This window comes from Eptesicus fuscus, chromosome 22, assembly GCF_027574615.1.
Source record: "Eptesicus fuscus isolate TK198812 chromosome 22, DD_ASM_mEF_20220401, whole genome shotgun sequence".
Taxonomy (NCBI): domain Eukaryota; kingdom Metazoa; phylum Chordata; class Mammalia; order Chiroptera; family Vespertilionidae; genus Eptesicus; species Eptesicus fuscus.
The window spans coordinates 12962713-13028491 of record NC_072494.1 but is presented as its reverse complement, the minus strand read 5'-3'; the positions used below and the strand labels follow the sequence as shown (position 1 = coordinate 13028491).

At 46.8% G+C, this 65779-nt stretch overlaps 2 protein-coding genes and 1 long non-coding RNA gene across 9 annotated transcripts; all 3 read right to left on the bottom strand.

The window, feature by feature from the left end:
• Positions 1 to 4400: 4400 nt before the first annotated feature.
• Positions 4401 to 19027, bottom strand: THEM4 (thioesterase superfamily member 4). Of its 2 annotated transcripts, XM_028154279.2 has the most exons (6): positions 18866 to 19027; positions 12899 to 13085; positions 11570 to 11744; positions 10473 to 10583; positions 8037 to 8161; positions 4401 to 5097 (listed from the first exon to the last, which is right to left on the bottom strand). In XM_028154279.2, the coding sequence occupies exons 1-6, from the start codon at positions 18956 to 18958 to the stop codon at positions 5060 to 5062; spliced, it is 729 nt and encodes a 242-aa protein (XP_028010080.2). In that variant the 5' UTR covers positions 18959 to 19027; the 3' UTR covers positions 4401 to 5059. The 2 variants fall into 2 exon arrangements, with proteins under 2 accessions (XP_028010080.2, XP_054568017.1); XM_054712042.1 differs by lacking the exon at positions 8037 to 8161 and having other exon boundaries at positions 4402 to 5097.
• Positions 19028 to 32683: 13656 nt separating this feature from the next.
• Positions 32684 to 51155, bottom strand: LOC129147930 (uncharacterized). Its single transcript, XR_008555151.1, has 2 exons — positions 50964 to 51155; positions 32684 to 33249 (listed from the first exon to the last, which is right to left on the bottom strand). It is a non-coding gene; the product is annotated as an uncharacterized LOC129147930 (long non-coding RNA).
• Positions 51156 to 54069: 2914 nt separating this feature from the next.
• S100A10 (S100 calcium binding protein A10) lies at positions 54070 to 65381 on the bottom strand. 6 transcript variants are annotated; one of them, XM_008147257.3, is made up of 3 exons: positions 65027 to 65381; positions 57333 to 57475; positions 54070 to 54470 (listed from the first exon to the last, which is right to left on the bottom strand). In XM_008147257.3, exons 2-3 carry the CDS (start codon positions 57462 to 57464, stop codon positions 54309 to 54311), a joined length of 294 nt encoding a protein of 97 aa, XP_008145479.1. In that variant the 5' UTR covers positions 57465 to 57475; positions 65027 to 65381; the 3' UTR covers positions 54070 to 54308. The 6 variants fall into 6 exon arrangements, with proteins under 6 accessions (XP_008145479.1, XP_054567655.1, XP_054567652.1 ...); XM_054711680.1 differs by lacking the exon at positions 65027 to 65381 and adding an exon at positions 64770 to 64788; XM_054711677.1 differs by lacking the exon at positions 65027 to 65381 and adding an exon at positions 63235 to 63253.
• Between the last annotated feature and the right edge of the window lie 398 nt (positions 65382 to 65779).

The window sequence follows — 65779 nt, the reverse complement described above, 5'->3', positions numbered from 1 at the left end:
TGTTTACACACTCAGGGTGGGGCTCATAGGCCCTAGCCAGGCCTGAAATCCCCTTGTCTTCAACCCAGACAATCACTTGAGCGGTGGTTTCTCCAGACCAATGAGATGGCCACTTGGAGTAGAAAGTTAGGTCGAATCATTTTAAAAGCATATGAAATGACGACCACCTGCCCCCATGATATCCTGAGCCCCTCTATCCCCTGAGAACTCTGAAACCAGGTGTTACTAACTGTAAACCAGGGCAGGGACCAAGCTCACGAGCCCTCCCAGAAAGGTGACCCTTGTTCCCTTTCTTCGGGGCCGTGGGCATCCTGGGGGTGGAGCGTGTGTCCACATAAAGTAATCAGATGGGCACAGAGCCAGGCCCTGTGGCCCTGAAGGTGCATCGGTCTTGCTGCTGAGTCACAGGAGGGGTAGGTGCGGTGAGGGCCTGTGAGGGCAAGTCCTCCTCAGGCCCCGGGGGCACCACCACCGGGTCTTAGGAGCAGGTGGAGGGAGATGCTCGCTAGGTGATGGCTTAGCTCCCAGGTGGCTCCTGGAGGAGTTTCTGAACCTTGTTCCTCACAGAGGAGCCACCCAGGGCTCTTCCACCTCCAGCCCCCACCTCTGTGCTTCCCAAGCAAGGGGCCCTCCCCTTTTGGGGGCAAATTTCCCTGCTACCTGCCCTATAGTCACCCTTCTCCACCTCCTGTCTCCCTAGACCAGGCATCCTCAACCTGCGGCCCGCGGGCCACATGCGGGTGTTTTTGCCGTTTTGTTTTTTTTACTTCAAAATAAGTTATGTGCAGTGTGCATAGGAATTAGTTCATAGTTTTTTTTAAACTATAGTCCAGCCCTCCAACCGTCTGAGGGACAGTGAACTGGCCCCCTGTTTAAAAGGTTTGGGGACCCCTGGTCTAACAATCCACAGACCTCCACTGAGATGGGGTGGAGGGGCCCCATTTCTTTCAAAATTCTTCTTACCTTTCACAAGAATTCCCAGAGCCCCAAACAGGCCGGAATGGTGAGCATCTGCAAAACCAGTTCTTCCTCCCTGGGAGCTGGTAGGACTGTGTCTTCATGCCTCTGGGGAATGAGGGCAATTTTAGCATTCCATTCTTTGAGTGGCATGGCAAGATTAAGTTTCCTGTTAAACTACCTGACCATGGATTCCTTGTGGGAAGCCCCGAGCTGTTCAGGGGTATCTGGCTCGGGGGCTCTGCCTTAGGCTCTGTCCATGAAGACAGAGGAAGAACCCACTGGGAGGGCATTTCCTCCCTGAGGCTCTGGCTGCTGGCCTTTAGCTGGGCAGGGGAGTCTGGGCGATGTGGCCTCTTTGGAGGTAAGGTCTTCTGTCCATGGCTGGGCCCTGGGCACATGGCATCACACTGTGCGTTGGTGACCCTGTCAGCGAAGAACAAAGGCATAGCTGCTCAGGTTCCTTGGTGCAGAGAAAGTCTTGCTCCCTCCCGGTGCCCTCTGTTAGGCTGAGCTGGCCTGGCTCCTGGACACTGCGGACCCCAGTGATTTGCTCCCTGCTCCCCACCTCTGGCAGCTGCAGCTCTAGAGTTACCTGGCTCTTATAATGCATGCACAGGTGCACAGGTGCACACACGGGCATGTGCAATGCATACACTCACAAATATACTATGCATGGCCACACATACTCATATATGCATTCACACACAATCACATACTCACACACTCCACAGTCATACCCTGATGTGGACGTACATACTCAGAAACAATGTGATACCATTAACCTAGTTATTAATAACAGGAAAGGAGCAATGGGAAGGCCAATTATTATAGACATGTCATTTGGACAGCTTCACCAGGAAGCTAAAGCTTTACTACACTCCCCAGGGAGCCACCGACCTATTCCCTTGCAGATCTCTGGGGGAAGGGACGGATAGGGGGAACAGACGCATGCCCAGTAATGTTGGGGTGACCCCAGGAAGGTACTTGCCTGTCAGTCACACCTGGGAATAGGTCATTGGCCAGAATGGGTATGGCCACTGCAAGGGTGTGAAATTTGGACCATTTAATCCCCTAAACAAAGAAATTCACTTTCTTGGTTGTTCTTATGCTCTTGGGACTCTTGTTGCAGGGGGCCTTGTTCTGGATTAGTTTTTTTGTTTTTAAATTTTTTTAAAATTAGGTTTTGACTTAAGGGAATGTTGGGGCTGAAGGCTTGGCCTGCAGGCACCTTGGCAGGTGTGGGTGGGCACCTGGAACACAGCAGGAGGGAACAGCCCTCACCACCTGGTTACTAGGGTCTGCAAAGGAGTAGACACTGTCTGAGTGTGGGCCCACACTCCCCTCTCAGTCTGATCTCCTATCCAGACCACTAAAACTTTCTTCCTATCAGCGATAAGGCTATTTTGCTTTCTTATCATTCGTGTGTTCACTGGAGCAGCACTTTTAATTTCCTTCAAGAACTCTTCCTCTGCTTTTACAACCTGGCTGTTTGGTACCGGCTGTCAGTGTATCTTGGCTTTCAACATGCCTTCCTCACTAAGCTTAATAATTTCTAGTTTTTGAAGAGACGTGACTCTTCCTTTCATTTGAACACTTAAAGGCCATTGTAGGGTTATTAATTGGCATAATTTCAATAGTGCTGTCTCATGGAATAGGGAGGACTGACGAGAGGGAGAGAGATGGGGGAATGGCCAGTCAGTGGAGCAGTCAGAACACACATTGATTAAGTTCACCATCTTATATAGCCAGGGTTCACAGCACCCTAAAGCCATTACAATAGTAACATAAAAGATTGCTATCCTATCTAATAATAGAGTAACATGTAAATTACCATCACTCCGCTACACCCGTGGGCGGCGGGAGGCTGGGGGGTGGGACTCGGGGTGGCCTATCCGGCCATTGAGAGGCACGGATCCGCTGCCACTGAGGGGGGCTACCCTGCTGTTGAGAGGCGCAGGGGGCGGGACTCCCGCCCCCTGTGCCTCTCAACGGCCAGATCCGCGGCCGCTGAGGGGGCCTGCCGCAGACACCCAGCTGCGCCTCTCAACAGCAGGGTAGCCAGGTGTCCGCGGCAGCCTCCCTCAGCGGCCACGGACCATCAAAAGTGTGGGAGCTGGGTGCCTGTCTGCTCCGGCATCAGGCCTTTCAGAAGCCTGGTGTACCAGCGGACAGGCACCCAGGTCCACCGCAGAAAAGCGAAAGCGTGTAGGGGACCCTACACGTGCATGATTCAATCATGCAATGGGCCTCTAGTAAAAATATAATAATGAAAATTTTGAAATGGTGTGAATTATCAAAATGTGACACAGAGCTCTGGCAAGTTTTTCTCAGTGGTCAAGAGTGTCGGCCTTGGAGCAAAGGGTTGGGGGGTTCGATCCCTGGCCCCAGTTGGGGTGTGTGCGGGAGGCAACTAATTGATGTGTCTCTCTCACAGCAATGTTTATCTCTCTCTCTCTCTCCCTCCCCTCCATTCTCTCTAAAACAATCAGTGGGGGAAAATATCCTCAGGTGAGGATTAAAAAAAAGAGAGAGACTAATGCCGAGTAAATGCTGTTAGAAAAAATGGTGTCTATGAGAATTGCTCGACACAGGATTGCCATAAACCTTCAGTGAGTAAAAAACGTATCTGTAAAGCGCAATAATGTGAAACACCATAAAATGAGGCAGGCTGTATCTTCAAGCCAAGGGATGCCTGAGGCTACCAGCAATACTGAAATTATGCCAATTAATAACCCTACACGGGAGAGAGACACGGAACAGTTCCTTCCCTGGTGCCTTCAGAGGAGCGTGGCCTCGCTGATGCCTTGATTTTGGACTTCTGGTCTCCACAACTGTGAGACCATGAGTTTCTGTTGTTTGAAGCATCCAGTTAGTGGTACTTGGCTATGGCAGCCCTAATGCTATGGTCTGAATGTTTGTGTCCCCTTCCCCCCCCCCCCCCCAAATTCTTATGTTGAAACCCTAATGTCCAATGTGATGGTACTAACAAGTGGGGCCTTAGGGAGATTCTTACTAATGAGGATGGAGCTCCCATGAATGGGATTAGTGCCCTTATCAAAGAGGGTCCAGAGAGATCCCTAGCCCACCCCTTCCTCCCTGTGAGGGCACAGTGAGCAGGTGCCAGCTATGAACCAGGAGGCAAGCCCTCAGCAGAAGGGGGCCATGCTGACGCTTTGATCTCGGACTTTCCCGCCTCCAGAACCAGAAGCATTAGATTTCTGTTGTTTATAAGCTACCCACTCTGTAGTATTTTGTTATAGCAGCTGAATAGATTAAGACACACGGGAAACAAAACCAGGCTCCTTCCAGTGATGAGAAACTATGCTGTTGGAAAGACACAACTGCACTGCCTATGTTACAGATGGCACAGTGGTGTTATCCCTAGAATCCAAGAGAACCAAACTGAGGGATCTATTCCTACAGGAACGAATTGTGTTTCCTACTATAGTAAAAAAGATTTTACTTTATTTTTATTTTTAAATATATTTTTATTAATTTCAGAGAGGAAGGGAGAGGGAGATAGAAACATCAATGATGAGAGAGAATCATTGATTGGCTGCCTCCTGCATGCCCCACACTGGGGATCAAGCACACAACCTGGGCATGTGCCCTAACCGGGATTCGAACCATGACCTCCTGGTTCATAGGTCAACGCTCAACCACAGTGGCTGGGCTCAAAAAGATTTTAGACACAATAAAATTAGCTTTGGAATTTACAAATCATGAATGCACACATTAGACACACATGCAAATATGCATGCACGTATTTGCTCCTTCCTTTGGTTTTCTGGAATTTCCAAGTTTGCAGCTATCACCTTAAGGAGTCCATTCAAATTGCAGGAAAAACACTTATTCTAAGGACACAGCAATTCTAAGATTGCGGATACTCTCATAGGAAGTGCTTCTGCGTTAGGAAGTTTAGAAGGTGGAACAGAGGCCCTGGAATTGTATTCAGAAGACTGTTCAGGAAGGCAGTGTCAGCAGGCTTCACAGTATGGGGGCTCGTAGTGGGCGAGCAGAGCAGGACTGGGGAACACAGCCTCTTGTGGAGGACAGAGAGCCTCAAGCAGGTGGAGAATTCAACAGAAACTCTTTTATGTCAAACTTTTTTTTTAGCATCCAGCACTATAAATAAGCCTAAATGAACAAACAACAAAAAAACAGAAGTTGATTGTAAGTCAACTGTCTTCAACCTGATGGGACTTCTCTAAGTAGAAACATATATTTAAAGAAAGGCATTTACATTCATATTTGTACCTTCAGCCTATCTCTTATTTTTCAGCCAAATTAAGAATCAACTTTTGATTATATCAATACCATATTATCTTCCCTAGGTAACCAGATCCTCTACCACTTGGTCATTTCATGGTTCATTACCACTTCCATTAGAGAGAGTCAGGGCAGTGAAAGGAAGTACAATTACAACCAGGCCATCTGGTACCTTTAGGTTGCTGAAAGATTTAGTAAGATAGGAAGTATAAACCACAGCCTGGAATGGAGTTTTTAAATTGATTATTAATTCAAATTATTTACTATCTTCCTCCTGCTTCTTTCATCCATCATTCCTGCAAATAGGTGATGCTTAGGGGGAAAATGAATTTCTTAAACAAGACACAAAAAGCATTAACAATCAAAAAAAAAAAGTTAATAAATGTGACTATATTGACATGAAAAACTTTTGTTCAGAAAAAATACTTCTTAAAGAAAATAAAAAACAACTTACATACTAAAAGGAGATATATGCAGTTTATGTATCCAATAAAAAGATTAGTTTAATATAAAATAATAAATATAAATCAGAAAAAAACACCATAATAAAAGAGGCTGAACAAACAGGAATGCCACAGAATGGGAAACAAATATGGTCAATAAATATATGAAGAGATGCTCAACTCCATATGTGATCAAAGAAATGCAAATCAAAATCACACTAAGATACATTTTTATAACCATTTGATTGGCAAAAATCCAGAAGTCTGATTTTACCAACTGCTAGAGAAAATAGGGAATCAACAGAATCTCATATATTGCTGGGGGGAGAGTAAACTGGGACAGCTTTAGAAAACAATCTGACATTCCCCTGTAGAAGTGAACACTCCCATACTCTACAACCCAGAAATACTACTCCTCAGTTCCTGCCAAGAGCTGGCCCATGCACACCACCAGCAGACTTGACCAAGAATGTTTGTAGCGGCCCCATTCATAATAGTCAGAGGCCCACCATCAGAAAATGAGATAAATCCATTGTGATACAGTCACACAGTGGGATACTACACAGCCGTAAAAACGAGCAAACTACATAGCCAGAATCACGGGTGAACCTCAGGACCATGAAGCTGAGTGACAAAAAATCAAATCCTAAACAAGCACATGCAGCACAAAATTTTTCTACAAAGTTCAAAAGCAAACAATATATTACTTAGGTACACCTATATTCCTTAGGTACACCTATATTCCTTAGGTACATCTATATTCCTTAGGTACCCCTATATTCCTTAGGTACACCTATATTCCTTAGGTACATCTATATTCCTTAGGTACATCTATATTCCTTAGGTACACCTATATTCCTTAGGTACATCTATATTCCTTAGGTACACCTATATTACTTAGGTACACCTATATTCCTTAGGTAAATCTATATTCTTGATTAAAAAAAAAAAGGTACAAAGAAATAAAACCCCCAAAATTCTAGACCAGCGTTACTTCTGGAGGAAACGCAGGAGAATGAGATGAGGAAAAGTGACTGGGCAGGAATAAACTATTATTAAGATTCTGGTTCTTGTTTGATGGTAAGCTCCAGAGTGTTTATTATTCAATTAAAAAATAGATACATTAGTGAATGAATAAATGAGATGATCATTCATATGCCAATGATGACTGTGTATCATAAGCCAAGTATTATGATTAATCCAAACCTCTGCGTCTGAGATTCCTTACAACAAAAAATACAAACCAAATTAATCTGTCTACATCTGAAGTGAATAAAAGTGAGGCTTCAAGGGCCCCCCACCTGCAAAGGTGAGAGCGGGGAGTTGCGCAGTGCTCAAGGATGCAGCTGGGGAGCATTTCTACGTGAGCATTTCTTACAAACTGCTATCGAGATCCCAGAAGGAAGGGACCTGCATCTCCAAGACACCAGTAATATGTTGCGATTTCTTTTCTCATGTAAAATAAGAAAACCTTCTGGTGCATGGGAGGACACTCCATCCAAAATTTTTCTACAAAGTTCAAAAGCAAACAATATATTACTTAGGTACATCTATATTCCTTAGGTACACCTATATTCTTGATAAAAAAAAAAAAAAGGTACAAAGTACTGTGGGTACAGCCAGGGCCCACAGTACTTTTTCATGGCACACACAATAATACTTTATGGATGACCTGTTATCTTTTTTTTTTTAATATATTTTATTGATTTTTTTACAGAGAGGAAGAGAGAGGGATAGAGAGTTAGAAACATCGATGAGAGAGAAACATTGATCAGCTGCCTCTTGCACACCCCCTACTGGGGATGTGCCCGCAACCAAGGTACATGCCCTTGACCGGAATCGAACCTGGGACCCTTGAGTCCGAAGGCTGACGCTCTATCTACTGAGCCAAACCGGTTTCGGCACCTGTTATCTTTTTTATCAGTCCCTATCTATGGATATCTGTGTTTTTGCCAAATCTCGTGCTATTCCAAATAATGTTGCATAAACAACACACTTACTAGAGCAATCGCATACATTGTAATTTTGCACAAGTTAGTACACTTGTGGGATTAAGTCCTGGAAATGGGTCAAAGGGTATATATATATAATGCTGTAATTTTGATAAATGTTGGCAAATAGCTCCCTACTGGCATGTGTATGGAATATCTTTAACTTATTCTTTGAATGACTGGAAATTAAAATTTTCTGGACATGTATGGCTCATAAAACCAAAGCAAAAAACAAAACAAAACCAACAATCAACAAAACAACAACAACAAAAATAGACCCAGAAAAAAACTCCTCACTCAAACAAACCCCCGAAAGGAAAAATACCCAAACCAAACTAAACCAAACCAAAAAAAGGGAGTGGCGGCTCCCTACTTGTTGCCTCTGTGTATAGGATCTTCTCATCAACACTTTGAACATTACAGGACACAAACAGTTTCCTTCCTTCCATTTTATCAAGTTGGCTATTTATCAAAACAGTAGAACAAAGGGGGATAGGTCTGTAGAAGAAAAAAAAAAAGGAAAAAGAATCAGTTTTTATCAGATTTTTGTAACATTCAGAGATGATCAAGTGTACGATACCTGATGTCAGCGGTGTGACTGTCCTAGATAAAACATTCCTCAAGAGGCTGATCTTCTGACTTCTGCTATTGCTACTGATGAGCTTACTGCCAGTGCAATGGTGCCCTCTTGCTTCTAAGAAACAAGACTGCTCTGTTATGGATACCCTTGTATCTCTTGTTTTTAAAGATTTCTTTGCCTTCAGTATTCTTTAATTTCTCTGTAATATATATAGATAAGAATTTATTTTTATTTATCTTGCTTGATATATGTTGTGCTTTTTGTGTCTGTGGGCTCATGATTTTCTTTAGTTCGAGAATACGTTCATCCATCCTCTCTCCAAATACTGGATCCCTTCCATTCTCTCTACTCTTCTTCAAGGACTCTGAATAGATCACATTGTCATTTTTCATCTGTCCTCTACAGCTTAACCTCTATTTTATATTTTCCATCACTTTTTTTTTTCTTTGTGCTGGATTCAGGGTAATTTCTTCAGCTCTATATTTCTGTTCACTTTCAGATGTGTTTAAATAGCCCTTTAACCTATCAACTGAGGTGGTGCTTGTTTTTAAACAATTGCATTTTCATTTCTAAAAATTTTAATTTCTGTGGCAAATCTGCTTAATAATATTTATAATTTCTTGTTGCTTTCTCTTTTTGTGATTTCATCTTTTATTTCTTTAAACATCTCATATACAGTTCTGTTATACTGTGTATCTGATTATCATATCTTAAGTCCCTGAGGATCTAAATATGTTGTTCATTGTTTCTTGCTGATTCTCACTTATGGTGGTTTGTTTCCTTGTGAATTTGACACAGGATCTAATTGTTAGGCAAGGAAATGTCTTTTGGAATTTCCTGTCTGCCATGTTGCATGAAAAAGCCTAATCCAGAGCTTCCCAACCAATATGCCATGGATGGGTTATAGAAATGCTGAGATATTGATCTTGCAGCTGGCTAGCCACCACTAATCATTAGCTGCTTTGTCTATTTATCTTAATAAGTTTATCTTAATGTGCTAAGCATGAGGAAATAAATTAAGATACTAAAGGCCATATATGAAAAGTCCACAGCTAATATCACCACACTCAATGGTGAAACACTGAATGCTTTTCCTCTAAGATGAGGAAAAAGGTAAGTATGCCCACTTTTGCTATTTCTATTCAGCACAGTACTGTAAGTCCCAGCCAGAGCAATTAGGCAAGGGAAAAAAAGGCATCCAAATTGAAAAGCAAGAAGTACACTAACTCTGTTCACAGATGACATGATCTAGTATATAGAAAACCCCAAAGATTCCACAAAAAACTGTTAGAACTAATAAATGAATTCACAAAGTTGCAGGATATAAAATCAACACACAAAAATCAGCTGCATTTCTATACACTAACAACGAACAATCTGAAAAGGGAATTAAAAAACACACAATTTCATTTATAATAGCATCAAAACTAACATACTTAGGAATCAACTTAACCAAGGAGGCCAAAAACTTGTACACTGAAAACTGCAAAACAATGCTAAAAGAAATTAAAAATACAAATAATTGGAAAGACCTCCTGTGTTTATGGGTTGAAAGACTTAATAATTTGAAGAGGTCCACAGTACCCAAAGCGATCTACAGCAGTGAGGTCATCCCGCTCATCCTGGCACATGTGGAACAGTCTAATATTTTTCTGATCTTTAGCACTATTCTCCATGGATAGGAATCAGGGATCTTTGTAGCTATTCCTTGCCCTGGCACAGATGTGCCTTGTTGTTAGAAGTAAAAGTAATGATAACAACAACAATGTTAATAATAATAATAAGCCGCTAACATTTACTGAGTACTTGTTATGTGGCCAGATACTGTCCTAGGAGTTTACATGGATTGATTCATTTACTGCTCACAATGAGACACGCCTGGTAATTTATGGTCCCCGGGACAGGATTTCCCTATGACTTAGCCTATGACTGATGTGTGAGAGATGTGAAGTCTCCAGTTCCCTTGCCTGAGATAGGGGCAATTCTGAGGCACATGTTTCACTCCAAAGTTCCATGTGTGATCAGGCTGCTGCTCCCCTATTTGGGACTGTGAGCTCAACCTTGGGTGGCTTCTTCCCCTTCCCTGTCCTGCTTCTCCCACTGCCTTGCTAGCTTTCTTCTGGGAGCAACGCCTCAATACTTATTTGCATATACATCTTTGTCTCGGGGTCGGTTGCTAGTAAACCTGACCTATGACTCCTAAGAAGTAGAGAATACCCGTGAATTTACCTTTTAAAATTGATGTTGAGATTGGCAGTCATGACAATTCCCCCCGATACAATTGCATTCATACCAACAGTAGAATCAATCATGGTTGCAGTGGCCCCTCCGTGAAAAAACCTAGTTATAACGAGAGGGAAAGAGAAGTGTTTCGAAAAAGTCTGAAAAGAGAGAGCCTCTTAAGGGAGAGGAAGATTATCCAAGCATCTCCATATCATTTGCTTAAGAAAGGTCCACTTTGTCCATGTTCAGTGTATTGAACGTCAACTATCCATGTCCCCAACTTTACTGTGTTCATACCACAATAGTGTAGTACTGATAATAAACCAGGTAATCAGATCACAAGCAAGCAAAAAGTTAAAATATCATTTAGTAAATTCATATTTGCATTAAACTATACACATCATTGTGTAAAAATTTAGGAGATGTAGGTAAACAAAAGAAAATAAAAAGTTATGAGGCCCTCTATTGACAAGCCACCTGTTAACATGCCAATGATACTCTCTCAAATTATACTCTACTAGAGGCCCGTTGCATGAAGATTCGTGCAATAGACCTTCCTTCTCCTGGCTGCTGGCACCGGTTTTCTTCTGGCACCCGGGACCCAGGCCTTTGCTGCGGCTTCAGTGGAGAAGCCAAGCCTCAAGGCTAGGCTTCTCCGCTCTGGCAGCAGTGAGGCTTGGCTTCTACGCTCCTGCCGCAGTGGAGAAGCCAAGCCTCGAGGCTTCTCTGCTCCGGCTGCTGCGGAGAAGCCAAGCCTCTTCAGTCTTCAGTCTTCTGTCGTCTTCACTTGGGCCAGAGCCTTCAGTCTTTGCTCTGCATCTGCCTATGCAAATAAACCCGCCATATTTGTTGGGTTAATTTGCATACTCAATCCTGATTGGCTGGTGGGTATTGCGGAGGTGTGGTCAATTTGCATATTTCTCTTGTACTAGTGTAGATTGCTTTATGTCTCCTATGCTTTTGTGATTTATTATAAACATCTTTCCATGTTAATAAATGTCTCTACATCACCATTTTAATGCCTTCATTCTAGTCCATGAATACATAGGGATAGTGTAAAATAACACTCTTTTAGACCCACATTTTTAGGCTGTCATTCTTACCCAGGCATTCCTTGCAGGTGAGGACCTCCTTGAAACACACAAACTATCCTTTTCTCAGCTTCATTATAGAACATCACATATTCAAAGCCCAGGCCATCCTCAAAGCTTCTGGTGAAGAGCTGGGCCTGCGACAGTTTTTCTTTGTTTACAAGCTCGGAGGCTGTAGGGAAATAAGCTGGATGGGCACATGAGAAACATGTATGAGAAAGATGCCATCACAGAGAAGTGCTGAGGCTGTGGGAGGGTGGAGGCTCTCTGGGGTCTTTTGTTCACTCCTGCTAATGGTGATAAAGACGCCAGTGGGAGGCAGTCTTATTCTTGGCAAAGCTTTATGCCTTCCCACAAACTGCAAAATTCATTGAGGTTTCTGGTCTAGAAAACTGGAGAATATAGAACCCCCTGCATTACACTCTTCCCCTTTTCAAGTGGTAACTAGTGCTTCAATCTGTTCTTAGTTTTATATTTGATATTTAAATATTCTTTTTAAAAATATGTTTTTACTAGAGGCCCAGTGCATGATTAAATCATGCACGTGTAGGCTGTCTGTCCACTGGTCGGGACCCGGTGTGGCCGGCAGCTCCAAAGTCCCTGGGCCCCTAGGGCGAGGCGGGGCAGGGGCGTGGTCCTCCAGCAGCCGGAGCCCAGGCCTGGGTCTTGCCTTCGCCTCCTGCCCAGGAAGGCTCGGGCTGCCGCCGCCTCCTCTGCCTTCCGTCTCCCTCATGAGCCCTCCCTCGGCCGGCCAGGGCTGTGCGGAAACCCGCATCCTCTGCGGACACCTCCGCGCTCCTGCGGCCCAACTGCCGCCAGACTCCTCCCCCGGGAGCCGTGCCGCCCGCCCGCCTGCGCCACCTCGTTAGCCGGGACCTCCAAACGCCTGGCTCACTGCCCCAGAGGCCCCTTCTGTGTCGCAGCACAGCCATGGCGCAGACGCTGAGCTCGTGCTGCCGCTGGCGACGCGAGCTCAGCGTCCTGCCAGCCCAATCACCACCCCGGCCACCCCGAGTCCCGCCCCCTGCGCCTCCTGCTGGCCCAATCATGGGTGTGGCCATGATTGATGGTAATTTACATATTACCTTTTTATTATGTAGGATTGATTTTAGAGAGGGAGGGAAAGAGGGGGGGGGGAGATATATATCGAGAAATATTTATGTGAGAGGAAAACAGCCATCAGCTGCCCCCTGCACAGCCTGTACTGGGGATCATGCCTGCAACCTAGGCATGTGCCCTGACCAGGAATCAAACCAATGCATGGGAGGATGCTTAAGCAACTGAGCAACACCAGCCAGGACAATATTTAAATATTCTTTATGGGAGAATTGCTGTTCCTACCATGAATAAAGGGTGAGACGTCTTGCCTCCTTTGAGTTGATATATACTCATATGAAGGCAAAAGTATCCAGGAGCCATCTTCACATTTCTTCATGAACTGGTCAAAGAGGAGTCTCATGTCCTTGCTCCAGCAGGGTTTGGGGAGAGAATGGTCCTTATCAAAGACCTTCTCAAAAGAAAGCAACCTCTAAAAGAGAAGAAAAAGAAGAGTAATGGGAGGTGTATTCTATGTCATAACACATTCGCTTCTCTTTAAGACTATTTTGCTGCTTTTCCTCTTCGCAGAAGCTTTTCATTTCAGAGTGGAAGCAAATTTCAAGGATTATCTGGTCCAACCTCCCTGGGAAAAATGGGGATTGTGAGAGGGTAAATGATTTTCTCAATGTCACCCAACTAGCTACTGGAAGAGTCAGCATCAAGCCCAGGTCTGTGGATCCTTCCCCTCCCGCCACCCCAAACTTTAATCAAGCACAGGTGAGGCAGGCACTGGAAATAAAGATAAATGAAGGATAGACAGTTTCTTCCATGTAAAAAGTGCTACCAGTGGGGTGTGCACAGGAAGCCAGAGCACAGGGAAGAGGTGTTCATCTCAGATTGGGGCTTCAAGGAGGGGTTCTATTCGGTATCTTGAAATATGTTACAGAGAAGAGCAAATTTCTTTATCAATTGCATTATAATCAGATCTATAACCATGCCTTTTGCAGTTCTTTTTGTCACTTACAGTCATTATTTTACTGATACTTTTGCAAATATATTTTTATTGATTTCAGAGAAGGGAGAGGGAGAAACATCAATGATGAGAGAATCATTGATCAGCTGCCTCCTGCACACCCCCTACTGGGGATCAAGCCCTAAGAAATCCAGTCACGTGACCAAGAATTGAACCATGACCTCCTGGTTCACAGGTCAATGTGCAACCACTGAGCCACACCAGCCAAGCCAGATGGAACTCTAACCCTTTGCACTCGCTTGCTTTTTTCTCGATTCCTGCTACTGATGCTAACCGTGTCGAGTCACACTCGACATCCGAGTGCAAAAGGTTAAAAGGACTTTCTTGGCCTGGTATAGACACTGGTGAAGCAGTCAGCAGTGGTAGCTTGTCTGGGGCTTATTCACCTGTGTCTCAACTGGATGATCTACTTCATAGGAGACTCCCACTGGGTGCTGACCACTGGAATGGCTGCCTAGCCTGCCTCGACAGTGGAGTGGCCTCCTGAACTTGTTTCATTCAGTGCTTCGAAAGGGAGGTGGGTAGGTCAGCCCCTGTGGCTGCTTTTAATTAGTGTTTCTATTCTCATTTTGGGCACAGCATTGTAGGAAAGGTTGTTTCAGTCCTGGTGTGCACCGAGCTTCTGGTTGGCTAAGCAGGAACAGCGTCCAGGACGTTAGATTCAGGGCACAACGTATGTTTCATTCTCGAGGGCTGAGAAATGCCTATGGGACAATCTAAACCATCCTCAGGTGATGATCCCTGGTCTGGTTGTCTAACTCTAGAGTCTAGAGCAGCGGTCGCCAACCTTTCGGACCTCACGGACCACTGGTTGGCGACTGCTGGTCTAGAGGGTTGAGAAACGCCTGCTAGCCTGCTAGCAATCCAAGACGTTCTTAGGGGACAGCTCTGGTTGGGGTGTCTAACTGGGGTTGAGGAATGTCTGCTGGGCAATCCAACACATCCTCTGGTGAGACTCTCTGGTCTGGTTGTCCTGCAGGAGTTGAATTTTGTTCTTTGTGGGTACATTTTCCTTTGCCTTTTGTCTTATATGTAAATGTGTGTGTCAGCTATGGGAAAGAACGCAAACTCGATACCCACACGCAGCCTCCTGGAGTGCATTCTTCAGAACTGGATAAAAAGAGCTCAGCTTATTTGACTAAAAGAAATTAAGGGCTTATATAAAGTAAGAACTATAACAAATGGTTAGTGGTAGAAAATTGCCTGTCCTGTCCAAGTGTCCTTGCTCCAGGCTGGGAGTCTACCGTGGGTTTGGGTGGCACTGTTTTCTAAGTTCAGCTTCTTTGCTCCCTTGGGTTTCAGCATCTAGTAACCACATATAAGCTTCTCCCCAGCAACCGCCCAGCTTCCACCCAAGGAGTACCCTTTCTGGAGCACTCCCAGCCAGAGGGAACTCATGATGGGAAATGGGAATGGCACCCCAGCAGTTCCCTGAACAGCAAGAGTCCCATCAGACAGGTGGTACCACTGTCACTAAGGAAGACAAGCAAGTGAGCTCATGGTTTCCAGTGGAGGTGATGTGGGATAGAAAAGAGGGATCTCTTTTCTAGAAGACAAGCAAGACTGAGGGGCAAAGGTTTGGCTATGGGACTCGGGGTCAGTCTATGGCCAATGGTATAAAAATGTATGCTTGAGGTTATATGGAAAGAATTACTGGTTTTACCTATGAGCAGTCTGAATAAGACTCCCACTTCTTTCCTTCTCTGAAGGCTAAGAAAAAAAAATTATATGACACAGATCTTCAAAGAGTCTCATTGATATAAAGAAATATTCTATTAGCAGCTTTGATTTTAGAAATTTTACCAAAGGTTTGGTAACACAGACCAAATATCCTAGGAGTATTGGGAAAAAAAATACATTACCTGATTGGATTGGTGCCATAAAGAGAAAAAAACCTGCTATGATTTAAAAATGTAGTTTGAGTCAGCTTTATTGGACTTGCAAACTGAAGCAGGTAGAATCAATCACAGGTATGTATTTTGAGGAACAGAGGTCAAAGATTGGGCTTCGCCGAAACCGGTTTGGCTCAGTGGATAGAGCGTCGGTCTGCGGACTGAAAGGTCCCAGGTTCGATTCCGGTCAAGGGCATGTACATTGGTTGCGGGCACATCCCCGGTAGGGGGCGTGCAAGAGGCAGCTGGTCGATGTTTCTCTCTCATCGATGTTTCTAGCTCTCTGTCCCTCTCCTTTCCTCTCTGTAAAAAATCAATAAAATATATTAAAAAAAAAGAAAAAAAAAAAAAAGATTGGGCTTCCTAGCCACATAGTATGGGAGAGGAAGGTGGAAATGACACAGGAAAAAAAATTGCTTTTAGTAAGATTTCAAAGTGGTCTTAAGAAGTAATTTATTGGTTCCTGTTCATTCATATGCAAGATGGTTTTGAGATCACTGATTCTATCTAGGCAAGTGCACAGTCATGCATTCCCTTATGTCAGAGCCCAATCAAGTCCAGAAGATTTCTGAGTCCTCAACTTTTTTTCTGAGTAGCAGCCCATTAGCTCCCCCTCTTTCCTCCTAAAGTGTGGGGTGGTGCAGGTGTAGGTGAGAGCCTGCTTGCATTGAACTGCCTGCCTGCACTGTCTTCTGCCATCTGAAATAGGAGTTCCTGGAATCCTATTTCAACCCATAGGACTGAGGCTTTCCCCATCCAGTAGGAGCCATATAGCTAATTCCCATCAACAATTTCACTGACCAAAGTAGCTCCATTCTGACCAGTCAGGACAGTGCCTTTTGGATCAATCAAACTTCAAGGATTTGGAGTCCTCATTTGCCTGAGAACCATCCTGCAGGGATTTCTGTCTATATACGTTAGATCCTACTCTGGCTCTGGGAGCCCACTTTCCCTTTCCACTGAAGACTGCTGTTCCTGGTTGAGCTGAAACAGCAAAGATGTCTCCCTGGAACAGAGTGGAGCAGACCAGACAGGAGCAGAGTAGAGCTATGCAGCCAGAGGGGGGCCTGGCCCCAGGGCTGCCTCACAGCTGTGCTCTATCACAATTGAGCTGTCTCACACAACAGTTTCCCAGTTCAGGAATTCCGGTTGGCTTTGAATTGGTGCCATGCCAAACAACCATTCAACCATTGGTTGATAAGACCCTTACCCTAATTCAATGAGCAAGATGGATTTGAGGCACCATTAAGTCTCTTATCTTCTCAGTTGGTGCTTTCTCTTTTTTTTAAATATTTTATTAATTTTTTACAGAGAGGAAGGGAGGGAGAGTTAGAAACATCGATGAGACTGCCTCCTGCACGCCCCCTACTGGGGATGTGCCCGAAACCAAGGTACATGCCCCCTTGACCAGAATCGAACCTGGGACCTTTCAGTCCAAAGGCCGATGCTCTATCCACTGGGCCAAACTGGTTAGGGCAGTTGGTGCTTTCTTGATCAATTAAGCTTTCCTTACTCCAAACTCCGACATTTTTAGTTTTGGCCTTTTGAAGTGTGCACATGAACTTGGGTTCTGTAACAAATTTAGGTTTTAGAAAACTCCCTGTGGAGATTGCAGTGGGTAGAGAGAAAAGAAAGAGGAGGTTTTGTTAGTGATCCTGTGTGTGTCAGGAGGCAAAGAGTGGGAATGAAACTATTAATTTTAGTTTGGGGCATGTTGAGTTTAGGATCCCAGATGTTGTGAGAAGTAAAAATAATAAAAGTTTCAGTTTAAGGAGGTGAGAACTAAGACATACAGTACTTGAAGTAAAGGCACTTGTAAATTCAGAGCATAGACTGCATATGAGGGATAAATGTTAGGGATAATCATTACCTTTTGTTGTCTGGAGTAGAGAAAAAGTTTTTTTGACCTTTGGTTATATATTTTCAAGTGCAACTTGCTGAGTAAAATTATGACTTTAAAAAATGCATCTTCTTTTAAGATTAAGTTACTGACCAGGAAGAAGGATGACTTATAAAGCCTGTAGCCCTAGCCGGTTTGGCTCAGTGGATAGAGCATCAGCTTGCAGACCCGAAGGGTCCTGGGTTCGATTCTGGCCAAAGGTATGTATATTGGTTGCGGGCTTCTCTCCGGCCCGGTCCCTGGTCAGGGTGAGTGCAGAAGGCAACCAATCCATGTGTTTTTCTGACATCGGTATTTCTCTCTGTCTCTCCCATTCTCTCTAAAAACCAATAGAAAAATATCCTCAGGTGAGGATTAAAAAAGAAAAAAGCCAGTAAATACTGTTAAATATTTTCAACACAGATTACAAGGCACCAATATATAATTAAGGAAAAGAATTTATCTTTGTTGTGAAATCAGCCCAGGACATTTTCTTTTCTAAGTGCAAGATGATACAGGATTAACAATCTGCACTTTATTATTCTTTAAAAGAAAGCTACAGTAGCTTCCAGTTCTTGCTCAATACAGAGCTGTTCTCTCCTCGATATAGTACTTCATTATAGCACATAGTACTTTTTAGACTCTCTCTCTCTCTCTATCTCTCTCTATATATATATATATAATTGATTTCAGAGAGGAAGAAGAGAGAGACAGAAACATCAATGAGAGAAAATCATTGAGCGGCTGCCTCCTGCACGCCCCACACTGGGTATCGAGCCCGCAACCCAGGCATGTGCTCTGACCAGGAATTGAACTGTGACCTCCTGGCTCAAAGGTCGATATTCAACCATTGAGCCACACAGGCCAGGCAGTACACATATTTTTTAATTTTTTGAAATTTCACATTTCTTCCAAGTTAAGTGAACATTGAATACACCAAATGAAATAAAACTTGGTGGTATAAGGAACAGTGACCTAAGGCAATATTTATTTATTATTAACGCCAGGCACTGTGTGAAACACTTTGCTCGTATAATCTCCTTTAACTCCTCTGAGGAAACTGGCTTAGCGAGGGTCTGATTATCTGACAAGCAGAGAAAATTAGGATTAAACCTGGGGAAGAGAGAGTGGTTAGGAGCCACCCTGCCACGTGTTTCCGGTGTGACCTTGGGTGAATAACTTAACCTTCCTTTATTCGGATTAGTGGTCGGGGAAGTCCTTCCCTTACACACCAGAGTCCCGCGTCCCGCACGCTCTCAAAACGGAGTCACCTTCCTACGCAGTGTCTCCCGGTTTCAACCTCGGGGCTGCAAGATCCCGTGGCCGTGAACGCGGACGCCTTTCGCAGCTGGGGTGCGCGCCGTTATTCTGAGGTCATGTGGCCGGGATAACACGTACACAGCTCAGGGCGCGTTCTTGACAGAAAGCCTCGCAGCAGCGCCCACTTCTCCGCCCCGGGAACTCACCCGCGACAGTCCTAGGCTCCTCGCCGGCGGCGCGCCTCCCCGCAGGCCGCGCAGGGCCCCGAGCGCGCGCGCGGCGGCGCCGCGCCCCAGCATGGCTCCGAGGGCGCGCGAGGACTCGGCCCGGCCCGCGCCGACCGCCGACTCTCCCGGCTGTACGCCCGCTCTTCCTCTTAAAGCCTTGAGAGGGGCGGGGCCTGGCGCGAAGATCACGTGCTCGCGAGGGGCGCTGGGGCGGGAGCGGCGGGAGCGGCGGGAGGGGCGGGATTGGCCCGCTCCGCCGCTGCAGCACAGCGACCCCTGGCGCCTGCGCGCTGCGAGTGCAGGAGTCGCCGTCTTTCCGCCCGCTCCCGCGCCGCCGAACTCCGCGCAGTTCTGTTCCCCAGCGATGGTCCCTCCTCCGGCAGAAGACTTAAGGCCCTTGGACGGGTAGGCGCACACCCAGTGCATTGCAGGAATAAAGTGTTTCCTTGCAGGCGGCCATGGGCAAGACCCTGGGGTCGGGCTGGTATTCTGGGTGCAAAGAGTATATGCTTAAAATGCCCTTGTCTACCGCCTCACGCCCCAGCCCTCCCATACACACACCCTTAAACCTATCCGCAGAGCCAAAAGTCCTTAAGTCAGGCTGTTCCAAATAGAAATAGAAATCGTAGGAACATCTGAAGGATGTGTTGCCTCTGGCTTTGGAGACAAACCTGAGTTCAAACTTCCCCTCCACCCCTTAACACCTTGTACAGATACCTCAGCTGCACCTGGCCTCTGTTTCCTCTTTGGTTGGTTGTGAGAACGAAAAAGCATGTATATCCGCTTTTACTATTGCCAGGACCTTCTCTTTCAGTGGGAACCACGAAGTTAGAAGTGACCTGGCCTTACACTATGTCCTTTACAAAGAAGGTGTCCCCAGAAGCTGGCTTGTGCCCTGACTCAGAATTGAACTGACAACCTTAGGGCGTATGGGATGACGCTCCAACCAGCTGAACCACCCAGCCAGGGTTCATCTGGTCTCATTTTTTTCTGCCTGAGCCTTCCTTTATGTTTCTTATAGTGTAGTTTTCTGTGGGTTCTTGTAGTCTGTAGTGTGGTAATGTATTCTTCTCAGCTTTCATGTGTTTGAATATGTCATTATTTTGCTGTCACTTTTGAAAGATTATTGCTAAGTATAGGATTCTGTGTTGACAGTATTTCTTTCAGTATTTTAAAGATATTCCTCTACTATATTATCTCTTGCATTATTTCTGATAATAAATCTGATGTCACTCTTATCTTTATACATGATCTACCTTCTTTCTCTGGATGCTTTTACAATTTTATTTTTATCATTTTTCCCCCTATTTGGTTTTAATGTGCCTCAATGAACCATGAACATACAAGAATTTTGAGTGGCTTTCAAACTTATATTTTCTGGTTAGAAATCTAGGGATTCCTCTTGGATGTCTCCTTGTTCCACATCCGACCCACCCCATCTGGGTAGCAGATACTCTTAAGTTTTTCATGTAAGCCAGTGGTCTCCACATTTTTTTTTTTTTTGCTAGCATATCCTTAAAATAATTTTGAAAAATATTATATCCTTATACATATTAAAGTTGATATCTAAGATTTTCCTCATAAACTTAAGTAGTTGTAAGGTTCATCATCTTTTGTGACTTGTATAATGAATACACACTTGCAATTTATTTTCATAAAAATGTTGGGGCTGCAGATTTAGCTCGTTCAAGTTTTGGAAAATGCTCACCTTATGAATTCATTGGCGAAATTAATCCTCACTGGAAAAACAGCCAGATTGGAGTTTCTATTAGAAAAAGTCTCTTTTTTTCGACTCAAATAATGATGTCAATAGGTATCTCTCTGGTAACCATTTTACCTCTGAATTTTAAGTTAAATTTATACATTTTAAGTTGCATTTATACATAGCCTGGATGATAATAAGTTGCTGCCCCACTTAATCTTTCTTGGTGAATCTCTCTCAGGTTTGTTGTCATTGGACTTTTCCTCAGGAAGAATGTACTGGCAACCCCAAGTGAGATTCTGGATGAAGAGTCTGCCTTTTCCTCTGTGTAGCAGGAGAAGGATGATGGAAAACGGAGGTTGGAAAGAGAACCTGTAGACTTCAGTCTCATTTTCAGGCAGGTACAATTCATTTGTATCGTTTCCATCTTGGTTTAGTATGTAGCGTTGTTGTGTGGTTCTTCAAGTCATTTTAATCACATGTGGTAGGGCGATTTCTACGTTGGGGAGCCAGGTAGAGGCTGTTGTAATTTCTTAACTGTCATGCTCTAGCCACACGGGTCCCTTTTCAGGTCCTGGAATACCCTAGGCTCTTAGCAGCCCCAGGGCCTTCTTGTGTGTTGTTCCTCAGCTGGCAGTGCACGCCCCATCCCCCATCCCCACCCCCCACCCCCCAACCTGGCTAACTCCTACTAATCCTTTGGTCTCAGCATAATTGTCACTTTCTTAGTGGGACCGTCCTTGACCAAAGTGTTTCCTATGTGTCCGCCTCTGTGCTAAATTGCTTTACATACAATATTTTATTTCATCTGAATTTGGTCCTCAGTAAATTCTCTCATAGTAGCTGGAACTTTTCCTTTAAAGCACTTATCATTGTTTGTAATTAAGCACGTATTTTTGTGCTGTTTTCCTCCGGAGACGATAAGCTTTCTCCGTGTCTCTGCATCCCTAGTGTCTAGCATGGTAACTGGCAGACCCTAGACACTGAGAAAATGCTTGGAGAATGAACAAATGAATGGGAAACACTTGGAAGGAGGTTGGGCCCTTCCCCCCGCCCCTCAACTTTTCCCCCCTAGGTTATCTCATCAATTCCAGTGGATTCAAACACCATCTAGATGCTGGTAAGTCCCAACTTCTTATCTGCACTTCATCACTAGGCTAATTGTGTGAAATAGCCATTATCATTTCTATATACACATGAAATGCATGGGGAAAATTATATGCTGTGGTGCCTACACCATCAAATGTAGAGTTTTATGGATGTTATGACGCATTCCTAAGAAGATTCTGCTATCTTGGTTTTATTACAGAATGCTGGGTTGTCCTTTTTCAATATGGCGTTTGTTGAACTCAGAGTTAAGGATCCCCATGTTTGTTATGTAAAGGCAGCTGGATTGATGGACCCGACCAAGCTGTTAGGTGAAGATTCTGGTAGTGAGTGGGGTCAGCTGAACCCGATAAGCAGCATTCTTTACAGAATTCTAATTTAAGAAAGCTTCTTTTTGCTTTTGGTATGCCATGAGTAATAACAGCACCATTTACAAATACTTACAAACGTTCAATACAGATTTTTAAGGCACCAGCATGTGACTCAAGAAACACATCCACTTCTGTAGTTGTGGCATTACTGTCAGCCACACTGCCTTTCCTGTTGTATAAAACCGTTTAGGATTAGACACTAATCCAAATGCCTTAACAGACTTGAAAAAGAAAACTACAATAGATTCCTAGTGAAATTGTTCTTGTGTAAGTTGCTAAATCCCTGAGCAAATGAAGTTGGAGTTAAGCCTTGAGGGCCAGCAGGAGCAAATGAGGTGGGAGTGAACAGGGGGGGGGGGGGGGGGGAGGGCAGGGTATCCAAGAGTGATTTTCATGCCGAAGGAGAGTGTGGAATAATTTGGCAAGTTCACGGAACTACCAATAGTTTGTGTGGGGTTTGGGCATTTGTTAGGAGGGGGGGTGTAGGGAGAAATGAGGCTGGGGAAACAGGCAGGGCCTTCGTATCCGGAAAGACTATTACCGTCTGTACTAATGAGCTTAGGGTTTACTATCTATTCTAGGCAGTGAGGAGGCACTGAAGTTGAATCACAAGGATTCATAGACTGTTGAAGCAGGAGGAGACCTCAGACAGCCTCTGGTCACCGCCTTTCTCTTCCCGAGTGACCGAGAATCTCCTTGAGGCCAAGGACAATGACTCAGGTGTTACTGTTAGCAGAGGAGTAACACCTGATTATTATTATGAGCTGGCTTCTGGTCTCACAAGGGACATAGAGCTCTTAACAATATACTTTTCTCTTTGGACTAAAGCAGTGGTCGGCAAACTGCGGCTCGCGAGCCACATGCGGCTCTTTGGCCCCTTGAGTGTGGCTCTTTCCACAAAATACCACGTGCGGGCGCACGTACAGTGCGATTGAAACTTCGTGGCCCATGCGCAGAAGTTGGTTTTCGGCTCTCAAAAGAAATTTCAATCGTTGTACTGTTGATATTTGGCTCTGTTGACTAATGAGTTTGCCGACCACTGGACTAAAGTAATAAAAGCTACTACTTACGCCGAAACCGGTTTGGCTCAGTGGATAGAGCGTCGGCCTGCGGACTCAAGGGTCCCAGGTTCAATTCCGGTCAAGGGCATGTATCCTGGTTGCGGGCACATCCCCTGTGGGGGGTGTGCAGGAGGCAGCTGATCGATGTTTCTCTCTCATCGATGTTTCTACCTCTCCATCCCTCTCCCTTCCTCTCGGTGAAAGATCAATACAATATATTTAAAAAATAAAGGAAAAAAAAAAAAGCTAGTACTTACTGAGGAGCTACCAGGTACTAGATACTGAATGAAGCACTTTATATACCCATAATATCTCATTTAACTCTTATAGCAGCCTTAGAAGATCTATCTTGATAACTCCCTTTCAAATGCAAGGAAACAGCCCTAGCCATTTTGGCTCAGTGGATAGAGCGTTGGCCCACAGACTGAAGAGTCCTGAGTTTAATTCCGGTCAAGGGCATGTACCTCTGTTGCAGGCACGATCCCCGGCCCCTGCAGGGTGTTGTGCAGCAGGCAACCAATCCATGTGTCTCTCTCACTTTGATGTTTCTCTGTCTCTCCCCCTCCCTTCCACTCTCTCTAAAAATCAGTGGAACGATATCCTCAGGCGAGGATTAACTAGAGATTAATGAACTTTCCCAGGACCACACAGCTAGTAAGTGATAGGCCAGGAATTCAAAGCCAGGTCTTTCTGACAAGGTTCATGCATTTTGACTAAGTCACAGCAAACTACACTGCCAGTCTTTTATAAATCATGATGAAATCTCTCATTTCATTAATATGGGGAATGCCAAAGCCTAATATGAAAGTAATTCCCAGAACCATACTTGTTGAAATCTGTAGTTGCTCTAAGTCATTATTGGACCCAGGTTTCTATACAAAGGTTAAGTATGGTCTGGTAAAGCACATTAAAAAAAAAAAAAAAAAAAAAAAAAGAGCAAATTGCCTTGAGAACCCTGCAGGGGGCATCAGAGGACCATTAAACCAGGTTCTCATGGGTCTTTAGCACAATTCAGAAAGAAGCCAAAGGGCACTGGGACAGGGTGACTCTCTGTATGGGGGATGTGGGACAGGAATAAAACAGAGCGAGGCTTACTGACGGGAAGAAGAGCCGTCTCACTTTCCTCCTGGCTGTTTTCCTACCACATTTCTCTTTCTTTAAAATTTTTTTGTTTTTGTTTTAGTGTCGTCGTTAAACTTCCTTCCTAATCCTGTCCACCACGATTACTTTTTGCTTCCTACATTAACGTAGCTTCTTTTTTTTTTTTTTATAATCTTTTTTAAATTAAGGTATTATATGTGTACATATCTTACCATTGCCCCACCTCCACCCCACTCCCACATATGCCCTCACCCCCCAGAGTTTTGCGTCCTTTGGTTATGCTTATATGCATGCATACAAGTCCTTCGGTTGATCTCTTTTTTTTTTTTTTTAATATATTTTATTGATTTTTTTTACAGAGAGGAAGAGAGAGGGATAGAGAGTTAGAAACATCGATGAGAGAGAAACATCGATCAGCTGCCTCTTGCACACCCCCTACTGGGGATGTGCCCGCAACCAAGGTACATGCCCTTGACCGGAATCGAACCTGGGACCCTTGAGTCCGCAGGCCGACGCTCTATCCACTGAGCCAAACCGGTCTCGGCCTTCCGTTGATCTCTTATCTCCCCCACCTCTCCCTAACCTTTCCGCTGTAATTTGACAGACTGTTTGATGTGTTACTGCCTCTGTATCTGTCTTTTTGTTCAACAGTTTATAATGTTCTTTATTATCCATAAACGAGTGAGATCATGTTGTATTTTTCTTTCATTGACTGGCTTATTTCACTCAGCATAATGTTCTCCAATTCCATCCAGGTTGCTGCAAATGGTAAGAATTCCTTCTTTTTTATGGCAGCATAGTATTCCATTGTGTAGATGTACCATAGTTTTCTGATCCACTCATCTGCTGATGGGCACCTAGGCTGTTTCCAGATCTTAGCTATTGTAAATTGTGCTGCTATGAACATAGGGGTGCATATATCCTTTCTTATTGGTGTTTCCAGTTTCTTAGGATATATTCCTAGGAGTGGGATTACTGGGTCAAATGGGAGTTCCATTTTCAGTTTTTGCTTCTTTATTCCTTATAAGTCACTCTCCTTCCTACTCTCTCTCTCTCTCCCTTTAGATTATTTCTCTTATTTTGAAGAACTTAAAATTTGTCTTTAAATGTACTCATTTAAAGTTGCCTCTATACATGTAAATGAAAGCTAACATCGCAGCACTGATATTATAAACTAATAATTACTATCAAGAGAAGAGAGTAATAGTAAATACCCACTGTTTTTTTGGAGGGGGGTGGGGTTAGGGTTGGGGGAGGCACTGAATTAAATGTAATTGAACATAATAGAAGTACTTACACTTTAGTCTGGAAAAAAAGGAATGTGTAACTGATCTTTTGAATTGAGGAAAACAGAGATTGTGATTTCCTTTGCTGTTTTAGAGAAACATTTTCAGTGCTCCAATTTCACGTGGCTGTTTCCTGCAACCTAAAATATTTGTGAACTCAGGCAACCTCACACACATTCATAAAAGGTAGTAAGCATGGAATTATCTTTCGACTCGTGGATTCATAGACTGTTGAAGCAGGAGGAGACCTCAGACAGCCTCTGGCCACCGCCTTTCTCTTCCCGAGTGACCGAGAATCTCCTCGAGGCCAAGGACAATGACTCATTTTTTGACTCCATTAAAGCCCAGCCCAGCCCAGTGGCAGGTGTTCTGTAAATATTTCTTATCTGAGTGAGAAAAGCTGAGGCCCAGAGAAAGGACTGATTCATAAGAATCTTAAGAACTTCATTCAGCAAGTCTGTTGTGGAGCCGGGCTGGGCCCAGGTCCCTGACCTGTGTTCCCTGGTCTGGCTGGTCCCTGTTGAATCACTGAAGCGCCAGCACCGCACTCTTCATTTCCCATTGAAATTTAAACCCAGCTGCGGGCAGTGTGTGTGTGTGTGTGTGTGTGTGTGTGTGTGTGTATTTGTATTCTGAATTTTATTTTTATCACTTAATCTTTTGCACTCGGATGTCGAGTGTGACTCAACACGGTTAGCATCAGTAGCAGCTCTTTTTATACTCTTTGAATGTATCAATAATTTGAAATATAAAAAAATCCAAATAAATAAGTTTGTATGAAAAGAAGCTCCAGTTTTTTATTCTACTGCCGCGCTTTGTAAAATCTAAAAAAAAAAAAATTAAATCCCGAGTAGAATAAAGGAATCGAGAAAAAAAGCGAGTGCAAAGGGTTAATAATATTTTGTATTTTCAGTTATATTGGTTCTCTATTGCTGCTTTAATAAATCACCACAAACGTAGCAGTTTAAATAACAGAAATGTATTGTTATCTTACAGATCTGTAGATTAGAAGTCTCACCCAGGTCCCGCTGGGTTAGAATCTCCATGTCAGCGGGATTGTTTTCCTTCCTGGAGGCTTGAGGGGAGAATCTGTTTCTTTGCCCTTTCTAGCTTCTAGAGATGGCCCCCTTAAAGCCAACAATGCTGACCCTCTCTGTACCTTTCTTTCATAATCACGTCTTCCTCTAACTCTAACTCTCACTCTTCTGCCTTGCTTTGACTTCTAAGGACTCTGCTGTCTACATTGGCATGCCTGGATAATTCCTAGTCTAAGGTCAGCTGATTGGTAACCTGCATCCGTGTGGAACCTTAATTCCCCTTTGCCGTTTTTTGGGCAATGGGTTCTGGGGATTAGGACATGAACATCCTTGGTGGGGGATGCATTATTCTGCCTATCACATTAGGTACCAACATAAACATATCTAATAAATAAAGAAATTGGAATTTAAACCAAGGCAGTCTGATGCTAGAGCCCGTGTGAGTAACCCATTGCACCTCACTGCTTTATAGTAGAAGCTGGTCAATCTTTTTATTATTTTTTTAATATATATTTTTATTTATTTCAAAGAGGAAGGGAGCGGTAGAGATAGAAACATCAATGATGAGAGAGATGCATTGATCGGCTGCCTCCTGCACACCCCACATTGGGGATCAAGCCCACAACCTGGGCATATCCCCTGACCAGGAATCGAACTGTGACCTCCTGGTTCATAGATTGATGCTCAACCACTGAGCCACACTGGCCGGGTAGAGCTGGTCAGTCTTGAATCAATTCCCTCAATATACAGGGTGGCTCTATTAAAATTTATCAGGGTCCTAAACTAATATGACTAAGCCTGCTGCTGGGGGAATTAATCAACATCATCTGACTTCCTGCCCAGCTCTTTTGCCCCATTTTTCATACACACACACACACACACACACACACACACACACACACACAATTTCTTTCCCTCTGGCTCACTGGAAGAAATGATGAGATCATAGCTGCTGCAGATCTGTGAACAGTGGTATTCAGGACTGGTGAAAATGACTCAGGGGCTATTCATTGGAAAGATCAGGTTTGTGTGTGTGCTGTATTTTCATCACTGATGTAGTAACTTGGTTACAGTTGCTTGGTAACTATATGCCATTGTAAGGAACTAAAAAAAAAAAATTAAAACCAGCTCTGGTAAAAAATCCATACAGATTTTTCCTCTCTTTTTACAGTCTCTACTTCTCACCACTATCATGGGAAAACAAAAATCCAATAGTCCTCCATGCTTTCCCTTTTCCCTTCCTCCTCCCTTATGTTTGGCATTACTCATAACACTTTTTTATTTTTGCCAAATTTTGCAAGTTCAGACATTTGAAACTATGGCATGGAATTGCTTCATGGTGGCTTTTAAAATCCCTATTTTTAGATACTCATTGGCAAAAGTCTAATACTGCTGTCCTTCACTAAAGAAGAATTAAGAACATTTTATGGTTTGAGTGGTTAGCATCTGACCACACTGTATTTGAATGTAGTAGGACCCCTGGTCTGGGAGATGAGCTCAGTGGAATCCAGGACATCAGGGCAAAGGTGCTAGTGGAGTCCCACCCCTCCGCTAGAGTGCATGGCTGCTCCAGGGCAAATCCCCTGAGCACTTGTTCTGTGACCTTGGGTAAGTTACTCAACTCTTCCAGATTCAGTTTTCTTATCTGTAAATGAAGATAGTATTAGTCCCTAATTTATTGTGTTGTTGTGGGAGATGAAATGAGACGATGGGTGTATAGCAACCAGGCCCCTGGGCAAGCAAGGCAAATAATAACATGGACATGAACTTAATATGATGAGTGCTCCAAGGTCATGTGCAGGGGGTGTCATTAGTGGCCAGAGGTTGTGAATTCATGGTATGTACACATTTGGTCATCCATGAAATGCTTTAAGAATATTTAGTTAGCAAATTAATAATTTGCCAACCTTAAAATCAGATTTCCTATGACAACCTCAATTTCTGGCTTCTCTTGAAAATATGGGAACATCTGAATATCCCCTGCCCTGTTTCCTACATGGCCGCAACAGACTGGAACTGAGGTAGGGTTGTCCCCAGGGACTCTCTCTCTTCATGTACTTGTGATCTGCCCGCTCCAAGGCATCTGAGTTAGCTGCTGCCTGGTGTGCAGAACATCTTACCCAGCTTACCCAATGCCTGCATTTAGCAACAGTGCTAGCCAACATGTGTCCAGCCCGTCCCATGTGGAGAAGCTGGGAAGCAAGAACCCAGTAAAGCAATGTTACTAAAAGTCACATCATCCAAGAACTCCTGTAGCTGAACTGGAGAGTAAATACTATTACTAGTGTTAGCAGCTTTAAGCCCATTCTTCAGAAACATTTCAAGCTAGTGGACAAGAATGTATTTACATGCCTGTATATTGGGACATTTAGCTGAAGATTCTAAAAGGAAGTTCTTGGATTAGGAGAATGACTCCAGTCTAATAGCGTTTCCATGCCGTGTCTTTCCCCCTTTCTACTACATCTAGGCAAAGCCTGGTTTTGAAATACTCCAGGGTGCCTCATTGATCTCGTTGGGGAAGAGATGAGTGAGAATATAAGAAATCCTCAAAATACTCCTAAAACATAACTAATATAATTCCTTGAAGGAACTAAACACTCTTGCCATTGAGAGGAAAATGAGAGTTGTGAATTAAAACAGTAGGGATTGGGTCTCTTTCTCAGAGCTGACCATCCCTACATTAGTGGATTCTTAGCAAACAAAGCGGTTTTATGGTTTGTTTCCTGAAATCCATCTGACCCCTTTTTTTGGTGCATGGGATGACGCTCAACCATCTGAGCTGCACAGGCCAGGGCTGACCCCCTTTTTGAACTTGATCCAGTAACTTGGTTGGGACTGTGATCAGAATTACTTTAAAAAAGTGTTTGTGCTTGACTTCGCCCTGTTAGGGCTCCAACATTCGGATGCGGTCCCTTTGGCACGTTTTGAAATCCAAGGTTGAAATGCGTGGCAGCATGTCCCAGGCAATGGTACAAGCCCTTGGCGTGAATTAGTTTCTTAGATCCTCATGAGTAAGGAAACGGAGGCACAGAGAAGCGAAGTAACTCACCCAGTCCCACAGCTCATCAAAGGCAGAGGTGAAGTGTGAGCCCAGCAGCCCAGCCGCAGGGGCTGTACTCCAACAAGGAGAGGCATTTCTGGCAATCACGATTTGCTGCCTTCTCCGAGGCAGGCCTAACGCGGGAATGCACCGAGCACACTTGCTTACTGTGGCCCAGTGGTTTTGCATTATGACATACGATAATGCTGCAAGCTTAGAGGAACTCCATGTTACCTGTGTTGACCCTAATCACACCTAAGAAATTGCTAGCCAACAATGCCAAGAGCACCTAAATTCAGTGCCTAAAAAAGTGATTTAATGTCACTTCCAGTTTGCTTTTGCATTTAGGTTCAACCACACCTCCACGCTCAGCTGCGCATTAAATGAATGTGGTCATTGCCTCCTTTTTTTATCCTAAGCCTCCAATAGCGGGCTCTGGACCCAGAGCTAATAGCCCTTCGGAATTCAAACAATTCAAGCAGCCTTGGGCATCCTGGCACATCAGGACATTTCTTCAGGACATAGGCTGTCCCGCATGACCTGTTGGCCCTCTGTCCTTAGGACAGGGCCTGTGAATTGTGTTTCCAGGAATGGCAATGGACTTGTGTTCATCTGTCCCCCGCAGAGCTCTGTTGTGATGATGGGTGGGATTTGGGGGAGGCTTGGCCAAAGTGGACAGAATCTGTGGCGGTGAAAGAGGCTGAAGTTGCCAACTGTAAGGAGGATTTTAGGTTGATGGGCACCATGCAAAGAACTTTCTCCATGTATCTGTGAGTGAGGCATAACTATTGTAGTAGCCAAGTCTCTACTATACCGCTTCTTCACCTTTTTGCTTACTTAGCAATTAACTCTCTCTCTCTCTTTTTTTTTTGGTAATCCTCACATGAGGATATTTTTTCCATTGGTTTTTAGAAAGAGTGGGAGAGGGGGGTGGAGAGAGAGAGAAACATTGATATAAGAGAGATAGATCGATTGGTTGCCTTCTGCAAGCACCCCAACCGGGGCTGGGAATTTGAACCTGCAATCCAGGTATGTGCCTTTGACCAGGAATTGAACCCGTGACCCTTTGGTGGATGGGCTGATGATCTATCCACTGAGCCACACCGGTCAGGGCCTTAGCACTTAACTCTTAAATTAGAAATCCATCTTGTTTTAGTCTTTAAAGCCTGATATAATTTAATCTGAGTTGGCAAAACAAACAAACAGAAGTCCCAACCAAACAGCTTGTGAGAGTCTTCCTCTCCTATAACCTGAGGTCATCAGATAGAGGTTAAGAGTGTGGGTCTTTGCAATCAGACTGCCTGAATTTGAATCCTGGCCCTGTTACTTACCAGTTGTGTAACCCTAAGCTCTGTGTCTCAGTTTCTTCATCTGTATAATGGGAATAATAATACATGATGCTGTGTGGCTTAAGGGTGCCTCATAGACCTCAATAATTATCATTACATTGTTTCCCAACATTCTCAGGTGGTTCAGTGTTGTCTGCAGCTAAGTCACAGCAGAGACATATACCGAATAGTAGCTGTTAACAAAAAGTTAATTGTGTTATTTTTGTATTTCCCCATTTTATCTTTGCTTCTTGTATAGCTATGTGGCAGCTCTGCTATGTGCCAAGTGGCCTCTTCCTGTGATTAATGTTTCAAATTTATAACCAGTGAAACAAACAGATACCAGGAAAAAAAAAGCGGTAGTATTTAGTCTAACCACACCCAAGTGAGGGCAGATGCTGGGCTGTTGCCATGGTGATGAAGAGTATTTTGTAAAACAGTTGGCTTGGAGGACATGTGATGAGTCATCCTCCTGGCTGGGTGGGGAGAGGGCAACTGCTTTCAATTAAAACGGCCAACCAGACCAATAGTTTAGTGGGGAGACACTCCTGGTTCCTGCAATAAACCAGAGACATCTCAGGTTTGGGTGTGGTTGTACACTTGATTCATTTGTCTTGTGGACATTTTCTCTTATTTCCATCCTCGGGGTAGAGGGAGCTAGCTATAGGTACCCTCTTGCTCCTCCATGGATATCAAGAAACTGCAAATTAGTTCTGACAAAAGTAAGATCTGTTCACTGGTGAAGTCATGACACAACTGAATCCAGCAAAAGGCTTTTGTGAGCTGCTGCTTCTCCCATGCCCTGTCTCTTCATTGTCCATACGTGGGGCATGCTTAAACATATGACTCAGCATTTTATTTTTAGTTCGGGCTAAGCACACGGGAGGACATTTTCCAGCTAGAAGTGTTTGAACCACTGTGGGCATTGTAATTTCAGGGTGGAAAACCTGTAGCAGATGTGACTCCGCTGGAATTTACTAGCTGGTTGAGGTCAGGAAATCTGCATCAAGCAAGCTGAGGAGCAGGCTACGTGCTGTCTGCTGATGGGATGTGCCATAAGCCTCAAGTGGTACCTGAACTGGTAATGCTCAATCGTCATTGACGACCCATGGCGTATTGGGCAGGAGCAGAACATAGACATACCCTCCAGGAATGACACGCTAATAAAAGTCAGCCTCTCATTCACCCAGTTAGGTCTTTCAAGCTGTTGTTCCCAAGGCACCATGCTAGGCCATAAGCAGGGAAACGCTAAAAAACACAGCCCGTGCCTTCTAAGAGTTTCTAATCTGGGTGAGAGGAAAAAAAAAAAAGAAAAAAATGGCTAGCAAAATCTGATTGATGTCCAAGGTAATATTAAATGAATACCACCAATGTGCAATGCGTGTGTAGAGCGAGAAACCACCATGGGCTGTAGTGAAGGAAGGTGGGATCTGAGCTGGGGCTCGATGGATGGATAGAGGAGAGGAAGGGGGCTTTCAGGAAGGGCAAAGACAAGAGCAGCAGAGCAGAGCTCAGGCCTCAGCACTGGAACTTTGTGTGTGTAGGTAAGTTAGGACAGGCCAGGAGAGGGACAAGACGAGGCACTGGTGTGGGGTGCTGTTAGCACATAGTGGGACGGTCAGTAGCAAGAGCCTAGTGATTGTGGAGCCAAATAAAACCAGGTGAGCCATGTAGAATCCAAAGCGGGCTATTTAAAGGTGTATGAGTAATGGCCCTGCCAAGCAAGGAAAAGACGAGAAGAATACGGAATGCAATCGACTCAAATCATGCGACAAAGTGCAAAAGTTTATAACGTAATTCCATCAGGCATGGAGGCTCTGACAAATTGGCGTTGACATTACAGTTACTTGGGAGCCACATGGAAGGTCTCATTAATCAGAAAAGGAATCTAAAAGAAAAAAAATATATACTAACTCTACAAACTCAGTTTGAAAATATTTAAGGGCATTTAATTAATTTGTGAAGGCACTCCTTAAAAGTGATAGTTGAATTTTGCTTGGTTGGTAACTAGACAATGAAGATACATACTAGAAATACTGGGCTCTTAAATGTAACTTTAAACCCAGTGTTAATCTTAAAAATCAGAGCATGCGCAAGTAGCTTTTTCTGTGCACATCCGCCATGTTGGAGGACACCAACAACCTCACCTTGGCGTGGGGCTGGTTTCAGTAGCAGACCTGCAGGGAGGAAGACCTTGGCTGCTGCTGGAAGACTGAGCACAGCGTGGAGGGTGTCCACGGTAGGCCAAAGGTGGTGCAGGCAGCCCACCAGGGAAAGAGCTGTCAGTCATTGGGATTGAGTTTGAGGGAGGAACTTGAGTCCGCGGAGGCCTGGGGAGGAAGAATAAACATTGGCAGCATAGGCCGAATGATGTTAGATGCCAGGAATTCTAAGTGACCGAGCGATGTCAGATACCAGGAATTCTTAGCATAAGGTTCTATCTCACAAGGTTAAACAAACACAGGGAAAAAAGAGAACTTCTTTTAGGAAAGAATATGTGGAAATCCAATGAAATATTTTGCTTTTACTTTGCTCATAAAGCCTGTAGTAATCAGGAATAAAGCTGGTGTTGGTCTCTTTGTTATATTGGATGTTAATTATTAACCTGGACCTTTAAGTAGAATTCAGCTTGTGCTAAGAAGGGGCCAGAATTCAGAGGACCAATGTAAAGCACACTAGAGTAGAAGAACTTTTTAAAAAATAATACTGATTGGGCCCCACTGCAGACCAATTGAATCAGAGTCTCTGGGGGCGGGGGCTTGGCATCAGTGCTTTTTGAAGAGGTCCCCCAGTAACTGTGCACATTCAGGGCTGGTAACCACCAGTGTGATGGAAACCAGGTTCTGAGCTGGACGCTGAAAGACCAGGTGTAGAGTCCCAGTTCTGAAGCAGCTCGCTCTGGGTTCCAGGGAAGTCATTTTACCTCTCGGGGCACCTGTGTTCTTCACTGAATAAGACTGGACTAGATGACCTCGAGATCCCAACGAACTCCGACGTTCCGTGACTCATAGAGGAGAAGCTATGTTCTTCATTAGCTCAGATACTGACCTGCCCACAACCACACCCACTCGCCCACTCATTCTGGAGGAATTTCGCTCAGGAAAGGAGATGCTAGCGGTCACTCCAGAGAGATAAGTAGGGACTTTTATAAACAGGTCAGGAAAGTAAAGAAGAGAACAAACGACCGATAGCAATGAGAGTAGGCTCACTTCCCGTGGCTTGCCCGTATTCTTGTTTCTATAAGTGAATTTGAACTCTCAGGTGGAGGCTGGTATCTTGTATTAGTTTTCTGTTGTAACAAGTTACCACAGATTTAGAGGCTTAAACAACCCGTATGTATTATCTTAACGTTCCATGGGTCAGAAGTCTGACATGGATGGTCTCACAGGACTAACATCCAGTTGTCCAGAGACGGTTCTTTTCTGGAGGCTTTGGGGGAAGGTCTGTTTCCTTGCTCATTTGGGTTGTTGGCAGAATTTAGTTCCTTGCTGTTGTAGGACTGTGATCCTAATACCTTGGTGGCTGTTATCTGAGAGCTGTTCTAGAGACCACCCACATTGCTTGACTAATGGCCCCCTTCTTCCATCTTCAAAGCCAGCAATGGTAGTTGAGTCCCCTTGAGGACACTACTAATCTCTCCTTCTCTTCTCTCTAACCCAGCCAGGAGAGTTGCTCTGCTTTTAAGGACCAAAGTGACAAAACTGGGCAACCCTGATGATACAGGATATTCTTCCTATTTTAGGGTCCTTAACCTTAACCACATTTGCAAATTCTCTTTTGCCATGTAAAATACCATTCACAAATTCCAAAGATTAGGATGAGGTCCTGGGGGAAAAGGGGAAAAGAAAGGCATTTTTCTGCCTACCCTGTGCCTCTAGGTAAAGATTTTTTATTTTTTATTTAAAAAAATATATTTTATTGATTTTTTACAGAGAGGAAGGGAGAGAGAGGGAGAGAGAGTTAGAAACATCGATGAGAGAGAAACATCGATCAGCTGCCTCCTGCACACCCCCTATTGGGGATGTGCCCGCAACCAAGGTACATGCCCTTGACTGGAATCAAACCTGGGACCCTTGAGTCCCCAGGCTGACGCTCTATCCACTGAGCCAAACCGTTTAGGGCTAGGTAAAGATTTTTTAAAACAAGATAAAAAACAGAAGTGGGAGCTTGTGGTATGAGGTAGGTCTTAGGTTATCTTCAGAATCACTTTATCTTGATCCTGGAAGTGATGCAAGTGTTTATCTGATATAAGTCTTTCCCCAGAGTAGGTAGAAGGGAATCGCAGACATTGAGAGTGCTAGGTCTGGCCTTTCTTTTTAGCTCAGCGATAAGAAAATATAGCAGGTATAATTCAATGTGTATCTTCTGTGAGATCACGCACCAGTTGCTGAAAACACCGTTGCTCTGGGCCAGAGTTTTACATCCCCATCCCATGGAATTCTCTGCCTTGCTAGGAATCCTTTAGAAAGCTGGTTATGCTTATTTTGCTTTCAGCTCATCTTCAGCAGTAACAACATTAGGGAATGGAATTCGGGGCATTAACAAAAGTGAATGAGAGAAGACACTAAATCTTTCTCAGACTCCTCAAAAAAAGATGAAAATAATTTCTATTTTTTCAGATCCCCGTATACTTAGGATCTGAACTCCAGTTAGATGGCTTTGCGCTCTTAATATAGGAATGACAAAAATGTGTTCATCAGCCCTGGTGCCTGTTGATTAGAGCGTCGTCCCATACACCAAAAGGTTGTGAAATATTTCTCTCTCACATCAATGTTTCTCTCTCTCTCTCTCTCTCTCTCTCTCATTCTCTCCCTTCCTCTCTCCCTCTATAATCAACAAATATATCCTTGGGTGAGGATTTAAAAAATGTATTCACCCAGTAAGCCTTTATTGGGCGCCTACTGCATGCAAGACGACCAGTCCAAAGATCTCTGAGAGGAAGTGGCAGGGTGTTGCCCTAATCAACAACAGTGTCGGAGCCAACTCCGTGTTCTTTTGAAAGGGCTGGCCTTGTTGATTTGGAGTTGGTGCACCTCCCACGATTGTTCAGTGATAGACAGGAACCAGAGTCTCCCTGGAGTGATGTCCGTTAGTCAATTAATTATTCAAAAGATTGTTTCCACTTTCTAGCAGGCGGAAAAAAGACACTGTCCTTTGACTTTTTCTTTGCTTTCTTAGGCACAGCATTTCTTTCTGGCATGCTCTGACAGAGAAAGGAAACAGGTTTTGTTATGAAGAGGATGAAAGTATTGCTTTCCAGTGCTTTCCACTCTGGTGGCTGACTCTGATAAGCAGATTTGGGAAACATGGTTGGAAAACAAAGATTTTTTCCTCATCCTCTGTTAAAATATTGTGCATGACTTTTCTCTTCATCAACTTAACAGCATCTTTGATTTGAGCAGTTCCTTCATGGGGGGAAATTTTCAGTTCTGGATATTGCTGTGGGCTGGACTGGAAAGAACACGCCTTGGCTATGTCTTATTTTGTGGGCACTTAACCTCTCTAAAGTTTTGATTTCCATATGGGGGAATGAGCAATATCCACCTATATCGGTCAAGGCTCTTGTTTTATAACAATAGAAACCAACTACACATTTAACCACACACCTAAGGAATAAAGGATTTTACTGAAAAGGTATTTATTGGATAGCTCATGGAATCTTGAGAAAGACAGATGCATAGGAACAAGGGGAGCCAGGCAGCTGCCAGGGACCATGAGGGAAGTAAGTTACAAAGCAGAGTCTGGTGGAGATAGCAACGCCCTGTAGCTGGACGTTGATGGCTGACATTGGATACTGGATGCTAGCTGGCACTCACGCCCTCTCTGCTCATGAAAAATCAGGATTGCTGCCCTCCTGCCCTGCAACCGATGCAGTGGGCTCTCTGTAGTATCTGCTTTTTTTTTTTAGCATCAATACCTTCCAATGCAATGTGTCTGCTTGGAGAACTTAGGTCATCCTCTGTTCCCTAGCAGCAAAGGAGTCTGGGAAAGCAAGTATGTAGTATTTCAGCTTCAATAGTGAGAAAAAGCATGACTATTCAACTTTTTTTTTTCTTTAAAAATTCTTTAACAAAACCAGCTCACCTATTTCTATCTGGTTCTGATAGAAATTGGATTCAGAATTTGAATCTATCTTCATCCATAGAAAGTTGCTTAGACGGGACATAGATTCTCTATTGTGTCAGTTTCTCATTGACAGGAACTCGCCCCTGCTTGCTGTTCCATCTGGGTGTCTGAGTTAGTTCTGAAGGTTTAGTTTAAACTTATGATATGTATAAAAGAATCAGCAGAAATGAGAAAATAACTGTTTTGTCTCCCCAGCTGGATCTGAGATCAGAATGAAATGGTCATGACGTTTCTAGTCACAAGCTGCATTGAAATTGGAAGCCCCAGAGGCATAGTTATTTGCTTCGGAAAATTATCTTCATCTCTCGGCTTCCATAAGCAACAAAAGAATGTCACCACTCATCATTCCTTCTGCGTGGCTTGTGATTCCTTCACATGTATATACATGCATTCATTCATTCATTAAGCATTTTTTTTGAGTTCCTAGTACGTACTGAATAGGCTGTGAGGCTCTGGAAACAAAGTGATGAAAAGACTTGGTTCCTGAACTCAAGGCTGTCACAGTCTAATAGGTAAGACAGATGTATACACAAGCAATTGCAGAGTAGTGTGGTAATTAATGTATGTACAAAGAAAAGCCGTGGCTCAAAGAAGAAAATGGTTGACTATGGTTGGAGGTAGGGTGGGTGGATTCAAACCAGCGTCACAGAGGAAGAGAGACTTGAGCTGAATCTTGAAGGCAAACATGTGGGCATTTCAGATGGAGTCATGCACATGTGCAGGCATGAAGGCATGACGTAGCTCGATGCTTTGGAGAACTGTAGGTGGTTTGGAGCGTTGAGTGGGAGAGGGATGGGAGGAGATGAGGTTGGAGGGGTAGGCCAAACCCAGAGCTTGGTGGGCCTTCGATGCCCTGCTAAGGAATGACCACTTCATCCTAAAGGCACTAAAGAGCCATTGATGGGATTTAAATGGGGCCGATTTGAATTTAGAGCAGTTATTCTAAAAGCAAATCATCTGATCAATTGGAAGTGGCAATGAGGGTGAAAGAGGGTGAAATTGGAGTAAGAGTGTCCAACAGGGCAGAGAATATTGCAAAGGTCCCCCTGAGAGAAGCTGGCAATACCCATCTTTGACTCCATGTCTATTCAATATGACGAAGGTATTGTAGCTATACTAATAAGAAATCCCAATTCTTATCAGATCACTTCAGTTTCTTAAAATAAATTAATACCTCTGGCAGGGTGGCAGAGGCAGCTATAGATCATCAGAGAAGCAGCTCATCAAAGATTCATGTTCCCTTTCACGGTGTAGAGTGGTCAGGAAGCAGATGCCCAGCCAGGAGCTACATTAGCAAGCCCCCGACCTCGCTGCCTGGTGGGCCCTGTGCCTAGTTCTCAGCAAGGAATATAAATGAAAGGGACTGTTTACTCCGGGCCTAAAGTGGTGTAATATCAGATGTGAGCTCCTTCGCACTCTGTCCTCCCTCCGTACCTCCTCCCCGTCCCTGGTGACTGGAAGTCCAAGTCACCACTTCAGGGAGAGCTGCCAGACCTGATTGGACTTATTGTGCTGTTTCACTCTGATGCAGCCTGTCTGCTCTGTTGCCGAATTACAGGAATTTGTTATTAGACTCTGGGGACTTGTTGCTAAATGAGTAAGGCTCTAAATAAGTTCATAAGTTATGAATGATTTTGATATTATGATTGTGATATTATCCATAGACCTATGTAGTTTGTGTCCTGTTTATTGAACGCTAACCCCGTGGTTTCTGGAACTGGAGGTTGGTCTATCCTGTACTCCACAGAGTGACTCCGGTGGCCGCCGGAAGGAAGTTGAGCACATCATCTCATGCTGCTTCTCTGAACAGTTCTGCCAGTTTAGCTAAGTTATGCTATAACTTGTTTTGGTTCTTCTTTCCTTTTCATTTCCACAAATATCTTGGGCGCCTCTCATGTGCCAGGGCTGGTCGTAAGTCTTACTTTGTGCTTGGAACTGTGCTAGATGGTCTGGTGCAGTAATAAAGAAGAAAGAGGTGGTCTGTGCCCTCCTGCCCCTTGGAGTACAGGTGACATAAGTGCTACGTTTAGGATGCCTTGAGAGCAGATAGAAGGAGCATAAAACCTGAACTTGGGAATCCAGGAGAGCCTCCTAGAGGAAGTGACATTTAGGCAGATATGTCAGGGTAGAGTAGGAGTTAGTCAGGTGAAGAATAAGAGACAGAGTGTTCTAAGAGGAGGAAGATAGTATGTACAAAGGCCCAGAGGAGAGAGAGCGTGAAGGAGCTCTAAGAGGCTCTGTGCACCTTGAGAATAGAGTGTAAACTGGGAAGTGGCAAAGGCTAATGTTGGAAGAGGAGGCAGAGGCCCAATGATGGAGGGAATTGTAGACCATATAAGGGTACTGTCTTCGATTGGGGTACCCGAAAGCAGAAACTGAGGCAAGGGTTAGGGTGGAAGTAGTTTATTTGGAAGATGATTCCAGGAAGTGTGGTGAAGGAAGGGGGAAGTAAGACAGAGAAGGGAAGAAAATCCATAAAGGCAGCTGCTCTGGGCAGCTGAAGCTCAGTGCCAATGGAGACCCCGGAGAGACTGTGTAGGACTTGCCTCTTAGTTATCATATTGACTTGAGGCATGAGGCACATCTATCCAGCACTCTTGTTCCTCATTGGTTGAGGTTGCTACTGGGGGCCAGCTCTAGCTCCTCAGAGAATGCCCTCAGGGGATGTGGGCAGGGCACTCACAGCATCCCCCCCCCCCCCCCCCCCCCCGCCAAGTGTCTAAACTTTGTCCTGAGAACAAATGCAATTTATTACAGGGTTTTCAGGAACGCATTTGAACAAGCTCACTTTGGCTGAATGGAGAGGATTGATTGTAGTGGGGCAAGACTGAAGTAGATTAGTTATTTTAATAAAATTTCCTTTCTATTTGAATAAGCCTGAGTGAATTTTGTTGATTGAAGCCAAGAACATCCAAAAGGTCAGCTTTTTGTTGTTGTTGGGTGGACTAGGGTGGGGAAGATGATGAGTATAGTTGTTGTTTTTTTAAATAGTTTTAGATTCAGAGCAAAATTGAGTGGAAAGTACAGAGATTTCCCATATACTCCCTGCTCCCACACATACACAGACTTCTCCCCATTATTAACATCCTCCCTACCTGAGGGGTACATTTGTTATGATTGATGAACCTCACTGATGTATCGTTATCACCTAGAGTCCATAGTTTACATTAGGGCTTTGGGTATTGTACATTGTATAGGTTTAGGAAATTTATATTGACATGTATCTACTATTATGGTATCGTTTGGATTAGTTTCACTGCCCTAAAACACCTCTGTGCTCAACCTATTTATCTTTTCCTACCCCCTACCCCTGGCAACCACTGATCTTTTTACTGTCTGTATAGTTTTGCCTTTTTCAGAGGTCATATAGTTGGAATCATACAGTATGTAGTCTTTTCAGACTGTCATCTTTCACTTAGTAATATACATTTAAATTTCCTCTAAGTCTTTTCATAGCTCAATAGCTCATTTATTTAGATCTGAATAATATTCCCTTATTGGATATACCACAGTTTATCTATTCACCTACTGAAGTACATCCTGGTTGCTTCCAAGTTTTGGAAATTATGAATAAAGCTTCTATAAATAAATAGATAAATAAATAAATCTGCATCCACATGCATGTTTTTGTGTGGACATAAATTTTTTCAAATCCTTTGTATATTAATCTTATATCCTGCAACCTTGCTATAATACTTATTAATTTCAGAGTATTTTGTTGTTGTTTTTGTTTGTTTGTTAATTCCTTTGGATTTTCTGTATAGATTATCATGTCATCTGTGAACAAAGACAGTTTTATTTCTTTTTTCCTAATCTGTATACCTTTTATTTCTTTGTCTTATTGCATTAGTTAGGACTTCCAGTATGATGTTGAAAAGCAGTGGTAAGAGGGTACATCCTTGCCTTATTCCTGATCACAGTGGAAGAGGTCCAGTTTTTCACCATTAAGTGCAATATTAGCTGTAGAGTGCTAGATTTTGTCAAATGCTTTTTCTGCATCTATTGATATGATCATATGCTTTTTATCCTTCATTTTGTTTATGTGGTATATCACATTAATTGATTTGCAGGTATTGAACCAACCTTGCATCACAGAAATAAATCCCACTTAACCATGGTATATGATCTCTTTAATGTATTGTCCATTTTTTTAAAAGAATAGTTTATTGATTTTTAGAGAGAGAAAGGGAGAGGCAGAGAGAGAGAGAGAGAAACATCCAAGTGAGAGGGAAATATCAATCAATTGCCTCCTACATACTCCCAGGCATTGAGCCCGCAACTCAGGCATGTGTCCTGACCAAGAAACAAACGGAACAGACAACCTTATGGTGCGCAGGACTACACCCAACCAACTGAGCAACTCCAGCAAGGGCTGTATAGTCCATTTTAATAGAAGACAAACAGGAGCCCTAGCCGGGTTCACTCAGTGGATAGAGCATCGGCCTGTGTACTGAAGGGTCCTGGGTTTGATTCTGGTCAAGGGCATGTACATAGGTTGCAGGCTAAATCCCTGGCCCTGGTCAGGGTGCGTGTGGAAGGCAACCAACCGATGTGTCTCTTTCACATTGATGTTTCTCTCTCTCTGTCTTCCCCCACTCTTCCACTCTCTGTAAAAAGTCAATGGAAAAATACCCTCGGGTGAGGATTAACAAAAAATAAAGTGAAACTTAAAATCAGGAAAGAATCAACATAGGTTATTTATTATGTTATTTAATCTTTATAGACGTCTTTGGGCTGGAAATTGTTTTTCCTAAATTTCAAGTGATGTAATGGAGGTCCAGAAATGTTAAGTAAAACTTGCTCAAATTCACAAAGAAGAACCCAGGAAATACCCAATCCCAAGGTTGCTCTGAACCCCAGTTCTAATGCTCATTTCCCTGCAATATTTTTAAAAGCTTAAGTTCCCCATAGGAAGTAGCCTAAAAGTGACTGAAATTTAGTTGTGTCCTTGTTTATGACTTCATAAGCCAGATTGGGAAAAGATTTATTGCAAGAAACATGTGGTACCATTTGCTAGAGATCTAGTAAAAGAGGCTTGCCCTTAATTAATGTTTGACTCAGTACCAAAGGTCTGACTTCTCTTTCCGTGCAAGACTTTCCTAGAATAAACAAACTCGCTTCTGTCTCTGTGTGGTTGAGAAGCATCAACATGCATATTTTGTATAATCATCTCCTTATTCCTCCCAGCAATCCTGCCACATGGATAACTGGGTCTGTGTTACAAATGAGAAAACTGAGGCTCAAAGAGGTTAAGTACCTTGTCTAAGGCCACAGAATAGGAGTGAAGTAAGAATTAAACTCAAGTCTTTCTGACTCCAAAGCTCTTGCTCTTTCAACAAAGCTCTGCTTCATGTAGTTTGGAGGTATGGAGGAATCTGCTGGTTAGAAGATGAATTGTGAGGCTTTGTAATATCCCCTGGCATATAACTTACTGGGGTTGTGTCTTTTTCCTTTCAACTTCCTAAACATAAACTGATAAAAAGTTGTAGGACTATTAATAGTCAATGCTTGGAGAAACCAAGATGGCGGCATAGGTTAAACACCTAACCTGCAGCCGGGCACAACAATTTCAAAAATACAACTAGAGGTCAGAACGGACATCGTCCAGAACCACAGGAGAGCTGGCGGACTGAAATACCCACAGCTGGGGAGAAGGAGAAGGACACGGGGACAGTCGGGGAAGCCGTAAAAGCCTGAGGTATGGAGAAACGGGCGGAGACACGAGCACACGCGCCTGCGGGGAGGATGGAACCGGAGAGGAGGGGGCGGCTGATGACCTGGCCGGAGTTCACTGGCAGGAAGGAGATAAAGGCTCCGGAGTGCACTGAGCACCGGCTCCGATTGCACTGAACCCCATTCCGGGCGAAACCCTGGGAAACTCACTCACTTTCGCAACTCCGCCGCCCCCGCAGGCCACCCGGCCCGGGACGCTGGGGACGCCGCCGCAGCGGCGGCGCCCGGAGCCCGGCGGCCTCCCAGCACCCGTCCCCGCCGCGCAGCCCCCCGCGCGCCTGGTGCCGCGGGCCGCGCGCCCCGCACAACGGACGGAGGCCCGGGCGCCCTCTCCGTGCACCTCCCGGCGGCGCTAGACTTCAGTAGAGTTGACTGAATTCAAGGGATTAAGAAGTATAAATTGGGGGGGACGCCGCGGTGGCGACGTCCGGAACGCGGTGATGGCGGTGCCTGGAGCTCGGCGGCCGCCCAGCGCCCATCCCAGCCGCGCGACCCTCGCGCGCCTGGTTCCGCGGGACGCGCGCACCGCGCACCGGACGGAAGCCCGGGCGCCCTCTCCGTGCACCTCCCTGCGACGCTAGACTTCAGTAGAGTTGACTGAATTCAAGGGATTAAGAAGTATAAATTGGGGGGACGCCGCGGCGGCGACGTCCGGAATGCGGCGATGGCGGTGCCTGGAGCTCGGCGGCCGCCCAGCGCCCGTCCCAGCCGCGTGGCCCTCGCGCGCCTGGTTCCGCGGGACGCGCGCACCGCGCACTGGATGGAGGCCCGGGCGCCCTTTCCGTGCACCTCCCAGCGGCGCTAGACTTCAGTAGAGTTGACTGAAATGAAGGGATTAAGAGGTACAGATTGGGAAGTATGAAAAAGATGGCGGCGGAGGTTAGGGGCTGTTCTGTTGCCTCGCACCCAGCGAAATCGGAGGGGATGAGGTGTGGAGGTGCGTGGGTCTGGCTGGTGGCGGGGGAGAGGGGCTTTTGTTCCAAACCTAGGGGAGATTGGCTCTCCATCACCCTGAAACCCATCTTCTGGCGAACCCCGGGAGACCCAGATGCCTGCGGGGAGAGGCGGGACTCTTGCGGAGGTGCGCCCAGCAATCAGTGTTTGCTGCGCTGGAGTGCGGAACGAGGGGACTTAGATACGTGGAAGGCAGAAGGACCAGACTCACAGCCATCTTGGCTCGCCGCACCATGGCCTGTGGGCGCCCTGAGACCCCGCCCCGCCCTGGGACCCACCCCGCACGTTTTGAAGACCTGCCCCACAAATCTTGCAGGCACACCTGCGCCCCAAGCAACGGCTTATGCATGTGGGTGGCCTGCCCTCTGGCAGCGGACCAGATGATCTGCTGTTCTAGTCGGACTGCTCCAGGGCCACTCAGACAGGAGGAAGAAACTACAGTTTTTGCTGTAATCCTTGCTGAGTGCCTAAGACAGTAGCTGATCTACACCCCATTGGAGACCCAGAAACGAGGGCATCTGGTGGTCCGTGGGAGACGACACCAGATTTCAACCACGTGCATAAGGGACACATTCAACGGGAATATTCAGTGAGCGCCAAAGCTTTGCTGCACCAAGATCCGGCCCATAAACGTGTCTCCTGCACAGCAACTCTTCCTTTATAGACAAAGAGAGCCCCCCCAGTGACACCAACAACAATCAAGACTTAACTATACAAAGGAGGACCAAGATGGAGGCATAGGGCGGAAGCCTGATTGTTGCCTACCACAACAACTTTGAGACTACGACAAGAGAGCAGAGCAGACACCATCCAAGACCACCATAGGGCTGGCTGAGTAGATGCTCTACAACTAGAATAAAAGAGGGGTATGTGGGAGGATGCTGATGCCGGTGACCCAAAGACCACACTTTAAGAACTACGGCTCAGGCGACACAAAAGAACTAAGGCTCAGGCGATACAACAGCGGCCTGGAACGTGCTCGGCGCAGATCCCCTGGCGGTCTCCGGCTGAGGGGACGGCTCCACTGGCAGCCAAGCACGGACAGACGAACCCCTATGAGACATGGGATGGGAGACTCCGCGCTTGCTGACCTCTGAGTCCGTCAAGAATCTCAACGCCCCGGAAGCGGCCAGGTGCGCATGCTCGGCGACCGGCCACCGATGCAGACCCAAGGGCCGACGCAGCGACGCCAGACTGGCCCACCGCCATGCACCGGGTGCACTGGAGCTTCGCCGAGCCGCCGCCCGACGAGTTCTGCAGCAGCCATACTGGAGCTCTGGAAGGATGGCCAGGGGAATTGCTGAGGGGGGATTGACCGGCAGGAATTGGGATCGGGAAGACGGGGCCCCGCTGAGACCCGGGTGCGGGCGGGGTTGCGCGCCTCTGGGCTCGGGTGTGGTCACACGCCTCTGGGTATAAGTGAGGCCTCACGTCCCTGGGTCTAGGTGAGGCCACATGCCCCTGGGTCCAGGTGAGGCCGGACTCCGGGTCCGGGTGAGGCCAAGTGCCCCTGGACCCGGATGACGCTGGATCCCGTGCCCGGGCGAGGCCAAGCGCCCCTGGGTCTGGGAGAGCCCACACACCTCTGGGTCCAGGCGAGACCATGTGTCCCTGGATCCAGGTGAGGCCGCGTGCACCTAGGCCCGGGTGAGCCCAAGTGGCCCTGCGTCTGGGAGAGGCTAAGCGTCCCTGGGTCTGGGTGAGACCATGTGTCCCTGGATCTGGGTGAGGCCTCGTGCACCTAGGCCCGGGTGAGCCCAAGTGGCCCTGGGTCTGGGGGAGGCCAAGCGCCCCTGGGTCCGGGTGAGACCATGTGTCCCTGGATCTGGGTGAGGCCTCGTGCACCTAGGCCCGGGTGAGCCCAAGTGGCCCTGGGTCTGGGGGAGGCCAAGCGCCCCTGGGTCCGGGTGAGACCATGTGTCCCTGGATCCGGATGAGGCCTCGTGCACCTAGGCCCGGGTGAGCCCAAGTGGCCCTGGGTCTGGGAGAGGCCACGCGTCCCTGGGTCCGGGTGAGACCATGTGTCCCTGGATCCGGATGAGGCCTCATGCACCTAGGCCCGGGTGAGCCCAAGTGGCCCTGGGTCTGGGAGTGGCCAAACGTTCCTGGGTCTGGGTGAGACCGTGTGTCCCTGGATCCGGGTGAGGCCTCGTGCACCTAGGCCCGGGTGAGCCCAAGTGGCCCTGGGTCGGGGAGAGGCCAAGCATCCCTGGGTCCGGGTGAGACCATGCGTCCCTGGATCCGGTGAGGCCTCGTGCACCTAGGCCCGGGTGAGCCCAAGTGGCCCTGGGTCTGGGAGAGGCCAAGCATCCCTGGGTCCGGGTGAGACCATGTGTCCCAGGATCCGGGTGAGGCCTCGTGCACCTAGGCCCGGGTGAGCCCAAGTGGCCCTGGGTCTGGGAGAGGCCAAGCGTCCCTGGGTCCGGGTGAGACCATGCGTCCCTGGATCCGGATGAGGCCTCGTGCACCTAGGCCCGGGTGAGCCCAAGTGGCCCTGGTTCTGGGAGAGGCCAAGCGTCCCTGGGTCCGGGTGAGACCATGTGTCCCTGGATCCGGATGAGGCCTCGTGCACCTAGGCCCGGGTGAGGCCACGTGCCCCTGGGTCTGGGAGAGGCTAAGCGTCCCTGGGTCCGGGTGAGACCATGTGTCCCTGGATCTGGGTGAGGCCTCGTGCACCTAGGCCCGGGTGAGCCCAAGTGGCCCTGGGTCTGGGAGTGGCCAAACGTTCCTGGGTCTGGGTGAGACCGTGTGTCCCTGGATCCGGGTGAGGCCTCGTGCACCTAGGCCCGGGTGAGCCCAAGTGGCCCTGGGTCGGGGAGAGGCCAAGCGTCCCTGGGTCCGGGTGAGACCATGCGTCCCTGGATCCGGGTGAGGCCTCGTGCACCTAGGCCCGGGTGAGCCCAAGTGGCCCTGGGTCTGGGAGAGGCCAAACATCCCTGGGTCCGGGTGAGACCATGTGTCCCAGGATCTGGGTGAGGCCTCGTGCACCTAGGCCCGGGTGAGCCCAAGTGGCCCTGGGTCTGGGAGAGGCCAAGCGTCCCTGGGTCCGGGTGATACCATGCGTCCCTGGATCCGGATGAGGCCTCGTGCACCTAGGCCCGGGTGAGCCCAAGTGGCCCTGGGTCTGGGAGAGGCCAAGCGTCCCTGGGTCCGGGTGAGACCATGTGTCCCTGGATCCGGATGAGGCCTCGTGCACCTAGGCCCGGGTGAGGCCACGTGCCCCTGGGTCTGGGAGAGGCTAAGCGTCCCTGGGTCCGGGTGAGACCATGTGTCAGTGGATCTGGGTGAGGCCTCGTGCACCTAGGCCCGGGTGAGCCCAAGTGGCCCTGGGTCTGGGAGTGGCCAAACGTTCCTGGGTCAGGGTGAGACCGTGTGTCCCTGGATCCGGGTGAGGCCTCGTGCACCTAGGCCCGGGTGAGCCCAAGTGGCCCTGGGTCGGGGAGAGGCCAAGCGTCCCTGGGTCCGGGTGAGACCATGCGTCCCTGGATCCGGGTGAGGCCTCGTGCACCTAGGCCCGGGTGAGCCCAAGTGGCCCTGGGTCTGGGAGAGGCCAAGCATCCCTGGGTCCGGGTGAGACCATGTGTCCCAGGATCTGGGTGAGGCCTCGTGCACCTAGGCCCGGGTGAGCCCAAGTGGCCCTGGGTCTGGGAGAGGCCAAGCGTCCCTGGGTCCGGGTGAGACCATGCGTCCCTGGATCCGGATGAGGCCTCGTGCACCTAGGCCCGGGTTAGCCCAAGTGGCCCTGGGTCTGGGAGAGGCCAAGCGTCCCTGGGTCCGGGTGAGACCATGTGTCCCTGGATCCGGATGAGGCCTCGTGCACCTAGGCCCGGGTGAGGCCACGTGCCCCTGGGTCTGGGAGAGGCTAAGCGTCCCTGGGTCCGGGTGAGACCATGTGTCCCTGGATCTGGGTGAGGCCTCGTGCACCTAGGCCCGGGTGAGCCCAAGTGGCCCTGGGTCTGGGAGTGGCCAAACGTTCCTGGGTCTGGGTGAGACCGTGTGTCCCTGGATCCGGGTGAGGCCGCGTGCACCTAGGCCCGGGTGAGCCCAAGTGGCCCTGGGTCTGGGAGTGGCCAAACGTTCCTGGGTCTGGGTGAGACCATGCGTCCCTGGATCCGGGTGAGGCCTCGTGCACCTAGGCCCGGGTGAGCCCAAGTGGCCCTGGGTCTGGGAGAGGCCAAGCATCCCTGGGTCCGGGTGAGACCAGGTGTCCCAGGATCCGGATGAGGCCTCGTGCACCTAGGCCCGGGTGAGCCCAAGTGGCCCTGGGTCTGGGAGAGGCCAAGCGTCCCTGGGTCCGGGTGAGACCATGCGTCCCTGGATCCGGATGAGGCCTCGTGCACCTAGGCCCGGGTGAGCCCAAGTGGCCCTGGGTCTGGGAGAGGCCAAGCGTCCCTGGGTCCGGGAGAGACCATGTGTCCCTGGATCCAGGTGAGGCCTTGTGCAACTAAGCCCGGTTGAGGCCACGTGTCCCTGGGTCTGGGAGAGGCCAAGCGTCCCTGGGTACGGGTGAAGCCAGATCCTGGGTCCGGGTGAGGCCGTGCGCCCCTGGATCCATCCGGGTGAGGCTGGGTCCCAGGCCCGGGTGAGAACACGCGCCCCTTGGGTATGGGTGAGGCCACGTGCCCCTTAGTCCGGGTGACGCCGTGCCCCTGGGTTCGGCCGAGACCAAACCAGAGGGAGTCGGACCTCCGTTACCACCATTTGTCCACCATCCAGAGCTGAGGGGTCAGTGCTGACATGTACACATAAGGAACTACTGGACATCGAATTTGGGTCTCAAAAGAACTCTTGGTCCAGGGGGAAGCTCGCTACAGATTGATTCATTTGCCTGTCAGCATAAATATTATTGCTCGTCTCACATTCAGTTCTTATTAGTATATATCTAGTGACATATGATCTCGTTCATCTAGAGGAAATGATGAACAACATAGACTGAGGAACAAGAACAGAACCAGAAGCAAGGAGGCATCGATCGGACTATCGGGCCTCAGAGGGAGGATAGAAGAGGGTAGGGGGAGGGTGGGGGAGGGGGAGAGTTCAACCAAAGGACCTGTATGCATGCATATAAGCCTATCCAACGGTTAAGTTCAACAGGGGATTGGGGAATGCATGGGGAGAGGGGTGGGATGGGAATGGGGGGATGAGGACAAATATGTGACACCTTAATCAATAAAGAAATTAAAAAAAAAAAAAAAAAGAACATAAAACATGTAGGAATCCCATATGGTACTCATTGGAACCCTGGATCAGCGTCTTTTGGTAGTTACATAAAAAGTATAGCTGTTCTTTACTGCCCTTAAGGTAAATGTAATGAATTACATATTCTCAAAAAAAAAAAAAAAAAAAAAAATAGTCAATATTTATTTGGTGCTGACTCTATACAAACATTATCTACACTAATAAAAGAGAAATATGCAAATTGACCATCACTTCGCGACGCCCACAGCCAATCAGGAGTGCATATGCAAACTAACCTCATTGCCTCCGGGGAGACTGACAGCAGGGAGGAGGCAGCTCCCAGCATGGCCTGCTTGGCCGTTGCCACAGGTTGGAGCAGGCAGGCCCCGCAGAGAGCAGAGAACCACAGGGAGTGGGCTTAAGCCGTCAGTAGGACATCCCCTGAGAACTCCCGGATTGGAGAAGGTTCAGGTCAGGCTGAGGGACACCGCCTCCTCCCCCCCCTCCCCCCCCTCCCCGTGCACGAATTTTGTGTACCAGGCCTCTAGTTCTAGATATAATAACAATCTTAGAGCAAACTTATGAGGTGATTCTATTTTACATAGGAGAAAACAGTCACTGAGAGTCTGAGTAACTTGCTCAAGGTCACACAGCATGTAAATAGCAAAGCCAGAACTTGAACCCAGAAAGTTTGGTTTCTAAGTCTGTGCTCTTAAACAACAGGTGCGGACTGTTGGTCTCCGACTAGGATAATCTGATTTTGTGACTTCTTTCCTGTATACTCAATTTAGTTATTTGGCTAAAGGCGTAGACTTTTGAGTCAGACCTGGATATGACTCACAGCTCTATCACTTCAAAAGCAATGTGACTTTGGACAAATTACTTAACCTCTCGACAGCTCCGTTTCTTCATTTGTAATATGGGGACAATAAGAATACGGTGCTAAACTCAAAGAGTGGTTGTGAGGATTAAATGAGATAAAACACTTTAAGAGCTCAGCAGAATGCCTGGCCAATAGAAAAATGGGCAATCGATGTTATCTATTCCTATTACTACTTCATAAAGTTGGCAATAACAGTTGAGCACAGGTCTGCTTGACTCCAGATCTGGACATTAACTGCTGTACCAACTATCTCCCAAGTGTCCTCATCATGGTGTTCCACAAACCTCTCCTTCAATTTTTGTGTTCTTGTTAGTGGACCTCGAAATCTCTGTCCGCTCAACCAGCTCCTTTGATTCCTCCCTCTTCCTGTCTCACTGTGATGAGTTGTTAATGCTGAGAAGGCAAACCTCGACCAGACTGAGAGTTGGAGGCTAGTGGACCAGGGATAAGAAGCAAAAACCTGGCCCATGAAGTGTAAGTGGAGGCCACCAGCATGGCCAAGGTCACATGCCTGACCCCTAGTGTTGCCAAAAGATCCCAGAGGGAATATGCAAAGTCCGTGGGCTAATAGATGAGAGTCAGGATTTGGCTTAGGCAAATCCTTGTATATAATGACTCATTGCAGTCAAGCGTCTTTTGGAAATCTGCCAACCCAGCCCTTGGAGTCAAGCTTGCATAGATTTTGAAGTGCGTCTAATACTTACATTTTCCACCCATTTTTAATTAGTCATTGAGTCTTGTTACTTTTTTTAAAATTGATTTCAGAGAGGAAGGGAGACAGAGAGACAGAAACATCAAAGATGAGAGAGAGTCATTGATCAGCTGCCTCCGGCACACCCCACATTGGGGATCGAGTCCACATCTAGACATACGCCCCGACTGACCAGGAATCCAACTGTGATCTTCTGGTTCATAGGTCAGCGCTCAACCACTGAGCCATGCTGGCTGGGTGGCATCTGTTTTTTTATATCCCCCACAAAACTTTGCTCAGTGTCATTCACATAGTAGCCCTCATAAGTGAATTTCTATTCACAACTGCTCCTCTGGGATTAAGAACTGGAGAAGGTACTGGAATAACCACTTTCAAATTGGTCAAATCATGAGAGAGAGAGAGAGAGAGAGAGACAGAGAGAGAGAGAGAGAGAGAGAGAGAGAGGAGTATATACTTACCTTTGTTCTCCCACTGAGATGAGTTGGGTAGAAAAGTATCAAATCACAGGCAGTTGGCTCCTGATCAAGCGATTTGGACAAGGGAGTGGGTCCAAGAGAGAAATGTATTTTTCAGGGTCAGCTCTGCAGCATGTTGGAAACTGACTCTCCGCACTACTATTCATTTTTCCTTCATAACTGGGTGTGGAGAGGGGCGGGATCTGCTGCCACAACTCAGCCATGTAGCAGAATGAGTGGAATTTTCCACATGGTTCCTCTTGATGGCTGTTGGCATAATTACAGCTTTGCCCTCTGGGAGCTATTAGTCTGCGGCCCCTGAAAGCTAGACGGCTATTTCAGCAGGTCAGACTGTGGGATCTCTGCAGTGCGTTGGCATGGAGAGACATGTAGGATTTCAAGTCAGAAATGCCATTTTTCTTTTTCTTACTATACTGGCTCCCTACTGAATGCTTTGAGCAGGGGCTAAAGTGAAGAAAGTGTGTTATTCTCCTTTCTCTCCCAGCGCCTCCTTTCCCCCCTTCACCCCACCACCTCCCAATGATGTGTGACCTAGATGATCCCCTGGCATCAGACATCTTTCTACATGCCAGTGACTGGGGTCATCTTCTGGATATAACACATAGCTTTAGAATTTTTTCAAATCTGCATACCGATTGTGAAAATGAATTGACACTTCCCCTCCCCTCCCTCCAGGGCCCTCTCTCTGGGTTAGTTCTTTTTGTTGTCAGGTTAAAGAGGCTTGGAGTATGAAAGCTTGATATGGATTTGGGGACATCTGAACCCATAATATCTTGGTGTTACAATTTCACCTGCTCATTCGTGAACTGAACACCACTTTTATAATATCCAGTGAACACAGTTGCCCCGGGAGGCAGATGGTGTAAACTGAAGGGGTAAATCTGACTGGTACACGTGCTCATGAACAGAGAGGTGGTTTGCCTTACTGCGATGGGCCAGTTTGCGTCCCTGTTCCCTGTAGCTGTCAGAGGTTGTCTTTTAGAGCCCCCTGTCCTTAGAGATCATAGTTTCTTTAACCTACAGGTTGGAAGACTTCTCTTAGAACTAGCAATCACCACTATGGAGATGGTGGATCAGCATCCAGATCCTAGTGTGCAGAGGTTGGAAAATGTAAAACTTCATTTCCCAGACTCCTGTGCAGTTGGGGTTTTGATGTAACTGAGATTCTGCTAATTTGATGCACTTTCTTTTTCCTTTTTTTAAAAAAATATATTTTTATTGATTTCAGAGAGAAAGAGAGAGGGAAAGAGAGACAGAAACATCAATGACGAGAATCACTGATTGGCTGCCTCCTGCACGCCCCACACTGGGGATCAAGCCCGAAACCTGGGCATGTGGCCTGACTGGGAATCGAACCGTGACCTCCTGGTTTATAGGTCAATGCTCAACCGGTGAGCCACACCATGCCGGCTGGGCCTGATGCACTTTCTTGAGACTTGGATGTGGGAGCCAAATCCAGTGTAGAAAGTGCTGGAAAATGGGTATTTGTACTTGCTAGTGTGGCTATGGGTTGTATGGTTCTGGAGTTGCCAGCTGTGGCAATGGTTTCCTAGTTCAGCAGGCAGCTTCCTGAGCCAGCAACTCCCTCAACAGCTCAGTTCTATGGCATGGATTTGGGAGTCGATTCTGGACTTAGTTTCTTTAGCTAGCCAACTTCCCTCTTCCACTTAATATCTTGTGATAAATTCCTGTTATAAACTTGTTAAATAGAATCCCAGACTGCAAAGCTGAGTTGTTTTGTTCATTTGTTTTTCTTTGTGTTTTTTTAAAAAAATATATTTTATTGATTTTTTACAGAGAGGAAGGGAGAGGGATAGAGAGCTAGAAACATCAATGAGAGAGAAACATCGATCAGCTGCCTCCTGCACGCCCCCTACTGGGGATGTGCCTGCAACCAAGGTACATGCCCTTGACCGGAATCGAACCCGGGACCTTTCAGTCCGCAGGCTGACGCTCTATCCATTGAGCCAAACCGGTTTTGGCTGTTTTGTTCATTTGATGGACAAAATTAAATGGTTGGAATTTTATCTTTGACCTTAATTTTATTGGATGTATCTCCCCCAAAGCTAGTTTTGGACTATCCTGTTCCCTTTTGCATGCTTTTCTATATGTGATGGTCGATGACCTTATGTGGGACTTTTCCCAAGAATTATGTTTATGTGTCCAATCATAAAAATAATTGTTTCCATCTTCACTGACCTATTTTATTGGAACAATTTCATGTGCCAATTCATACATCCTCTCTCTATAAAAAGAGTACTATAATATTAATAAGCACCTAGCATCTAATGCATATATGCTGAAGCTTGTAGGCAGGCACAGAAAGGGCTGGGAGAAAGTTTGCTTCTTTATCAAGACATCAGTCCTAGCCCTTCAACAAAAAAGCACCACCCCACGATCTAAGTCATGCTAGTCTATTTCCTGACATTTCGTGACAACTCAATAAATGTCAATGTGATGTTATTGAGGCATCACATAGACTCTTTGTTTCTTGAGTTGCCTTATGGGCTTATTTTTACCCTAGAGCTTACTGACACTTTGCTCTGAAAAATGGTCTCAGACATCTCAGGCATCCAAAGTGCTGGTTGGAAAGGCACTGATGTACCAGGGCAAGGCTGTGCTCAGTAGTGTGAAATGAGAATATATTCCTGAAGCGCCTTCTCTTCATCCCTGGAGTTCTGGTCCTTCGTCTAGACAGAGCTACACAGGCAGGTCACTGAGAGAAGTTAGACTCCAAGCCAGGTGGGTAGGGTTCTGTGGCAAGAGCTTTACAGTGTGCTGGCTGCCCAAGGGCATTTTGTTTTTTGCTTTAAATGTTTTTATTGATTTCAGAGAGAGAGGAAGAGAGAGGTAGCAACATCAATGATGAGAGAGAATCATCGATCAGCTGCCTCCTGCAAGCCCCCTACTGGGGATTGAGCCCACAACCCGGGCATGTGCCCTGACCGGGAATTGAGAACTGTGACCTCCTGGTTCATGGGTCAATGCTCAACCACTGAGCAACACCAGCCGGGCTTGTTTTGTTTTCTTTGAAATGCAGTAGGGAACAAGCATTTCTGAAGAAGTAAACATTCTGTCTCAAATTAGGAACTAAAAAAGAAACTTGTTTATTGGGGGGCAAGAGGATACAAGCAATATAAAAATCAAAAGCTTATCTGGCTTTATTGGCTTTTCTTTCTCTTGTTCAGTGGGGGTGGGATTTTATTTGTACATTTTTTTTTAAGGGTCCCGAATCTGCTCATGAAATTCTTATACAGGGGGAAGCTGTGGGGCACATATTCCTTAAGGGACCCATTGGGAGAACTCTTATCAGGACAAAGTGACTGCTCACTTCCTTCCCTTCTGCTTCATGTGTACTACGAAATAGTCATTGCATGCGATGGTGAGCCCAGCAATTAGCGAAAAGAAGCTCTGGAAGCCCACTCTGCCGTCTCGGCACTGGTCCAGGTCCTTCATTATTTTGTCTACAGCCAGAGGGTCTTTTTGATTCTGAAAAACAAAAGCAAAGGTAAGAAAGACCAGTCAGTGGTTGCAATGACTCACTTCTTTGATTTGTACAGCTGACAACCATGAGTATAATCTCTCAATGATCAGAATTCTTGTTTTAGGTTATAAGTGATCTTTGGAAATCATCTAAATGGATTTTGCTGTCTTGAGGGAGCATTTCAGTAAATTGTAATTTACTTTCAACTAGGAAAGAGGTTTCCATGGCATTTTTTTTTTCTTTCATATAATGACAGGGACCTTAAAAATGGCTTATTCTGTGCCAGAGAAGGTGGACCCAAGCCTCCTCCTTCTCAATCCATTGCTCTTGCCAGTTAGAACCAGCGTGGCTTTCTGACTTGTTTTGCTTCCAGTTCAGTTATTCCCACAATTTTTAAAATCACGAGATTCTGCCTAAGAACCACCCGAAACTCCCCCATTTTGTAGCTTAAACTTACATTCTCTTAACAAACTTTTATTCCTGATAGTCAAGTCCTTTAAATATGAAACGCTTAGGAAAATATCTCAAAAGATTAGGGAGTAAGTTTCAGATCACTGTTCTATGGATTTTAAGGAGGTGTTGATGATGTCATGTGGTGTGCTAGGTTTGGAGAAGATAGGTAGATTGCCCTCATTTCTCTTCATTTCTTGGCACAGGGCAGGCCAAGCTAGTGTGGCTTCATATCCTGTTAACCATGTAAACTTGAGTAAGTCACTCTTAGTGAGCCTTCATGTATCAGCTATGAATGGAGGAGGTTGGACTTAGAGGGTCTCTAACATGGCTTCCATTCTTAATGAGTTGGTAAATCTATGCCATCCTGTCCTCTTCACTGGATTCCTTCAAAAGGAATATGTGTGATGGAGTCATAAACTCCCCATGACTCTCAGTGTCTGCTATGAATGCATAGAACCGAGATGGGCAGGCAAGATCCTTTTTGCTTGTTCTTTCACCTTGCTTCCATGGTGACTAGCTTGATCACTCCTTTTTGGAGTCATGATGGTTAGAAGAACTGGTGGTCTCTCCTACTGGATCCATGCCATCAAACAGAGAGGGAAATAAGGCCTTTGAGAAGTGTAAAAGGTTCCAGTATTTATGAATTGCACTGATTGTATACCTGAGCAGGCAATGGACACTCAGTGTCTCGAGTGGGCTAGATGTTTACAAATTGCACTCAAAAATCCCTAAGGTAAAGCAGCAGCATTTCCTACCCAAGGACTGCCAACTCCTACCCTAAGCAAACAACTAAAATCTGCTGCATGCAGCCACCTCTACTTTCGGTGGGTTTAAGTCAATTCTGGCCCCACCCCCAGCTTCCTGGCTGTGGTCAGAAGGAGTCAGTTTGGATGACAGAGGAGTCAACTTTAGAAACGAAATGTTCTGTGAATGCAGCGAGTGTGGGTGTGTCTGGAATTATGACTCCATGCCTGGCATTCATTACATGGCATGTTCAGTACTCAGTGCTACATACACCCTGGATGTGTCTCAAGCCAGAAAGTCTTTAGGGAGGAAGGGTCTGTATCTCATGTGATATTTATCCCGACTTCTAACTTATGCAACAACACGACTAATGAGTATTTAGTGTACTGAGAATGCCTTTGTTCACGTGATGGGCGGGCTTACAGTAAACATATTTTGTCGTTGCATTTTATGGCTGCCTAGAAGAATCTCTGAAAGTGAAACTGACCTTGGAGAGAATTACATCCAGCCCTCTCATTTCACAGAAGAGGGAACTGAGGCCCAACAATCTAAGGCAGTCTGCCCATTGTTAACTAACTCCTGGCCTGGGGCTGTAGCATAGGACTGTACAAAAGCAGAGCAACAGTGCATCCTAACCCATTCTGGGACAGCACTGTGTTAACTGCAGCTCTGAGAGACTAGTTAGCTATTTATATCTGTTTATTTAACTGGTATTGACGTGTAAATCATAGTGTGCTACAAAAATCCTGCATTTACTGAGTCAGGAGTCCAGGGGCTTGACTAACGTGGTATTGTCCAGGCAGAGGACAAGAGGCCTTTTACTGTCACCTCCCTTCGCCTTGTAGAGGCTAATGCATTATTCCACACCACCCTCAGGAACGATCCTTTCAAGTGACTCCAGTTGTGGCAGGGGAAGGAGGACTTGCATTTTCACCTAATATTTTGTCAAGCCATGTTTCACCTTCAGTGAAATGCAACAACTCTCTTGAGGGCCCGCAATGTAACAGGACAACTGTACCTCATGGCTAATGCCCTGAGTGATGTGTCTGAGCTGATGGCAGTGTCCTCTTCCCGTCTTCACGATCCCTCAGTCTCTGACAAAGGTGAGATATAAACTCAAGCTGTGCTCCTATGTTCTCGGAGCATTTTCAGTATGAAAGGCCATGATTTCTGGAGTGATGCTTGGCACCATTTCTTCAGTTTAGAATTGGGGAAAAGTTTAAGAGCTTTATCTGAAGGGATTTAAGAAGGGCAATTCAGGTTGCTCAAAGCGAATGTGACCAGGTGGCATCTCCAATGCCAGGTTTATGGACCTGAGGCCAACCAGGTAGCCTTAGTGGTGATTCTTGTGAAAGGCTTTCCTGCAACTCAGTCTCAACGGATGCAGAGGACTCCTTCTAACCAACACCTCGGATTATAGTTATTGGTGTGCAGTCTTATTTCACTTCCCATCGTAAGCTCCTTGAGGGCAGGGGCTGTGTCTTCTTTACCTTGTTTCCCCTACAGTAGCTTACAGACAGTAGACGCTCAATAATGTTCAATAAATAAATAAGTGAATGAAAACACCTTTCTAATAGGGACCTCCACAGGGAAGGGGTGGAAGGAAGAAGGGAAAGGAACCAGGGCCTAGAATTCCATGTCTGGTTCTTTCTGAGCCTTTCAATACTTACTTCCAAAAACCCAGGGAACTCCTTTTCCATGAGTACTCTTAGGTCCTCCTTTGTTAAGTAGCCTTTATCCCCAGCAAACTTGTGAAACGTGAACATCATGGTTTCCATGGCGTGTTCCATTTGAGACGGCATTTTGGTGAGGTCTGTTGAAACATATTAAAAGATATGAAGAAACAGAGTTTACACTAACTTTTTTTTAAAGTTTTTAAAATAGATTTTTAGAGAGAGAGGAAGGGAGAGGGAGAGGGAGAAATATCGATGTGAGAGAGACACGTAGATTGACTGCCTTCTGCACACCTCCCTCCTCGGCTTCCCCCCGGCTCCCCAACACACACAGGGGAGCAAACCCACAACCTGGGCATGTGCCCAGACTGGGAATTGAACCAGCAACCCTTTGGTGCACGGGATGATGCCCAACCAACTGAGCAACACCAGCCAGGGCTACATTAACTTTTAAGCTGTAAGTAGTGCCAGTCTTTCGAGAATAATTGGGAGGAGGGTGATTAGATCATCCACTTGATTCTTTCCAGCTGCAAAATTCAGTAAGTCTAAGAACCAATTCACCCCTGGTTTTGGGCCTCCTGCTGATGGAAATAGGACCACAGGTATTGATGCTCTGAATGAGGGATTCATCTAGTTGCCCGCTAATTCTGCATAAATCACGGAATGAAAGTAAGACCTCTCATCATTGGGAAAGGCAGGATCAGTATCCCTCTTCTTAATGGACAAAGCACCTATTGAAAGAATATCTGTTTCATCATTTCTCTTGGCGCCGGTAAATGGGACTCTCAGATATGGTGGAATACCAGCAACCCACACAGTCAAGCCTGGTGAGTAGGGACACTTCAGCCCTCCAAGCATAACTGGTAACCTGGTTCAGTCTAATCCTAAGGCTTAGAAATCTGCTTACAAATGAATTTGGCCTGCTGGGTATGTATTCTTTACTAAAACTTTGAACTTGTTAGTGATTGCAACAAAGACATTTATTTGCATCTTTGGTAGTAAATGCAGTTGTCCTACCTGAATAAAAGCTACCCAACGTTCATTATCTAGTTCCTTGAGAAGAAGTAACAGTATAGCCTAACCCCTTTGATATATTTTGGGCAGCAAGAACAGAAGAGTTACTTTCACAGTCTGGGGTGCAGTAGGAGAGCAAGAGCTTTCATCACGAAGAGTTTAAAAGAAAGAAAACACGTCAGATTATATTCAGGTATAATGATCTGGGGGGTACATGTCTCATTAAGACCCAGTGCTTAGTACTTGATAGAAGCTCAATGGGTTTTGACTTCATTGGGAGGAATGCTTTGGCCAGAATAGAGCCGCTTTGGCTAACATCACCTAAAGTCACTCCTGGATAGGAAACGGGTGAACTTGAAGGGAGGCTGTAACATACCGTTCCCTAAAGCAGCAACAACAAAACACAAGAACGGGTTGTGAGCACAAGTTAAAGGAGGGGCTAGCACCTTCCCTTGCTAGAGAGTGGCCAATAGGAACCCGAGAAAGGCTTTCGGTCTGGCTTCTGCTGCTGACAGGTGTGTTTTCAAAACAGACCCCTAAATGCTATCTTTTACGGAGGAGAAGGTGGGGTTGGTGAACATGAGGATTGAGCAATTACACTTAAGAACAGTAAATTCTACCCCTTACTACCCAGAAAAGTACGTGAACCAGCACGCTAAAGAATGTGCTACTCTAAAGAGTGCTGTAAACCAGAGTGGGGCATGATTCATCTGGAGGGCGGTGCTCTTGGAGAGAGCGGCACATTCATGCTCACGGTCCGCTTGTGAGGTTAACTCGACGGGACCAAACACACCCTTTTCCCTCTCTTCCTAGGCCAGTGATGGCGAACCTATGACATGCGTGTCAGCACTGACACGCGTAGCCATTTCTGATGACACGCGGCCGCATGCCGAGGATGAAACATTTGCTGCTCCTGAGGATGAAACATTTGCGACTAGAGTCTTGGAGTTAGTTTTTTCCTCAAAGTGACACACTACCCAAGTTATGCTCAGTTTTTTGGCGAAGTTTGACACACCAAGCTCAAAAGGTTGCCCATCACTGTCCTAGGCAGTCGGGTCTGGCTCGTCCCCATCTCCCCGTATGGCTTCAGATGGCAGCGGGCTGGCTTGGCTGGAGTCAGCCTGGCCTAGATCAGTTCTTGAAGGCCAGCAACTTAAGACTCAGCTGAGTGAGTCACCTATGGGAGAAGGATGTGGGATCCCATTCCAGTTCTGAAATAACTCAGGAAAGGTTTAAAAATACCTGTGCCCAAGAGTAGAGTACAGAGTGTAGAGCACAGAGTTCTTCATGACGAATCCCCAAAGATCCCAGAAATTGGAACGGGCTGTGGGACGCCCAGTTCACTTCCTTCACGGGGCAGAGCAGAAGGAAAGTGCCCTGCAAAGCCAGAGTGAGGAGCCCTGAACTAGGAGCCAGGCTAATTTAGGAACTTCCAAGAGAAACGGGTGGTAAGCTGAGGACATTTTGGCCACCCTTGACTATCTTCCTCAAGAGGGGGAAGACAGACCTAACCGGTTTGGCTCAGTGGATAGAGTGTCGGCCTGCAGACTCAAGGGTCCCAGGTTCGATTCTGGTCAAGGACATGTACCTTGGTTTCGGGCACATCCCCAGTAGGGGGTGTGCAGGAGGCAGCTGGTCGATGTTTCTCTCTCATCGATGTTTCTGGCTCTCTATCTCTTTCCCTTCCTCTCTGTAAAAAATCAAATATATATATATAGAATAGAGCTGCTTTGGTAGTAAATATATATAAATAGGAGGAGGACAGTCTGCTCTTAGTCAGCACTGAGGTTGTTTCAGGTCCCAATCCCACCCCCTCCTCGTCTGTGCTCATCACAAAGCAACAGAGCATTCCTCTCGGAAGCCACATCCCTGCCCCACTGGACCCCTCCCTTCTCTTTCTCTCCAGTGTGTTCAGCAAATGGGCTGTAAATACAGCAGCCGGCTGACTATTTGTCTTACATTTGCCATAAGAATGAAGAGCAGCGACTAGCCAGGAGGTGTAAGGTCCTGAAGGTAAAAATAGCTTTGAAAACCAGATGAGATGCCCGCTGTCTCCTCAGTAACCTGGGCCCCAGAGGGCGCCGACCAGGGCTACGAACCAGTTAACTCTGTTTTGAAGGAAGAGCCAGCGCATTGGTTTTACAGTAAGATGAGGGAGAAGGGGAAATGTGAGGATTAAAACTGTTCTCTCGGTAGCGGACGGGTCTTGCAGCTCTTTCCAAGAGCAGCGGTTGCCCCACTGAGTCAGCGCTGCCAGCCCTCCCATCTTGGGCGGGGAGCCTGCAGGGCGGGGCCGACGGCAGGGTGGGGCTGACTGACTGCAGCACTGACCATCGGTTGCTAAAGCAGCAGTTCAGGGACTTGAACCTGGGGTTTCCATCCCCTCCACCCTCACGCTCCACCCCCTCTTACCTCCTCATGCAGTAGGGGGTGGGACTCTTACTTCTAGCTTGGGTACACTTTTCTTTTTTTCTTTTTTTTAAAATATATTTTATTGATTTTTTACAGAGAAGAAGGGAGAGGGATAGAGAGCCAGAAACATCGATGAGAGAGAAACATCGATCAGCTGCCTCCTGCACACCCTCTACTGGGGATGTGCCCACAACCAATGTACATGCCCTTGACCGGAATCGAACCCGGGACCCTTGAGTCCGCAGGCCGACGCTCTATCCACTGAGCCAAACCGGCTTCGGCATTGGGTACACTTTTCACTGGAGGGCCTTGGGCCTGGGGCTAAGGGGCAGCAGTGTCCTCTCTGTGCCCCAGGCCACCTCCTCCTGCATCTGAAACACTCACTTATTTGTTCACCTGTCTGTCTCTCTACCTGGGATAAGAACCGTGAATCATTCCGCTCTATCCAGAAACACTAACTAACTGTTTGCTAAATGACTGAGTGAATGAATCAAGTAATCTCCTTGGCAGGTGTGATCACCCGTGTCTGGGTTGCCAACCTGGTAGCTCAAGCTGGGCAGGAGGACGGGAGAGCTGGGAAGGGCTGGGAAAGGGGCCCAAATGGGGCCGCCTCTGGGTGAGACAGTGGAGTACAGAGAAAAGCACATTCCACACGCAGAGGAAAAACATGCGTCCTGCTAAACAGGTCTGGTCAGACCCAGACGTGACTTCTCTTTCTCTTCTCACTCTTGCGTTTTTCTCTTTGTGTTGGTCCATCCCAATTTCTACTTCATGCCTCTCCGGCTCTGCTCTCTCACTGTGAGCTCCACGGAATGTAACTGCCTCATTGTTCACTCATTTTTTTTTATTGCATCATTTTATTCTGATATCTGTATATTTCCTGTTTGCCCGGACAATAGGTCTTTAAGAGTGGAGGTTCGGAAGTCCATAGTCTCTCTGTGTAGTTTTCTCTAAAGAAATGATTCTGGACTCCACACATGTAGAGAATTCCATTTTCCGTTTCCGGAGCTCTTACACTTTGCATGTCCTGGTCATGTGTCAGAGACAGACAGACACATGCACATACTAATTACACAGTGCTTGCCTTTGGGAGGTCCCCCGGCTAATGGCATACTATTTAAAAAGATGTCATAACCTCTAGTTAATTGTGTTTGTTTCTTTTCTCACTAGATTGTGGGCTCCTCGAGCAAAGTCCCGGTAGCTAGCACCCTGTCCCATTAGAGGCAGCGTAAGAATCAGTGAGAATGAAATTGATAATAAAGTCAATTTCGATGCTCCCAGGAGTAGCAGGGAAGCAGGAGGCCTCCTTACAAAAGTCCTGCTCCTGAGCAATCCCAAATGTTAGCTCTGGACCCATGCCCAGATCTAGTCCGTAATTTTAAAAAGGATCCTTCCAAAGAGCAAGAGGTTGGATTTACTTTGCTTGTCCATACTGTCGTTTTCTTACAGCCCACCCGGAAAATAACTGGCAGGGTGTCACTAAAAACAAACATCTATTATTTTAAATGTGTTTGAGGTTTCCTTCCTTTTGCTTCAGAGATTTTGAAACGAACCTCCCCCCCCCCTTTTTATTTTTGGAAAATTAAACCCAGAAGACATTCTTGAACTTGATCCCCAAAGGAAATTAAGAAAAAGGGACTTGGGGCAATGGATCTGGATCCAGCCTGTGTCTCCCACGTTCACCAAACCTAAAACTTGCCCAATGAGAACGTGGGCAACAAAGGAAAAGTTCCAGGAGCTACCCAGTAGGAAGAGAGAATGCAGAAGCCTCCTTCACCCCAACGGTGTACACCCATCTCCTATTCCTTAATCATCCTGAACAGTCAAATAGCCATTGTGACGGCTGGTAGTAAATCCGTTGGTGGGTAGTAAATCCGTTGGGTGGTAGTTATTTCGTGAAGGGCTAGGAAGTGCTGAACGTTGTCAGAAATAAATCATTCATTCTTGTTGCATTGGATGCGATATTCCCAGACTGTTGCGTTTGCAAGAAAATGAAAAGCTTAAAAAAAAGATCCTAAAACTTCTGGCAGTCCAGCTTTCCCAGCACTCGGAGTGCTAATTTATACATTAGAACCCTGAAAAGATTCCATTGTTTCCCCCAACTTTAAAAGACGGGGCTGCAGCCAAGGGCATACCAAGTGGGTGGCGCTCTTACAAAGTCACATTTTTTTGGAACTGTCGGTGGAAAGCAGGGAGGCACCCAGCCTCAGCTCCGCCCAGGCCGAGGCCTGCTTTCACTGGGGTTGCTTGCTTGAGTGGCTGGCCAGAAGCCAGACCTGGGAGGAAAAGGCTCATCTGATGTGGATGCAGGAATGCAGGAAACATCAGGGAAGAGCATCCATCACCTAGAAATCAGGATGCTTTGTGCCCAGTGGACTCTCAAGAAAATTTGAGGAACTGGGATAAGAAACTCCAAATGGCGGATCAAGGACCGTGAAGGAGGTAGCTTTGGGCCATCGAGGAAGGTATATACCATTTAGAAAAGGTGATTAAGTAGACGCTGGACAGGAGTCTGTGGGGGCTGGACAGGAGTCTGTGGGGGCAGGGTTGATGGAGAAATTTCAAATGAGTTCTATGAACTCATTCCTGCTCCAACCCCTGGCGTTATCATTTGCAATTTGCTGAAACACGTTGGAGGCAAAGATCTTTGAGAGGGCGTTTCCATGAACCTGGCCTCACCTGAAGTGCAGGATATAAAAATCCATTGCTGCAGGTTGAAACTCAGACTGGCTGCAGGGGAGTTTGTGTGTGTGTGTGTGTGTGTGTGTGTGTGTGTGTGTGAGCGTGCGTGCGCCTGGGTGGGCGAGTGGAATTCTGCAACTGTAAGCCTTTTTAACAGAAAAGCTGCCTCCCCAGCGAAGCTGACGCAGCCTGCCAACAAGCGTGAGGCAGATAACCCAGCAGCGGTCTCATGATGGCCTTGCCCATCTAATTGCAGCCCTTATCCATAGTTCACCTAAGAGAGACCTTCTCTCCTTCAGATTGCCAGCCAGTCCTGGGGTGACTCACTTCCTCTTGGAAAATGCCCTCTCAGATGGCACAGTTCCCCTTTCCCTCCAGGGAGTGTTCTGTCCAAACCATCTGCAGAGAGTAGCCAGAACCGTCAGGGCCACACCCACATGGTCTCACAGCTGAGTCACAGGCCTCCATCCACTCGGAGAATCCTGGAGCCCTTTGTGCTAGCCACGCCCTGCAGAATGCTCCCAGCTCCCCGCAGAGAGAAGGGGTGGGGGTGGGTGGGCTTAATGGATTCCAGAGTCTGGCCTAAAGCTGTGCAGGGTCTGGCCCCCAGCCCTCAGCGGGTCTTACCACGCCCACCCAGCGGGCAAAGTCCTGGTTTCAGTTAGGTGGGGCCCAGCTGAGGCTGGAGAGTGCAGGGTCCAGGGCTGGAGGAGGCGCTATTCTTTTGGCCAAGTTCAAGGGTGGCCAGATATCCAGCACATCTCTATCTCATTGCACTGGGCCAGATTAATTTGGGTTGGAAGGACCTTCGCCAAGGCTGTTCTTTCCCTATTTCTTTTTAGTTCCATTTGTTTAATTAAGGTAGCAAGAGGGGAAAACCCTTTCAGCAGAGAAATCAACCTAACACAGTCCTCTCGCCGGCCCCTCCCCCTGCAAAACTGCTTTATAAAGAAATCAAATAGACCTCCCTCCCTCCCTCCCTCCCTCAGCAGTGAGAACCTTCACGCCTAGCAGACAAACAGGAAGCACAACCTGAAGCCTCAGGGCCAGGGGCTGAGGGGTGTCCCTTAGGAAGGGTACCCGCCAGCTGCCAACCCGCCCAGCCCTCCCCAGCCGACCGCAGCCCTCCCGAGCCTGCCCTGGCGGCCCAGGCGGGGGAGGATTCGAACAGCTGGACGGAGGTCCAAGATGACCACAAAATAACACGCCGCCAAGACAAGGGGCCAAAAGCAGGGGTTCGTTTAACTTGGGGAGTCTAGTCGAAAAGAAGGCAAGTGGGAGTAAAGCAAGGGAGGAGAGATCGGACCTCGGGGCACCCACACCTACGTCCTGTACGAGTCCCCCTCCCCGGGTCCGCCGGAATCTGGGGAGCGGTCGCGCCAGGGCGCTGCTCGCCTCGCCCGAGTGTGGCCAGAGCACGGATTCCCCCCCATCCTACCTCCACCCCCCGCGCCCACCCCCCAGGCGCTGGGATACCCCCGCGAAGCCTGGCGGGTGGGCCGGAGCGGCGATCAGGGGCTTTTCCCTGGGCACCGGGTCGGGGGCCGGGGCAGGGACAGCCGGGAGCGGCGGGCCGGACTCACCTTGGCGGGAGGCGCGGCAGGATCGTCGGCTGCTGGGAGGCGGCTGGGACGCGCGGCCAGTGAGCGGAGCGCGGCGCGCTGGGAGCCTTAGTAGGTGGGGGTGGGGGAGCAGGAGGAGCCGGGGCGGGTGTCGGATCGGCTCACACCGCCCCTCTCCTCCCGCCTCTTCCTGCCCCCCCACCGCCCCGGGCGCCGCGCTCACACCCTCCTGGCCCGGAGGGTGCGTAGGGACCTTGCTCCTGGCCTCCGCCCGCTCCCAGGGACAACATTATCGTAAACTTCTCGAGCCCTCGGGAACGTTTCGGGACCTCCCCACCCTCGGCCGTGCCTTTCCTCTCGGGCTCGGTTTTGGAAAGAGGGAGAGTGCATGCGGAAATCAAAGGATCGAGCGGTGCCGCGGGCGGGGCGCGCCGGCCCAGAACCCGGTCGAGGAATTGTTTTCTAGAGGACCCTGCAGGGAGGGGCCCGCGGGAGCGCGTCCCCAGCGACTTCGAGGTCTGCGCCCCGGGGTCTGCGGGCATCTCCCGGAGAAGCTGAGCTCCTAGCCCCCTGCCTGCCCCGCGGGGGTGGGGAGGGTGGGTGCTGTGGTCTGGTCAGCTCCGGGGACCTTACACACCCTTGGTTGAGAGGGATTTATTCCTTTTAGCGTGTCTGGCTTCTCTGGGTCGCTAGTTCAGCTGCAGTTGTTGATAACTGTTAAGACCTGTTTCAGAGCTTCCTTTTTCATCCTGCCTTTGGCCTGTTAGGTCCTCA

Excerpts from the sequence above, each read along its gene's own strand:
- THEM4 (XM_028154279.2), bottom strand. The coding sequence starts at position 18,958 with ATGCTGGGGCGCGGCGCCGCCGCGCGCGCGCTCGGGGCCCTGCGCGGC. Across the intron at positions 10,584-11,569 it reads CACCTGCAAGGAATGCCTGG|GTTTTTTCACGGAGGGGCCA; the intron begins GTAAGAATGACA and ends CGTTATAACTAG. Across the intron at positions 8,162-10,472 it reads CTCAACATCAATTTTAAAAG|ACCTATCCCCCTTTGTTCTA; the intron begins GTAAATTCACGG and ends TTTCTTCTACAG.
- S100A10 (XM_008147257.3), bottom strand. The coding sequence starts at position 57,464 with ATGCCGTCTCAAATGGAACACGCCATGGAAACCATGATGTTCACGTTT. Across the intron at positions 54,471-57,332 it reads AGTTCCCTGGGTTTTTGGAA|AATCAAAAAGACCCTCTGGC; the intron begins GTAAGTATTGAA and ends TTTGTTTTTCAG.